Source organism: Pygocentrus nattereri, chromosome 9 (assembly GCF_015220715.1).
Source record: "Pygocentrus nattereri isolate fPygNat1 chromosome 9, fPygNat1.pri, whole genome shotgun sequence".
Lineage (NCBI taxonomy): Eukaryota > Metazoa > Chordata > Actinopteri > Characiformes > Serrasalmidae > Pygocentrus > Pygocentrus nattereri.
In genome coordinates this window covers 24,306,592-24,368,868 of record NC_051219.1, presented here as the reverse complement: position 1 = coordinate 24,368,868, position 62,277 = coordinate 24,306,592, and the positions used below count along the sequence as shown (strand labels likewise).

The 62,277-nt window shown below is 40.0% G+C and overlaps 1 protein-coding gene across 1 annotated transcript; it reads right to left on the bottom strand.

The window, feature by feature from the left end:
- Positions 1-24,376: 24,376 nt before the first annotated feature.
- Positions 24,377-47,522, bottom strand: LOC108412364 (cadherin-like protein 26). The gene is made up of 11 exons (XM_037541139.1): positions 47,418-47,522; positions 41,248-41,361; positions 38,434-38,583; positions 35,457-35,601; positions 35,189-35,364; positions 34,976-35,107; positions 31,586-31,768; positions 30,197-30,516; positions 29,934-30,076; positions 25,585-25,809; positions 24,377-25,094 (listed from the first exon to the last, which is right to left on the bottom strand). The coding sequence occupies exons 1-11, from the start codon at positions 47,451-47,453 to the stop codon at positions 24,844-24,846; spliced, it is 1,875 nt and encodes a 624-aa protein (XP_037397036.1). The 5' UTR covers positions 47,454-47,522; the 3' UTR covers positions 24,377-24,843.
- Positions 47,523-62,277: the final 14,755 nt, after the last annotated feature.

Below are 62,277 nucleotides of genomic sequence, written 5' to 3'. Positions count from 1 at the left end.
TTTTTTTAAAATGACCACTAATGCTGTGCAGGTGAGTGTGGAGTCACAGTATACAGCTGTTATTTTACTGTTACTTACTGTGACTGGCACAGTCATATTGTGTAAAATCAAAAACAGTAAATAAAAAGTTTTCTTATCAGTCTGAATCTCCAGGCGTGCCCAGTTATGATATCTCAGTTGGCTGATCCGGGGCGGCTAAGAACAGGCCGGGCAAGTTAGTGAAAATTCCTAGATTTGCATTTGGCTGAAGATGCAGCACAATGAACACACATGAATAGAATGTACAACTGCTGTGTTTTGTTTCTTAGGGCAAGAATTTTGTTGATTTACCATTTTGTTCATATGCAACAAAATGGCACATTTGAAGCACGTGAAATCTAAACATTATTTTTTACAGTGCATTAACACATAGTCCCTACCTGCATAAGTTCCCATTACAAGGCGTATAGATCAGTTCAGACCTTTTAATCACCCCTGATTTTTCATGAGAAGGAGGGGTGGTAGTTTTATTGCAGCATTGCTGTGATGTTTATCACCGATATAAATTACAGAGAAGAGAGTGGCTGCTGGATTTAATGTTTTGATAAAAACAAGTTTCTTTTTCAGCACTATCAGCTGCACTTATGAACAAATATTCTATTGCATCTTGATTGAACATTTCCTACATCTACCTCGCTGGCTGAATAAAGGCAGCAAATTATTAACTTCAGGAATTTTCAGCCAGCAACAAACATCACCAAATAATGAAAACATGTTCATAATAATTAATAAACCTTAAATATCATTATATGTCAGTTATGACTACTTTATAATTGTCAGGGATCCACACTTCTCCAGTAAGTAAAGTAACTCAAACCATCCAATCATTATAAATGGTTCCAATTGAGCTGACAGTGCTATACTTTTACATGTTCTACTTAATCTTAAATCAGTTCAAACACTCACCCCTGTATGAGGTACTGGCATCAATTAAAACAACTCCACTATTTTAAATGGATTGATTCTTAAAGCCCAGATAAGACAAGAGTCACAGATTTCTGAGAACTGTAATGGGTTAATACTTCTTTACCTTTGAGTTCAAAACAGTTTGAGGGCTGATATATGTAATGGCAAATTTTATGGCTAATAATTATAAATACATACTCCCACCTCCAGGAGAGCTTTTCTCATGTCCCGGAGGAGGTAGGGGACATGGAGTCTAAATTGGCCCTGTTCATAACCTCCATTGTGGAAGCTGCCAGGCATAACTGTGGCCAAAAGCTTGTGGGTGTCTGTCGGGAGGTAACCCAAGAACATCCTGGTGGACACTGGTGGTGAGGGAGGCTGTCAAGCTGAAGAAAGAGGCCTTTAGGGACTGGTTGGCTCGAAAGGACTCCCGATTCAGCGGATAGGTACCAACAGGCAAAAAAGATGGCAGCTGCAACAGTGGCAGGGGCAAAATCCAGGGCATGGGAGGAGTTTGGTGAGGCCATGGACTTTTGTTTGGCCTTAAGGAGGTTCTGGACAACTGTCCGGCGACTCAGGAGTGGTCTGGGTGACTGTGCCCAAGCTGTATTCAGCAAGGGTGGAGAAACTCTGACTTCCAAATAGGATATTGTCGGTTGGTGGAAGGAGCACTTTGAGGAACTCCTTAATCTGGGAGACGTGCCTCCCTCACAGGAGTCACAGCCAGAGGCACTGGGGGAAGATGAGGTTCGTCCAGAGATGCTTAAGGCTCTGGATATTGTGGGGCTGTCGTGGCTAACACGCCTCTGCAATATTGCATGGACCTCGGGAACAGTACCCTTGGACTGGCAGACCGGGGTGGTGGTCCCTATTTTTAAAAAGGAGGACCAGAGGGTGTCTGCCAACTATCGGGGTATCACACTGCTCAGCCTCCCTGGGAAAGTCTATGCAACGATAGTTGAACCTCAGATTGAGGAGGAACAATGTGGATTCCGTCCCGGCCGTGGAGCAATGGACCAGCTTTTCACCCTCTCACAGATTGTTGAGGGGGCATGGGAGTTTGCCAACCCAGTCTACATGTGTTTTATAGACTTGGAGAAAGATTATGACCATGTTCCCAGAGATATCTTGTAGGAGGTCCTCTGGGAATATGGGGTACTGGGGCTATGACTCCAGACCATTCAATCTCTGTACTCCCAGAGTGAAAGCTGTGTTCATATACTTGCCATTAAGTCAGACTCTTTCAGTGTTAGCGTTGGACTCTGCCAGGGTTGTGTCCTGTCTCCACTCCTGTTCGTGATATTCATGGACAGAGTGTCAGGGCGTAGCCGGGGTTAAGAGGGCATTATGTGTGGAGGCCGGAGGGTGGCATCTCTGCTATTTGCAGATGATGATGTTCTTTTGGCTGAATCACATGGATGCCTCCAGCGCTTGCTGGAGTGGTTTGCAGCTGAGCATAAAGAAGTTGGTATGCGGGTGTAACCACGGAAAAGGATGGCATGTCCAGGTAGGGGGAAAGGACTTGCCCCAGGTGGAGGAGTTTAAGTATCTCGAGGTCTTGTTCATGAGTGATGGGAAGAGGGATAGTGAGATCGGCCGCAGGCTGGGACAGACGGCAGCGGGAATGCGGTCACTGTGGGTAATTACCAAAAGAACAAGATTGCGAATACAAGCGGTGGAAATGAGCTTTCTTCGTAGGGTGGTGGGTTACACTCTGTTTGATAATGAGGAGCTTGCCCATCCGGGAGGCACTAGAGCCGCTACTCCTCCACATTGAGAGGAGCCAGCTGAAATGGTTTGGGAATCTGAATTGGATGCCCCCTGGACGCCTCCCAGTGGGGGTGTACCAGGCACAGCCTACCGGGACAAAACCCCGGGGTTGTTCTAGGACACGCTGGAAGGATCATATCTCCAAGTTGGCCTGGGAGCGGCTTGGGTCCCGGGGAATGAGCGGGAGGAAGTTGCAGGGGACAGGGTCGTCTGGGATCCTCTGCTCTCCCAAACTGCTACCGCGACCCTATCTGGACTAAACGGTTAATGATGACAGTTGACATCATATGAGAGAACTAATAAAAAAGGAGAATAAGAGTTAATTAACAGAAACCAACAAAATAGCAAAGAATGGTGTGAAGTGTTTTGGTCAACAGACTTTTCAGGCAGTAGGACTCGAAATGAATTAAACTGAACTAGATTTACCTCAGTAGCTAAGGTATGATTAGTTAATAAGTTATATAACACTGGATAGCTGTAGCCACTCTCTGTTTATTCAGCATTTGTAAAAGAGGGTTTCAGGCAAACTGGCACAACAGCAACATCAATTTATACGTTTTAGCAGCTTCTAGGTCTCACAGAACCTAACCTGTGGGTGTTAGCTTTGTGCTTGGAGTCAAAGCTGAGGGTGATGTTTAGAGCTGCAAGCAAATTCATTGCACATGGTATTTAATGTTTTAGCTAACAAACATGATCAACATATCTGGACATTCAGCAGACGTGCCCCTAACTAGCAAGCATGACATCATTGAGCTGTGACATCAGCATCAGTGAGTAACTCAGCTCGGAAAATCAGCTAAAATCCTAATATTTTTGCTCAGCTCTTTGGCCTTCATATTCCAACAAAGTGTTAAAATAGCAACAATATTCACACATCAGATCAGTCATCAGACTCTCCCTCACCAACCAGAGTGATTTCATCCAGCTGTGACCATCCATCAGCCAGCACTCCAGCTCCAAAATTGCACAACCCACTCGCTACTGTCATATTACATCTCTGCTTTTAGCCTTCATATTATAAACAAAAGGCTTTCATTTTACATTGATTTGAGTATACAAGTATCTGATTAAAATGCACCTCAATTTCTAATTAAAAATAAAGCCTTTATTGCTGTGTATCAGAGTTTTAGCACTAAGCATGAATACAAAACGGCTGAAAATCAATAGAAAAACATGAGCACATTTTGTTAAATGTTTTATTTGTAAGAACCAATAGAATGAATCACCATCAACATGATTGCACATAGCTCACAGACACTCCAGACTAACAATTTCTGAAAAGATAACTAAAACTTGTTTTCAAGATCTCTATTATAAAAAAAATACAAAATTTAGCAGGCACTAGGTATGTTTTTGTTCAGAAATGACCATGAAGTCCATAAAGATATCAAATTTCTGTCAGCAATTACAAGTCAAACAATGGCATATCTGAGTAGTCCAAGGTCTCCTGAAAATAACAACATGTAGCATGTGTGACTGCCCCGTGTAAGTACTTTATAATTGCGATTGTAATTTTCATTGATCCAAAATACTGTCTGGTTAACCAGACAGTTTGTGTTTATGGTCTTCTGTGCTTTATATGTGGTTCTTGTTGGTTTCCCCACCACTCAAACCTGCTCAGGTGGAGATGTAAATATTGAGTTAAAGCTAGTATATGTGGTGCAACACTTATGCCATAACTAGCTTACATTTTAATCTATGTACATCTGGTGCCACTGGAGCTTAAAAACTCAAAGAATGTGAGGGAAGATTCTTTGAGCAGAGGCTGGAGAAGAGGCCATGGCTGAGGAAGTGGACTTATAGCAAACATAACAATAGCAGAACCTTTTTTGGTGCTATAGAGAACAATTCTCAAATATGTTTTATATAGAACCATATAAAAAAACATTCTCCATCAAAGTGAAGAACCATTTCACAATGCTGTCATGCATTCCTCAGGCTCTGTCTCACCCAAGCACTCCATTTCCCAAAATCCCCCTGGGAGATCATGTGACTCTTGAACCTCCATTCACAACCACATGATGACACAGTATCATGCCTCCATGTGTAATACAAACGTTGGTCTACTTGGGGCACCATATCAGTGTCACGTTTTTGTGTGCCTGAAGCATGAAATGCCCACACTACTGCAATTTGTGGGAAATTGGAAAAATACCATTACGATAGCAACATAATCACGCTCTCCACCTATCACATTGATTCTTGGTCTGGTAGGTTCCTGGTGCGTTGTTTGTAACCTAAATACAGCTTATAAACCTAGCTAGGCTAACTAAGTACTTTGTTAATTTGATACTTAATTAAGGTAGAGGTTAGCTAGCGTGAGCTAACCAGCTAGCGCCAGCTAACCAGCTAGTGTTTGTAAATAGACAGGCATATTATTAATTAGTATCTTTATCTGTTTTGCTAGCCTACTTGATAACTTGCTTAAGTAGCGTTAGTTAGCTACCCAGCAAACAGCAGACATCCCTGGGACCTATTGCGGTCCTGCAGAAACGTTCCAAAAAATACATTCACAAGATGTTTGGTAACGTCCTAGTGTAGGCCCCCAATTAACGTTATTTTTGTTACCTTTAGAGAACGTTTAAGAACGTCCAGATTTGGGCCCATGATGGTCATTTATCACATTGCATGCGAGTCAGCTGATTTCAAACATTACGTCACTGTTTTTCACCTTAAGGTGCAAATATAAAACAACGCATTTAACAGCCTATTAGAAATTTAAATCAAGCATACCATAGCGGGATGGAGAATTAGATTGTGTTTATAGGAATTGCATGTAAACTGCAGCTTATGACCCCATACAAATCTTCAAAAGCCAAATATTCAGCGAGCAGGACATATCAGAGCAGACTACAAAAACCTTGTGCCCTGGGGTGTCAAAACAAAACCAGTGTCCATAAACTGAAACTTACCATACATGGCTATTTAATGCAATTCAATGCAAAGGTCTGGTTGGATGAAAAGTGAATAAAAAAGTGCATTCTATTGCAGTTAGCAGTGAGAGGGTCTTCTTTTCGCTCTTCTGAAATTGTGTGTGTGTGTGTGTGTGTGTGTGTGTGTGTGTGTGTGTGTGTGTGTGTGTGTGTGTGTGTGATTAAGCCCTTTTGGCAACTCAAATACACCATTTTACCCAAAAGTTACAAATAATTAGGACTTTTTAAGGATGCTTTCCCTTGCATGGTTACAAGTAACTTACCCTTTGCAGAGACAAAGAACTACTACCCAAACAACTGACAATATCATAATAATTACTGATTGCTGTAGACAGAATATCAATGTTTATCAATGAGCCACAAGAGGCACTACTTTTTTCATTCAAGAAAATGGACCTTGGCTTGAGCTCAGTGGTAACACTCATCTTGCACTAAGAAAATGGGGCAAGGCATGCCAGCAAGTGGTTTATTACTTTCCTACAAACAGTTTGTTACCAGCAGGTGTTTAATAATTTAAAGAACTAAAGAATTATATGTAGTTTGAAACTAGCACAGCCAATCAGATTTCAGACATGGATCAATCCTAATAAAAGTGTAGTTATACACAATACCATAGAACCTGTGTTATACAGGGACCAAACCACTGCTAAGCCAGTCACAGAGCAATAACCCCAGTATGGTTAAGCATAAAAAACAAACATTAATATACAAATAACTAATATTAGAAGTATAGGAAAGGCTATCTGAAAGACAGACAGATTAAATTGTGGACTAGCAATTGAAGAGAATACCATATAGGCAATGTGAACAGGTAAATAAGGTAAAGAGGCTGGTTACATAACAGGTGTTCAAAATAACATAACTACATAACAGGTGTTCAAAAAAGTGTCGATGGACTATTCATTAATATCTCTATAGCATAAAAGCGTTTCCATTACAGGAAGAGAGTGAGTGGTGCATGCAAGTCTTTCTACAACAACAGGAGGGTGTAGTGGTGCATGCAGGTGGCTCCACAGTGATTGTACTGGTCCAGAGGGCAGGTGTTCAGGAACTACCAGACAGCATGGGCAGCTGTTCAGCTAAAAATAAATCAATTAAAATTCCAAAAAAAAAAAAAATGCAAAAATACAGATTGTTAGTTCTTTTTAGACATTGGACATGATACACATAAAAAATAGAGACTCTGGTAGGCTTCGGTACAAGTACTTAGCTAAAAGGGGAGAACCAGAAGCACCAGTAGCACAGGCATTGAGGCACCTAGGAGATTTCAATGTCCCATCAGTAATTCTGAATGAAGCTCCAGATCTGCACCCATTTTCAAATGGGAAAACTAATTACCAAAAGCTTGACTAAAAGGCTTTTCAGCCGACACATACAATGTACCTTAACAGTTAGGTCATTAAATCTACTAGCTGATTTTAAATGCTTTCTGCAGTGAGATCACTGCAGTTTTAATAGACTTATGTGAAATAACTACTTGATAGGGTCATGGACATGCTTGAATTTTATCTTACTGTAACATGCTGTGTAGCTGTTCTTTTTGCTCATCTTTGAACATGTTAACCTTTCTGCAGAAAACACTCTTCACTGCCGCAGGTTGTGGAATAATGCGTATACTTTTGGAGTAAACAGAACACAATAATTTAGGTGATACCCGGCACCTTAAAATATGCTGACATCAGCTATCCTTAATATTAAGGGCCTAATAGCAAAAAACAAGACATTATCTTATAAATCATAATTATCTTATAATATGCTTATATAATAAGGCATTTTGTAATGTTTGTACATTTTGCAATATCTATTTTAAGACAATGTGACTTTATAAGGATTTGGAGAAATCTTATATAACGAAAGTGGAACTGATCAAATGATCAATGCATCCAGATACAAAGTAGGGGTAACTAATACAGTGGCCACTGACAGTGTACGTATAGATTATATGAGATATGTGAGAGTGTGTGACTTTATCTACAGAATGTACAACCCCAATTCCAATGAAGTTGGGACGTTGCATAAAACATAAAAACAGAATACGATGATTTGCAAATCCTTTTCAACCTATATTCAATTGAATACACTACAAAGACAAGAAATTTAAAGAACAGGTTAATTGGAAACAGGTTAGTGTCATGATTGGGAGCATCTCTGAAAGGCTCAGTCGTTCACAAGCAAGGATGGGGCGACGTTCACCACTTTGTGAACTAACTGCGTGAGCAAATAGTCCAACAGTTTAAGAACGACGTTTCTCAATGTGCAATTGCAAGGAATTTAGGGATTTCATCATCTACAGTCCATAATATCATCAAAAGATTCAGAGAATCTGGAGAAATCTCTGCATGTAAGCGGCAAGACCGAAAACCAACATTGAATGCCCATGACCTTCGACCCCTCAGTGCACTAAAAACCGACATCATTCTGTAACGGATATTATCACATGGGCTCAGGAACACTTCAGAAAACCACTGTCAGTAAACACAGTTCATCGCTCCATTTACAAGTGCAAGTTAAAATTCTGCCATGCAAAAGGAGGGGGCCATATATCAACAACACCCAGAAATGCTGCCCGCTTCTCTGGGCCCGAGCTCATCTGAGATGGACTGACGCAAAGTGGAAAAGTGTCCTGTGGTCTGACGAGTCCACATTTCAAATTGTTTTTGGAAATCATGGACGTCGTGTCCTCCGGGCCAAAGACGAAAAAGACTGTCTGTATTGTTATCAGTGCAAAGTTCAAAAGCCAGCATCTCTGATGGTTTTTCCTTGTACAGACTGAGGGCAGATGAAAAGAAGTCAAAACAAAATCAGCAGTTCCATGCAGTTCTTCATCTAATGCTCACTGAAACATGATAGATCTTTCCTTTTAGCTGGATTTGAAAAGATCTACAAACATACTTGCTCTCAGGCTAATCCAGTATAGACTTAATACTGCTGATGCCCTGATCATCTGATTTAAGCAGAATATCCTAATTATTATTTTAATGCTGGTAACATTTTTCTGAGGACATTTTTGACATTATGAGGCCATTCGCCACCTTTTTCTTTGACTTCCCTGGTCCACTTTAAAAGGTACAGCAGTCATTTTCTGAGCTGCTACACCATTTAAGGTGGAAAAGGAAGGTTCAAAAAAGCAGCCGGTGAAATATAAGCTAACTTCAGCTTCATGGAGGGTTGAAAGGCACGATATGAAGAGGTTTCTCTATTGTTGATTAACAACAGGTTCTGTCAATTTTGTCTAATTTGCTAATGTTTGTGACAGCTGCTGCACCATTTAAGGTGGAACAGGAACATTCAAACAAGCTGTAATGGCATATTACTCTGGATGTCCCATCATTTTTAATAAGAACCATATTTAACAACTAGACCTAACATTTTTTATTTGTCAAAATATTGAAGATTTTAACACTGCTTTCTAACCATAGTGAGATAAAGGTGCGTGTATGTAAAGTGCACAGTGACTTCTCTGAGCCTGATAAAAACTACATTATTGTAGTGCTACATTATTGTTTTATGCCCAAAAAGAATTTCTCGTATGTGAAAAAGGTTAAGTGATGTCACACTGTAGGGAAAACAATATATAACAATACACATCACATAACATTGTGTCTTTTCGCTCTTGAATTTCGCTCTTGTGTTATTATAACCCACAAAGGATTGTATTTGCCATATTTGGAAAAGATATTTTGCGTAGTAGATACAGGGACATATCTACTACCCAAGTATGTATATAGATTGATTGAATAAATGAATGAATGTATGAAGAGATAGATAGATAGATCAACAGACTAATTCATTCATTCATTCCTTTCTCTTTCAGGAAAATGCCAAACCTTGAACTACTGCTGAATGTACCGTGTCTGACAAGTTTGAACAGTTTCGCATTTGGGAAAATGACTGAATGACCCGGTCGGCTCGAGTTAGGAACACTGATATTCTGACAGAAGCCGCTATTTTTCTCAGTTTTCTCATTTTTCTCAGTTCTCATTTTTCTCTCGGTGGTTGTTTAGGCTTGGAAAACACTTTTTGGTAGCATAACATGTAAGACTTACTCTTTTTGTGGTTAAACTGATTCAGGATTTTATTACAATTGTCGCTAGTAGAGTGACATTCTTTGGCTCATTGTGACATTTTTCTTGTAAAAAGTATTGATCTAAATTCATGTATAGCATCTAATTCAAATGTCTGTAAATAAGTTTTATTCCCTTAATTTTCTGATAAATTCAAGGTGAGTCACTTCCATTTGGTTAAATATGGTTAGTTCATATGACCTTAAGGGTTGTGTCTAATGTACAAGGTGAATTTTAAACCAACCCTTCGCTAATCTCAGCATTATCTAGACAACGAACCGTTAATCATAAAACCGCCTCAGTATTTTTGAGCTAGCAAACAACTAGATAACTAGCTATCTAATGTTAGCAAAATCAAACAGGGTTATTGCTGGTCACTGATTTTGTCAATGGACATCAAGTCTTCGGTTGAGTGAGTCAGAGTTAAATTATCGCTACACCACCAAATTATATATCAATGTTATATAGATTACTACACTAGTTCACACTTTATAGTACCATTAACATATAGTCTCTGCCAAGCTTTTTTGCTCAGCTATAGATATGATAACAGCAGATATGATAATCATGCTAGCATTAACATACATTAGCAAGCTAATGCTAACTTTAGATTGTTAGATTTGAGTGGCAGCTGTTCTTCAGCCAAAACATTCACACTGATTCATGTTTGTCGAACACTTTTATCATTTAATAAACAGCACTGATTTTATATTTCACAACATTTATGATGTATTATGTCTATGCAAAATCTAGTTATTAACGTTCTTGTTTTAAAGAGGCATTATAATGAAATTTGGGCAAGAGTGTCAAGGTCTTATAACAAGACAGTCACCACATCTGTGGTCAGTGAAAGTAATGATTCAGTACTCACCTTTGTTGCCAGTGTTGCTGCAATGAAGGTGCTGGACACAGCCATCATTTTGAGAACATTACTGATATGTTTTCACATGATGCACTGACAGATTCTGCAAGTGAAGAAGACATTACACCCACACTTAAGGAAGAACTGTCAGAATGGGTTAGCATGTTTCAGGTGAAAGCTAATGCTGTGGATGCTACTGAGCATCCTTGAAAGGCAAGGGCACTGCAAGAACCCTTCTTGAAAGTATCATGAAGTTGAAGCTAGCAATGGTGTGGAGAAAATAAGATTGAATGTTGCTGATCAGCTTTCCAAACACTTGAGTAGATACCCTTCAGCTGTGACAGAACTACAATTAGTCAACATTTCTCTCAACATTGATGGTCTCGTCATTGGTCATTGATGGTTCCTTTGTGGACAAGAGGAAAGACATTCTACCGAATGTTACCTGGAGACATGGCCTGTGTCACATCACAGCAGATGCCCAGGAGTTTGGATGCCTTGAAAATTGCAGTGCATTCCACTTTGAGAGTTATTTGTATCATGTTAAAAAAATGGTCAGGTCTGGAAAAAATGTTCTGAGTCAAATAGCTAATCGACTTGACGAAATATCAAAGGTGAAATTAAACATCAAAGAGAAAAATGTCACAATTACAGTATGGAACAACATCTTCATAATGTCTCCTGCAGAATGCTGTGAAGTGGTGTCACAAGAAACTCGGGACACTGTGCTATGCAGGGTCTACACAAATTTACAGCCTTACTTGATGATACCATGTGACTCCCGCCTTTATGGAGCCTATGTAACAAACACTTGAAGGCATTCAATAATGCTATATCTTGACAAACATGGACTTCAGAAGAGAGCATTCATGGTGGAGGAAAGCCAAGGCTCCAGAATTGTCTTGTCAATTCTTCATAGTCTATGACCTAAAGATTGTCTGCCTGGCAACAAAAAAGGGGTCTTTTATCCATTATCTGATGGAAGTTGGTGCAGCAAGTACTTGTGATAATAATAATTATAATAATAATAATAAATTACAATTATATAGCACCTTTCACAAACCCAAGGTCACTTCACATAGCATGGGCAGGAAAAAAAACTATGCAGAGGAGGAGGAAGAAAAATGTGCATTAAAGAGAAAAGTCTTTAAGTCAGATTTAAAAGAGGAAAGAGAAGAGCAGTCCCTGAGGGATTGAGAAAGAGAGTTCCAGAGTTTGGGGGCCATGGCACTGAAGGACCTCCCTCCCAAAGTGGAAAGTCTGGTGCGTGGAACAGCAAGTAAGTTAATGCAAGAAGACCTGAGAGATCGAGATGGAGTGTAAGAGGTCAGCAGTTCTCTGAGGAAGGGGGGAGCAAGGTTATGCAAAGCTTTGAAAGTGAGTAGTAAAATTTTTAACTTTATATGGGACAAGACTGGTAGCCAGTGTAGCTGAGAGAGAACAGGGGTGATATGACCTGAATGCTTAGTATGGGTGGGCACTCTAGCTGCAGAGTTCTGAATGTACTGTAACTTTTGGATAGACTTTACAGGGAGACTAACAAAGAGGGAGTCACAGTAGTCAATACGGGACATAATGAAGGCATGAATTGGCATCTTTATTGGTCAGGAACGGTCAGAGATGAGCAATGTAACATAAGTGAAAGAATACAGTCTTAGTGAGGAACTTGATACGCAGATCAAAATTAAGTGATGAGTCCAGCAAAACACACAGATTTCTAACAACAGGTGCAGGCTTAACGAGCAGGCCATCAATATTAACTGAAAAATTGGACTATTTTGATAGTAAATGTTTAGGGCCAACCAGTAAGACTTCAGTTTTATCAGTGTTTAGCATGAGAAAATTATTATGCATCCAAAGCTTTAAATCAGAAATACAATCAATTATTGTACTGGGAGGGGAATCTGAGGGTGTGTGTGTGTACTGAGATATAACTGAATATCATCAGCATAACAATGGAAGTTTAGGCCATGGCTACAAATAATCTGCCCAAGGGGTGAAATGTAAATTAAGAAAAGTAGGGGTCCAAGAACTAAGCCCTGCAGGACACCACATCTAACAGAAGAGGAGGAGGACTTCTGTGGGCCTAGTGCAATAAACTGCTGTCTCTCTGTAAGATATGAGAAAAGATGAGAAATGAGAACATCATGATTAACAGTATCAAATGCTGCACTTAAATCGAGGAGAAGGAGAATATTGAGAGAACCACTATCAGCAGACTGGAGAAGATCATTAATGACTCACAGAAGAGCTGCCTCAGTGCTGTGATGAGTACGGAAACCAGACTGAAATGGTTCATAGAGGGCATTATCACTCAGAAATGTCTGGAGTTGGGAAGCAACCACTCTTTCCATTACTTTAGCTAAAAATGGAAGGTGTGAGATGGATCTGTAATTAGAAAGAAAAGTCGGGTCTGTTGTTTATTCTCTGTTGTGTAGGTGGGGAGACGAAAGCTCTGTAGATACTATCTGGATTTAAACATGAACCACTTTATTTCAAATTAATAAGATAATGTTAAAGCCCTGTTGAGAGTCCCGAAGGCTGAATTGGGATCTCCTCCAAAGTCCGAGATGACTCTGGTTTATATTTGGTGAATGTGTGCACATACATTAGAGACAAACACACATAAGATGATTAGGGACACACACATACACATCCATACATCCGTATAAGGAAACATCTGGAAAAGCTTATTTGTTTGGAAAAGCTTTATTCTGTACATTAGATTCCTCTCTTAAAGGAAGCACCCGAAGCGGCCTTCAACAGAACACACACACACATTAACAGAGGAATAAAAAGCTTAACAGTCCATAAATATAACAGATAGAGAAAAACATGATATATAAATGATAATATAAAAAATGCAAGATGAGTGTAAATACACCTCAGGTCCAATTCAGATTTCTTAAGTATCAGAGTAACTGCAGCAGTTTTAAGGGCAGTAGGGACAGAACCAGAAGAGAGACATGAATTTATCACTATAGCAATTGGGGTGTTGATTACAGATGGACAGGCCTTGAGCAGAGGGGTGGGGGCAGGGTCAAGCTGACAGGAGGAAGCATTAGACTTAGTGATGAGCTCAGAGACAGAAAAGGAGTCAACAGCTTTGAAACAAGTTAGCTTTGTGTTCAAAGAAGGAGAACCTGTAAAGGAGAATGACTGAGATATAGAGGAAAAGAGGCTATAGATCTGATTAATTTTCTTGTCAAAGAATGTAGAAAAGCCTGACATTGGTCAGCTGAATGGGGGCAGGCTGATACAGGAGGATGGAGGAGTTTGTTAACAGTTCGAAAGAGAGTTTTTGGCCTAGACTTAGCATTATTTATGATGGAGGAGTAGTAGTTGGAGTGGGCAGTATTAAGGGCATCCCTATATTTGTGGGTGTGTTGACACTGTAAAGTAGAGAGTGGACAGTAAGGCTAGTTTCTTTATAAAGGCGCTGAAGATGCCGACCAATGGCCTTCAGTACCCTTAGTTCAGGGGTGAACCAAGGACAGGAGCAGGTGGCAGGGAGGAGTCTATTCTTAAAAGGGACAAAATCATAAAGCAGTCCAGAGATAGTGTCATTATAAAGAGAAACCATGCTCTCAAGGTATGCTAGGTTATGTAGGTCAGACAGGGCTGAAGACTGAAGAGAAGCAGCAAACAGATTGAGATTGACAGACCTAATATCACGATAGACAACAGAGATTTTTTCACAGGGGGGAGGAGTAGAAAAATGAAAACTACATTCAGTGAGCTTTTGGTCAGAGATACCAGAAACTGAACCAGAGACAGAGATATCATTCAAACCAGTAGAGCAGAGTAAACCAAGAGTATGACCATGAGTGTGAGTTGGAAAATCAACATGCTGCATCAAGTTAAAACACTCTAAAACTGAAATGAATTCAGATGTGAAAGAGCATTCAGTTTCAACATGGATATTGAAGTCACCAAGCACAATTATGGCACAGCAAAGAGATGAGATGATTGTGAGGAGTTCATTAAGTTCAGACAAGAAGTTTGCAGCAGGTTTGGGACGGCGATAAACTAACAGGAACAGTAAAAGGTGAGAAGGAAACAACCTTCAAAGCAATATATTCAAAGGTTGTAGTACTGAATAAGGAAAGTTCTTTGTTAAACCGGAATGATCAACCACAGCCAGACCACCTACTCTCAGTCAGTCGGGGTTTTGAGAGATAACTGTAGCCTGGGGGCGTCAGCATGTTTAAATGTATGTTGTCACCAGGCTGTTTCCAGGTTTCCGAAAGAAAAAACATATCCACTCTTTTCTGGGTGATGAGGTCATTTATTAATTGAGGCTTTATTGGTTATGGATCGTGTGTTAAGATGGGCGAGGTTAAAGCAGCAACGGCTGGGAAGAGAAGCTTCAACCAGTTTTGAAAGTGGACGGAGATGGCCACGATTTACTCCAAAGATGGCTTTAGTGTCACGCTGGCGAGCACGATTATATGTCCATATAGTCAGGATCCGCGCATCAGAGCCATCACAGCCATAACTAAACGAGGGTCCTCTTTTTGAACGGTGGATGTAACATGGACGTCGAGCAATTCCAAGTGTCCGGCAGAGATTATATGATGCGGAATGCAAGCGCACATGGCAGTCGAGGTGTGTAAGTTCAGTTTGTGAGTATTTAAACATTGCCAGAGCGTAAAAAAACAAAAAAGCACAGCACGACTCGAGGCCAAAAACAAAAACTCTGGACACCGGCCGTGGACATGACAGAGAAGAGTGAACATGCCAGAGCTCAGACCACGCATGTAAGCCAACCAAGCAGAAATGCTGCAGCAACAAAGCAAGAGGGTACAAACACATTCACCACAGGTGTGGTCACGGTGCAGGAGAAGAGGAAGAGGGCTCACACAGGTGAGAAGCAGGTGTGTCATAGGCATAATCACAAATCAAGATTCAGCTTGCGACTAGAAAACAGAGAGGGCCATTGATACTGGAGAGTATCTGTGCCAAAAGTCCCGCAAAAAGGAAAGAAAAACAGCCACAAGAAAAACAAAACACTGGCGAGTAGCGGCAGCCAAACGTGAACAGCGTACACTCAACCTGAACCGGAAGAGCAGTTAGAACATGATACCATCAGTATAGTGAACCAGGAGTTCCTGCAGGTTGCGCATCTTTGTCAGTTAGCTGCACAAATCATTTTTAGCAGGCAGGAGCAGATATGACTTTTCTGGCCACATGCTGACCTGCACAAGCACAAGACAAATCTCAGACATGTGAAATACTTTAATCCTAAGAATAGGGAAAAACCCTCTCCCTTATGACAGCTCACTACCAAGCTTCCCTTAAGAGGTGATCGCCCATAAACGGTTTTCACAAAGTCTTATGGTGATGGTCCCAACAGATATTTAAAATAGATGGTACACTGCATACTGGAACTCTAGAAACTCCACTCTTCATTATCAAATTCACTGGGTGGCACCATCTATGAGCACAGAACTACACATCTCCCACCCTCTGAGTCAAGAGAAGGCATTAAGTTACACTGAATTGCTCTTCTTGGTCATTCATTTTGCTGGTATAGCGTTCTACCACAGACATGAGCAACTTAATTAGAAACACTTACCTTATTGGTACAATTGGTAGAAAACATAAGAATGAGAATGGTCCACTACCCAAATATTTGGTCAAACATGGTTCCCTTCCATTAATGGATTGCAGAGGGTGGTTGACAAATTAGATAAAGAACAGTTTTGGCTACAATCAGAAAATGTGAACCTACTTACTCATATGGTAGGTGTCTAGGATAAAATGGCCAATGAGTCTTAGTAAAAATGGCAACTGGCAACTTCTAGCATATGCTTGAAATGTTCAGAGATCATAATCAGAAGTTCAAATATTTATTTTCTATTATTATAGAAGAAGGTAAATATAGGGTAGTTTTCTGGAATGTATACATGTTTTTTATATGATTACTTTTGCATACATTATATAAATATAAACTTATATAAATATATATATATATATATAGTTATATAAATATAACTGACATGTAAATTATAACTAACTAACTAACTAAATTATAACATATATATACACTGCTCAAAAAAACAAAGACATACCAGTTTGTGAGGTTTTACAAAACCTAATAAAAATGGCTGCCAAAATTGCCATGGTCTTGAAATTCAAGCTGATGACTGATTGTGATATATATATCAAAATCAGTCCCTTTATTTTTTTGAGCAGTATATATATATATATATATATATATACTGCTCAAAAAAATAAAGGGAACACTTAAACAACACAATATAACTCCAAGTAAATCAAACTTCTGTGAAATCAAACTGTCCACTTAGGAAGCAACACTGATTGACACTCAATTTCACAGCTGTTGTGCAAATGGAATAGACTACAGGTGGAAATTATTGCCAACAAGACACACTCAATAAAGGAGTGGTTCTGCAGGTGGGGACCACAGACCACTTCTCAGTACCTTTCTGCTTTCTGGCTGATGTTTTTGTCACTTTTGAATGTTGGTGGTGCTTTCACACTCGTGGTAGCATGAGACGAACTCTACAACCGACACAAGTGGCTCAGGTAGTGCAGCTCATCCATGGCACATCAATGCGAGCTGTGGCAAGAAGGTTTGCTGTGTCTGTCAGCATAGTGTCCAGAGGCTGGAGGCACTACCAGAAGACGTAGAGGAGGCCGTAGGAGGGCAACAACCCAGCAGCAGGACCACTACCTCTGCCTTTGTGCAAGGAGGAACAGGAGGAGCACTGCCAGAACCCTGCAAAATGACCTCCAGCAGGCCACAAATGTGCATGTGTCTGCACAAACGGTTAGAAACCGACTCCATGAGGATGGTATGAGGGCCCGACGTCCACAGATGGGGGTTGTGCTCACAGCCCAACACCGTGCAGGACACTTGGCATTTGCCAGAGAACACCAGGATTGGCAAATTAGCCACTTGTGCCCTGTGCTCTTCACAGATGAAAGCAGGTTCACTGAGCACATGTGACAGACGTGACAGAGTCTGGAGACGCCGTGGAGAGCGATCTGCTGCCTGCAACATCCTTCAGCATGACCGGTTTGGCAGTGGGTCAGTAACGGTGTGGGGTGGCATTTCTTTGGAGTGCCGCACAGCCCTCCATGTGCTCGCCAGAGGTAGCCTGACTGCCATTAGGTACCGAGATGAGATCCTCAGACCCCTTGTGAGACCATATGCTGGTGCGGTCGGCCCTGGGTTCCTCCTAATGCAGGACAATGCTAGACCTCATGTGGCTGGAGTGTGTCAGCAGATCCTGCAAGTGTGTCAGCAGTTCCTGCAAGATGAAGGCACTGAAGCTATGGACTGGCCTGCCCGTTCCCCAGACCTGAATCCGATTGAGCACATCTGGGACATCATGTCTCGCTCCATCAACCAACGCCACGTTGCACCACAGACTGTCCAGGAGTTGGCGGATGCTTTAGTCCAGGTCTGGGAGGAGATCCCTCAGGAGACCATCTGCCACCTCATCAGGAGCATGCCCAGGTGTTGTAGGGAGGGCATACAGGCACGTGGAGGCCACACACAATACTGAGCCTCATTTTGACTTGTTTTAAGGACATTATGTCAACATTGGATCAGCCTGTAGTGTGTTTTTCCACTTTAATTTTGTGTGTGACTCCAAATCCAGGCCTCCATTGGTTAATAAATTTGATTTCCATTGATGATTTTTGTGTGATTTTGTTGTCAGCACATTCAACTTTGTACAGAACAAAGTATTCAATGAGAATATTTCATTCATTCAGATCTAGGATGTGTTATTTGAGTGTTCCATTTATTTTTTTGAGCAGTGTGTATACACACACACACACACACACACACACACACAGTAATTAAGAGAAGATTTCATGGATTCCAACTAATAATGTTAAAATGTTCCCAGCTGTCAACAAGAGAAAAAATGTTTGAAAGGTAGACAAGAAAAACATCCTTACGTTTACAAGTGTAAAAACATTATTTTTTTCCCTCTCCTCAGCTGACGAAACTGATGAAGGTAAAGAAACTGCATTTTCATTTCTAGGAGTGCAAAGAAACATCTGATTTTGCATGTCTTGGACATATGATTTCTGTCTTTTTTGGTAATGTAGATGAACTTGTTCTTCAGAGGAAGATGAAAGAAAAAAGATCAACATCGCCCAAGGCACCTGAGTGTAAGTAGAGCTTCACCTTCATGTGTACATGTAGAGTTAACCAAACCTTAAAACCAAGTAGCATTGATTTAAAAACTGAAAAATAGTCGGAGAGATGAGTGAAAATGCAGGTTATTCCTAAAAATCTTTATACTTTGGGAGAGAACTGTTGTCAGAGGAGCTTTCCCTGCAAGCCAATGCATCTTGTGTGTGACATCTGACAATTTCATGTATGTCTTAAAGTTCAACATAAGTTTGCATACTCTCACTGAATTACAAAATGTGTACCATTCTTTCAATAAAATGTGAGTAATCTGGCAAAACACCTTTCTTTCATTTTAATGGGTTGTAGATTAAATTATAAAGCATCACAAAACAGCTCAAAAAAACAAAGCAATGATGTAAATACTTGTCCCTGTTCAAAAGCTTGCATACTATTAGTTCTTAATACTGTATATTGCCACCTGTAGCATCAATAATGGCTAACAACCTTTTGTAATAGTTGTGGATGAGGCTCTTTATTTTATCAGGTGGCAAATTCTTCTTGAGGGCAAAAAGCCTTCAGGACACGTAAATTCTTGGTTTGTCTTGCATGAACTGCATGTTTAGATCTCCTCAAAGTGGCTCAGGAGACTCTGATGGCCACACCAAAAGGTTTTCTACTGTAGGGTTGGCCTTGTGCCGGGAAGTCCAAGTGTGTACCATGCATTAACATCCAGGCTGATGAATACAAATTGTACCCCAATACTTTCTGATAATATACTGTGTGCATTTTACTCTCAATGTTGACTAAAGTCCCTGTACTGCTGTAACTGACCCCCCGCCACCCCCAAAAACATCAGAGATTCACCTCCGTGCCTCACAGTAGGGATGAGGTACTTTTGCCCTAGGTCTTCTTGACTTCTCTCCAAACACAGAGTTTATGGTTGTGACCATACAGTTCAGTTTTGGTCTCATCGCTCCAAATGACTTTGTTCCGGACGTTTTGAGGCTTGGCTGTTGGGCATATTGTTAGTTGGCTGTTTGTGGTATTAGCACATTAATTGACTTTTTTCTGGCAACTCAGATGTGTAGCCCATATTTGTTTAAGTACTTATTGTGCATCTTGAAACAGACATACCCCGTTTTCTGCAGAGAAGCCTGTTTTTCAGTGACTTATGTGTTGTTCATTGCATCCTAAACAATTTTCATGGCAGTTGTGCCTAAAATCTTTGCTTTGTAAGCTGACTGTGTCAGAACCCCTAATTTCCCACTTTTTTAATCAGCGTTTGAGCAGTACTGATATTACTGGTACTTTGAAATCTTTGTATATCTTTTTCTAACCTTTTTCTGATTTATGAAGTTCAACTACTTTATTTCACAGGTCCTATTACATTGCTTTTGGGTTCCCCATGACTCAGTATCCAACAAAATCAGTGCAGTCCTAGATAAAATGTAGATGGATTAATGTTCAGTTATCATTATGATTTAAAAAGGGCACACACAAATATGTGATAATAAATGGCTTCATCTGACCACTATTCCTAAATAGTGTTCCTTCACATGACACATGAAGGGGTATGGGGGTTTGCACCCAGAAGTTGCAAACAGAGGTTAAAGTTGCCACACCTGTCCACCGCCTACCTCATCACTCCTGACGCAGGGGCATCCTCGCTTGTTTGAAGCTCCATATACTGAGGAGCACATTGCACATTGTTTTGTTCAGATTGCTTCGTCCTTGAGAGAGTTATTACAGAGTATTGGGGGCCTCTTTCGAGTAAATCTCCCTGCATAATTGATTTAACTTATTTACTTGTTACTTTGCAGAAATTCTGAAGTTATTTGAGGCTTTTGAAAGAAGAGTCCTGCTGAAATTTACACAAATGCGTGAGGAATTTAGGGATGCCATCGTGAGATTATTGGAGAAGAGCACAGGTCAGCCAAGTTCCTCTAGTGACACATCAGCGATGTTAAATGAGTCATGTCAATCAACAGAGGACTCGGAAGCCCTATGCATTAGACTGCAGGAACCCGCATACCTCAAAAAGATGGTGTGAACCTAGACTTGTGCATTTTATTACATACAACAAAAATGTTCTCTTTAAACCTGCGAAAGATGTGTAATGCACTAGAGCCCACCATTTATGATACTCGAGCCATGATATGCTGATGATGCAATACAACCCAATTTCCAAAAAAGATGGGATACTGTGCAAAATGTAAAGAAAAACAGAATGAAATGATTTGAAAAGCAGTTAAACCTCATGTTTCATTCAAAATAGTAGACAACATCTAAAATTTTGAAACAGAGAAATTGATTAATTTTATGCCAGCAATACATTTCAAAAAAAGTTGGGAAGGTGTGCAACAAAAGACTGGTAAAGTTGGATAATGCTTCAAAAAACACCTGGTGGTTAATGGGCAACAGGTCAGTAAGATGACTGGGTATATAATCAGCATCCCAGAGAGGCTGAGTCTTTCAGACATAAGGGTGGGAAGGTGTTTAATAGTCTGTGAAAAACTGCACAGGCAAATAGGGCAACAATATCACAGATTCAGAGAATCCAGAGAAATGCCTGCACTGGGCCTCAGCCCATTTAAAATTGCCTGAGGGAATGCAGATGTCCTGTGGTCCAACAAATTTTGAAACAAACTTTCAATTCTTTCTGGAAATCATGGACACTGTGTCCTCTCAGCTAAAGACCACCCAGCTTGTTATGAGTGGAGAGTTTAAAAGTCTGCATTTATGATGGTATAGGTGTTCATTAGTGTATATGGTGTGGGTAATGAGCACATATGTGAAGGCACCATTAATGCGAAATGATATATACAGGTTTTGGCAACATATGCTGCCATTTAGACAATGTCATTTTAGGGAAGGCCTCACTTATTTCAGCTGAAAAATACCAAATCACATTCTGCACAGCAGTGTGGCTCTAAAGTAAAAGAGTGTGGGTGCTAAACTGACCTGCCTGCAGTCCAGACTTGCCACCTTTGAAAACATTTGCTGCATAGTGGAACAAAAATTATGATCATGGAAATGATGAATAGAGGAAATCATATATTAAATAAGAATGGAAAAACATTTCACTTTCAAAACTACAACAGTTGGTCTGCTAAGTTCCCAAATGCTTACAGAGTGATGTAACAGACTGGTAAACACACCCTGTCCCAAGGTTTTTGGAACATGTTGCTGGCATGAAATTCAAAATGGGCATATGTTTTTAAAATAAAAAATCTCAGCATATTTTATATGTTGCCTTTGTACTATTTTCAAAGTGTAGGCTTTATTTGATTTGTGTATTGTTGCATTCTAGTTGTAACACAGGGAAGCGATGATGAGGCGGACACATATGCGAAGAGAAGCGACATTTATTATGGGCAAATCCATCAACAGGGTCAAGACAGTCCAAGGTTATTGAGCCAACATGGAGAGAACGATGGGAAATAACGTAACTAAACACAGACGGGAAACACAGAGAATGGAACAAATAAAACACAACAGGAAAATTTGCTACACAAGAATACACTACAAACTATAAACTACAAAGACTAGCAAACAACTAGGGAAAAACACAGGGATTAAATACAACAGGGTTAACAAGACACAGGTGGGAAACACAGGTGAGAACAATCAAGGGTGGGGTCTGAAAACAAGGGGGCAGGACCGGGAAGAACTCAATTAAAACACAATAGCACATGGACAGGAATAAAAGGTAAACAAAAGCAGATGGACAGGACTGGGAGGAGCCAATTGTGACAAGTTTTATTTACATTTTGCACAATGTCCCAACTTTTCTTTGGAAATGGGCTTGTATTTTACAAAAAAAGGAGATAATGTTAGGGATTTTGCTCAGAGGATGGAACACGTTCTTGGCAGTGCAGGGTTAGCATACTTTCCACTACAGCACTTGTCTTCCTCGACCTCAAGAGCTACCTCTGTCAAGTCTAGTGCAATCCACAATTTGCCACCTCAGCTCCAGCTAATCAACCTCTTTCTGAAACCTTGATTGGCTGGATCAGATGTATTAGTGTTAAATAAAGGACAGGTTGTAACTAAACTCTCCAGGAAAGGAGCTCTCTAGGACCACGGCTGAGGACTAGTGCTCTATACTGTCTAACCTTTATCAATATTGAGTTAATTGATGGTCTCATGAGAAAGAAACAGCACCATCTTGTGGATTAATAAAATGATCTATTTTTGTCATTTATTAGTTTTATAATGAGCTAAACACATATTAGAATGTAAAATTGTAATAATTGCATATAATATGGATACATGAGCTTATACTTTGAACATATATCAAAACTATTTAAATCCAAAATGTTGCAGTATTGTGCTGTATTGTTTTTTCTCCCTACTTATTATTAGAACTGTTTGCAGATCCAATATCTGAGTCTCCAGGGGGCGGCAGCTTGGGAGATGCTGTACAGAGGATGCTTCACAAAACTGGAAGCAACTCCCTGTGGTCTGAATACAGTTTCAAAGGAAGAAAAGGAAAAGAATATTTTGAGTGACTCCCCATCATGTTATCATATGTAAGTTTGATCGTTCAGAAAAATTACAGGTTAAATTCAATTTCATTATAATATTATCTTTACTATTAAAATTATGTTGGTAATAAGGTTTATTTAAGATATGGTCCAGTTTTATCTGAGAGAATATGGAAAAAATATATTCCTGATATTTTCAAATATTTCAAAAAGGTGCATGCAGCAAGTGGAAGCAAAATGTCAGGTGATTGAAGATTTGATTGCTGTCATGCTGAAACTTGTGCCATATCGTGGAAGGACAAATAATCAGGTGAAACTACTACTGCTTTTCCTATATAATGATAATAATAATAATATTAATAATAACAATATCAATAACAACAACAAAAAAAATAATAATACTAATAATAATAATAACAGTTATTGTTATTATTATTATTGCTATTGTTGTTATTATTATTGTGTATCATCTTGAATAGTAACAATTATTGTTGTATATTGTTATTGTTATTATTATTATTATTTATCCATCAATTGTTATTATCAACAATAATACTTTGATGATGATGATAATAATAATAGTTATTATTATTATTATTATTATTATTACTTCATCTCTTGATCAGTATATAAGGTTCTCTTATAGGAATCTGTAGTGTGGAATGTAACTTGACAATTTCCTGGTTATCACTGTGAAAATAAATGTTAATTAGTATATAGTCATGCCAGTGAATATTTTGGACTATTGATTTATGAGGGGAAAAAAAACCTCAAAAGTGTTCTTTTTTGTTTTTCCTACTGTTTTTTGGAAACCTGATTTGAGTTAAAACCTAAATTCTGAATTGAACTGCTGTCTTTATAAAAAATAGTCTTATATTATGGAATGACCTCTCGTGCAGAACTCACAAATCTTTGGAATCATCCTAATCCCTCTTTTATGGTGCCCCTGGTTAAATGTTATTATTTATACTACTTCCAAAGTAACCAGACCTATTAGCTGACAATAGATGTTTAATTGCCAGAGCTCACAAAATGTAATGTTAACAAATGTGTTCTTGTTTATTCTTTTAGTCCTGTTCAGACCAAGAAAGAGGAGGAGAGGAGGCTTGAAGCACCATAGCAGCGCGCAAACACATCTAAGCAATAGAATAATTATTTCTTATATAATTAAAAATAAAACAAGTTTACAGCCTATCACCTCTTATGTGTTCATTTTATTCCCCATTTTATGGCACAGTTTACAAACTTAATAACATTTATATTGCTTTAGCAGTAAAATAGACAATTTAAAACACAAGAAGCGATTAAAGGACATGCCATAAATATCCCCTTATAATACTCTGGATATTCCCTGATGGTCCTACAAATGTCCTATAAGAACATCCAATGAGACATTTAAAGGACTTTCCATAAACCTCTCATCATAGTCCTCTGTATGTTTCTGAGTGGTCCTACAAACATCCTCCAAGAATGTCCCTTGTACCATTTTGGTGACCCTACAAAAAAAACGTCCGGGGGACGTCCTCGGGACCTATTTTTGTTAGCTGGGAATACAGTCAGAAATACAGCAGGTACACCAATCTATAGGCATATTGCGTCTTGAAACTGAAGAGAAAATGGTACGTTAACCAGCCATTAAACTTTAACCTGCTCATTGTAGTCACTAAAACTCTGTAAATAGCTCAACCGTACCTAGAAGAAGAAGAAACGTGAAAATCATGATGCTGACAGCAGCGCTGCCCACCTGGGCACCTGAAGATCTGCGTAGATGGCAGTTTGGTGTGCTGGTGCAGTCACACACAGTGACTGAGAGGTTCTGTGTCAGGGAAAGGCCCTGGTTGTCTGATACTTTGATCCGAAGCTCGTGAACACCTGAATAGACAGTGTTCTCTTTCACCAGGTGCACAGTTGTCCCTACAGAGAGAAAGGCATGTCCTTTGAAAAACATACACTAATATTTATATACACAATTACATGTTTTCATGACAATATAATGAGAAAAATGTTGTTTCAGCAAAACTCTATAGCAGTCTCTAATTTTGTCTTTTTATCTCTAATGAAGAGATATAGATTCAGATATTGCATGTAGAAATGAATAATTAAGAGAAATACAAAAATCTTATAAGATTTAAAACCTGCTGGGGCAAATTTTCAGAAAATATAAAACTTGTTCAAAAAGCACAATTTTGAATGTTTGCTTGGCTGCATGAATTATTCTTTCATGGAAATCCACCTGGTCTGATCAAGATGTAGTGTTAATTTTATGGTTAAGTCTGTAAAATCATATTAATATGTATCTTTAAAAGCACAACAGGGAATATATCTTAAGGGCCATCTCCTGTAAGGCAGCTGTAAACCAAATGGTAAATAAAACACTGAGTCATATTTAGAGATCTTTGTTTACCCCTGGTGGGGTCAATACTCCATTTCCCTTTAACATCCCCCAGGAGCTCGTAGGTGAAGGGGCTGCTGTATGGAGGCAGGTCCAGATCCACAGCAGTGATGTTTGTCATAGTGGCCTTGTCCAATAAACACATACCCAGTGTGTTCACCTCAAGTATGGGCAGATTATCATTCAGATCTCCCACTTGAATGATCAAGGTTCCTGTCCCTGTCATAGGAGGCTCACCTGGACGTTGGAGAAAAATGAGTAATATTAGAGTACCATAAAACAGTGAAAACACGATGTGGCTGGTAAATGTGCTGCAGAAGGCCCATAAGAAGAGGCTAATGAGAGGTGCACAACCTCAGTAAAAAAGACACTGTTATTTGTATTGTCAGTTTGAAATGCGGTGGTGGGATTAGTTAGCTTAGTTAATTGACTATTATAGAGTGGAATTTTATGACTGTAGGTGATCTCAACTTTTTTGTGTGTTTGGCAAATGACTTTTCTGCTGTATTCAAATTAAAAGAACATTTCTGAGCAGAAATTATGGCCTCTGCTGACTCTTCTGCATGATCCTGCAGTATTATGGAAGCATTTGAGTAGCAAAATAAAATTGTAAATGTGATGTGTAAAATGGCAATGTATTTATACTGGATTAAAATCACTTCACAGTTACTACTGTCAGACTGTAAAACTACGCACACTGCAGATTCATACTGGATTAAAATATCTCCACAATTATTACTACCAGACTGTAAAACTACACACACTGCAGATTCATACTGGATTAAAATATCTCCACAATTATTACCATCAGACTGTAAAACTACACACACTGCAGATTCATACTGGATTAAAATCGCTCCACAATTATTACCATCAGACTGTAAAACTACACACAATGCAGATTCATACTGGATTAAAATCGCTCCACAATTATTACCATCAGACTGTAAAACTACACACACTGCAGATTCATACTGGATTAAAATCGCTCCACAATTATTACCATCAGACTGTAAAACTACACACACTGCAGATTCACACTGGACTCAAATCACTCCACCATTATTACCGTCAGACTGTAAAACTACACACTCTGCAGATTCATCTTCTTCTTCTTTCGGCTGCTCCCTTTAGGGGTCACCACAGCGGATCATCTGCCTCCATCTTGCCCTATCCATTGCCTCCTCTACTTTTACACCAACCATCTCTATGTCCACCCTCACTACATCCATAAACCTCCTCTGATGTCTACCTCTTCTCCTTCTACCCGGCAGCTCCATCTCCAACATTCTTTGACCAATATATCCACTATTCCTCCTCAACACATCTCAACCTGGCCTCTCTTGCTTTATCTCCAAACTGCTCTACCTTCACTGTCCCTCTGATCTGCTCATTTCTAATCTTGTCCATCCTTGTCACTCCCAATGAAAATCTCAGCATCTTCATCTCCACCATCTCCAGCTCAGCCTCCTGTCTTTTAGACAGAGCCACAGTCTCCAAACCATACATCATAGCAGGACGCACTACTGTCTTGTAAACCTTCCCTTTCACTCTTGCTGCTATCCTTCTGTCACACATCAGCCCTGACACCCGTCTCCACCCACTCCATCCTGCCTGCACCCTCTTCTTCACCTCTTTTCTACACTCTCTCTGGATGGTTGACCCAAGATATTTGAAGTCATCCACCTTTATGACCTCTACTCCTTGCATCTTCACCTTTCCACCTGCCTCCCTCTCATTCACACACATGTATTCCGTCTTGTCTCTACTAACCTTCATCCCTCTCCTCTCCAGTGCAAACCTCCACCTCTCCAGATTCTCTTCCACCTGCTCTCTACTCTCACCACAGATTACAATGTCATCTGCAAACATCATGGTCCATGGAGCCTCCTGCCTGACCTCATCTGTCAACCTTTCCATCACCATTGCAAACAAGAAGGGGCTCAAAGCTGACGGCTGATGTAACCCTACCTTCACCTTGAAACCATTTGTCACTCCAACTGCACAACTCACCACTGTTTCACTATCCTCATACATGTCCTGCACCACCCTAACATACTTTTCAGCTGCACCTGACTTCCTCATACAGTACCACTCCTCTCTTGGCACCCTATCATATGCCTTCTCTAGATCCACAAAGACACAATGCAGCTCCTTCTGACCTTCTCTGTACTTCTCTACCAACACTCTCAATGCCAAAAATTGCATCTGTGGTACTCTTTCTGGGCATGAAACCAAACTGCTGCTCACTGATCTGAACCTCTCGCCTTAGCCTTGCTTCAACAACTCTTTCCCATACCTTCATGGTGTGGCTCATCAACTTTATACCTCTGTAGTTACTGCAGCTCTGCACATCACCCTTGTTCTTAAAAATGGGGACCAGTACACTGCTTCTCCATTCATCAGGCATCTTCTCACTCTCCAGGATTTTGTTAAACAACCTGGTTAAAAATTCCACTGCCTTCTCTCCTAAACATCTCCATACCTCCACAGTTATGTCATCTGGACCAACTGTCTTTCCATTCTTCATCCTTTTTAAAGCTGCCCTCACTTCCACCTCACTAATTCCCTGCACTTCCTGATCCACTATCTCTCCCCCCGTTGTCCCCCTCTCTCTCTCGTTTTCCTCATTCATTAGTTCTTCAAAGTACTCCTTCCATCTACTCATCACTCTTTGTTCACTCACTAGTACATTTCCATCTCTATCCTTTATCAGCCTAACCTGCTGTACATCCTTTCCATCTCTCTGTTTAGCCAAATGATACAAGTCCTTTACTCCTTCTTTACTGTCCAGCCTCTCATACAGCTCATCATAGGCCTGAGCCTTTGCCTTTGCCACCATTCTTTTTGTTATGCGACTAGCCTCACAGTACTCCTGCCTACGTCCTTCATCTCTCTGGTTATCCCACTTTTTCTTGGCTACCTTCTTCTTCTGAATACTCTCCTACACTTCCTCATTCCACCACCAACTTTCCTTGTCTTCTTACCTCTGACCAGACGAAACACCAAACACCCAACACAACACAACGCCAGTTTCTCTCACCACCTTAGCTGTAGTTTCCCAGTCCTCAGGTAGCTCCTCACTGCCCCCAAGGGCCTGTTGCAATTTTTCCCTGAACTGCCTGCAACCAACCTCCTCCGTCAGCTTCAGCATCTAATCTTTGGCTCTGTCTTCACTCTCTTCCTCTTCTTTGTTTCTAATCTCATTCTACAGACAACCACCCTATGCTGCCTTGCTACACTTTCCCCTGGTACCACTTTACAATCTCCAATCTCCTTTAGATGGCATCTCCTGCTAAGGATATAATCCACCTGTGTGCACCTCCCTCCACTCTTGTATGTCACCCTGTGTTCTTCCCTCTTCTGAAAATGTTCACCACAGCCATTTCCATACTCTTTGCAAAATCTACAACCATCTGACCTTCCGCATTTCTGTCTTTCACACCATACATACCCAGCACCTCTTCATCCCCTCTGTTCCCTTCACCAACATGTCCATTGAAGTCTGCACCAATCACTAATCTCTCCTCTCTAGAGACACCATGTACCACTTCATCCATCTTACTCCAAAATTCCTCTTTCTCCTCTAACTGACAACCAACCTGTGGTGCATATGAACTGACCACATTCAAAATTACACCATCAACCTCCAACTTCAGGCTCATGATCCTGTCTGACACTCTCTTTACATCGAGAACACTTTTCACAAGCTGTTCCTTTAGGATTATCCCTACTCCATTTCTCTTCCTCTCTAGACCATGATAGAACAGTTTGAATCCACATCCAATGTTCCTGGCCTTGCTTCCTTTCCATCTGGTCTCCTGGACACACACAATATCTACCTTCCTTCTCTCCATCATGTCTGCAAGCTCTCTGCCTTTACCAATCATTGTCCCTATGTTCAGAGTCCCTACTCTAATCTCCACACTCCTGCCTTTCCTTCTCTCTCACTGCCTTCTAACCAGCCTTCCTCCTCTCCTCTTTGATGGTCTTCGACCTACAGTAGTCAAATTTCCACTGGCACCCTGCTGGTCAACAGCACCGCAGGCGGTCGTTGTTAACCCGGGCCTTGACCGATCCGGTATGGCAATCATATTTGTGATCCGCATGATAGTTTAGCACAAGTTTTACGCCGGATGCCCTTCCTGACGCAACCCTCACCATTTATCCGGGCTTGGGACCAGCACCAGAAGTACACAAAGTACACCCCTAATGGCTGGTTTACACTCTGCAGATTCATACTGGAGTAAAATCACTTCACAATTATTACCGTCAGACTGTAAACCTACACACACTGCAGATCCATACTGGAGTAAAATTACTCCACGATGAATACAAATATAATTAGTGCTGTTTCTTACCATTATCCACAACATAGAGGATCACACTGTAGGAACTGTTCTTCAACAAGGGTGATTCTCTGTCCAGAACCTTTGCTGTGAACACTTCCCCAGTTTCTGGATCTACAGTTATCCAGTTATCTACATCTACTCCTTTGGTAAAACTGGGGGCATGAAAGAGAGAGAAACATAGAGAGATTTCAGGCTAAAGTTCTTTCCAGCACAATTAAAAGCTTTTGAACAGATGAAGGCTAAAGGCTAAAGACAGCTACTGTTTCACTCACTGAAACTTGCTGGAAAAGGTTTTATCAGGGTCTTTGGCTTCAAGAGTGCACAAGTGGGTTCCTAGTTTGGTGTTCTCCATGATCCCCACTTTTCTAACAGGTGGTACAAACTCTGGAGGGTCGTTCACGTCCTCCACAGCAATGCTGACAGGATACAACTTAGGGAAGCCTGGCAAACTTTTGCCAGGCCCCTCATTGAAGGTCTTTACATCCCATAATCTCTTAGCAGGACGTCCGGTGATCTCACAGGAGAAATATGGCACCTCATTTGCAACACTGATTGACACATTTCTTGAAGTTTGCTCCTCGTAATCCATTGCCTGTGCAATTAAAGAAGAATAAAAGTACCAGGTTCATTAAATCAGTGTGAACTGCATTTTGTCACTTTCGGAACAAAATCTCAAATCTCTAAAATGGTTTACAAGAGAAGAAAAACATTCTTATCTTGTAATGGAGGCCAATGTAATAAGGATTAAAAAAAAGTTATTTTGAAACATTTCTTTAAGACGGTGTAAATTATGCAACAAAGTAAGAAAGACAACTAAAATGTAGATTTTAAAAATGTAACTACTATGATTAAAATGACCTCATAGCATTTCATTTGTTTTTCCTATATTCTGTATTGGCTCAGCTACATTGTAAATGAGGATCTCCCTCAATGTGCTTTGAGGTCAAAAAAAGGTTGATTGATTGAATTTAGTTGCTAATCTGACATCTAATTTAGTACAGCACACTGTAAAAAGTGCACTCTTTAAAAAAGATGGTTCTTCACAAGTTCTTCAGTATATACAATGATTGTATACAACACCATGAACATTCAAAGAACCATTTGCATGTTTAAATTCTGAAACGGTTCACCAGAACCGTTGTGTGCCGTTGTGTGTTTATTGTGTCAGTTGTGCAGGAATATTTAATATAAAGAAAGCTGCAGTTCTCCATTTTATGGAAATGCACAGCTCAGCACAGCCTTCTATGTGGAGAGGAGTGAATTATTTTTCACAGGGGGTCTCATCGCTTCCCTTTCAGTCTTCATTGCTCACTAGCAGCTCAACATTTCCCACACAGAGAGGGGGCAGAGTTCTAGTTTCTCTGATTACAGAATTATGGGGACAAATATTTTATTTGCTTATGTTAACTGAAAATATTTGAGTCGATTACCATTCCAGGGTGGAGAAAGAGGCTATGTAAGCTCCTAAGTCTACTGCTAATTATCTTCATTTCAGAGGTGACACACAATCCTCTACTGAAATCACTTGTGAAACACTTCCACAGCTGTATGACTCAAGTGCATGAGCTAAGTGTCAACACAATGCCATCTACAAATTGGACAAGATAAGACATGATATTAAGGTGCAAATTTGTTTAGCAAACAACAGAAGACTCAAATACCTTTAGAACTGTTATCACTCCTTCATTAGTTTTGGGGTCCGTCTCTATTTTGAAATATTTTTCCTTATCTCCATGAATTGTGTATTTAGCTTTCCAGGCTTGTGAACCTGGACTGTCTTTATCAGCTACTTGCACGCGCAGGACTTCCACTCCGCTGTCTCGTTCCTTTACCCTACCAGGGCCCTAAAAAGAGATATGTAAAATATATGTTAGTAAGACCTAAAATAGCAGTCATATGCTGTCAGTGAAACATGAATTAAACAAGAGAACTTCATAAAAAATCTCAGAACCTCTCTCAGAGTATATATAGTGCTGTGAAAAATCATTTGCCACTTCCCATTTTTTTCTACTTTTGCATATTTGTCACAATTGAATGTTTCAGATAATCAGACTCCTTTTAATATTAGACAAAGATAACCCAAGTAAACACAAAATGCTGTTTAAATGATGATTTCATTTATTGAAGGAAAACCACCATAAGAACATCATACCAACAGTGAAACATGGGGGTAGTAGTGTGATGGTCTGGGTCTGCTTTGCTTCTGCAGCACCTGGATGATGTATCATAATTGATGGAACCATGAATTCTGCTTTCTATTAGAAAATCATCAAGGACAGCCTGTAAATTAGTTGGATGATCTGAAACATTTAAGTGAGTGGCAAATACATGTTCACAGCACTGTATATTTGCATGCATGGATATTTAATGAGAAAGAATGATTAATGATAACGATAGAAGAGAAGACTACAAATAAAACCAACTAAAATGGAATTTCCTTGTCCAGCAAAGCACCAAATATCTACAAATAGATTAATATGCACTGAAATGACTGCCAAAAAACAAATTATTATAAATTAATTCATTTGGATGACACTGTCTTATACAAACATCAGAAAGAGTGTGATCTGGTGTAGCTTTAGCAACTGAATTGTATGGCTACAACAATCTAAGATCAAAAATATCTCCCTATGTCCCTGATGAAGCACTATTGATGTGTAAAGGGTTTGAAAGCCATTTCAAATGGTACCCAATAATTCACTGTCCAAAACAGTATACAGATATTAGGAATGTTTTACACCACCAACCATCTATCCACGCCAGGCTATCCCACCAAATTCAGGCCAAGATCGAGTTCAAAGATACGGAAGATGGTTTTCCAAAACTCCAGGATAGAGGCAAGTCACATTTTGTATTTATTATATTTTTTAAAATGCATAAAAGCGAAGCTCTTGTTATTGATAAAAGAATGTAGATGCACAACTGAGATTTGCCCGACAACACTGAGGTGAAGATCGAGAAACTAAAAGTGAATAAATAAAGGTAAAGACTGAACACTAAATAAATGAAAAATCTGATATTGTATTTAGTTGTTGAGGCTTCTGTGTAGTTTTCTGATAAAAATATTATAGCACGTTCAAAATGTTCTGCATGTTAATTTTAGCGTATTAGTTCTGCAGCATGTTGACTGGGTTATTCGATGAGTACTCTTATTATGAAGGCGGGCAGGTTTGTGTTCTATTTGATTAAGAAGTACTGAATTAATCTAATGCTGATGGCAGAGGAACCAAGTTACAGTTAGGCATAGAATAAACAGACAAAGCTCTCTTTATGTACGGCGTGGCCGACTATAGCCCTGGGTCAACAAATATGCCTGATTTGTTTCTATATCTGTGTCTGTATCCTTGTGATAATCCAGGACAGAAATACAGTTCAAACATTTCCTGAATCTGTAAAGTCGCCCATTCCATTCCGTCTTATCATGACATCGTATGTGACTCACATCCGGAGTTATGGTGCTATGAAAAGGGACTGAGATGCATGTCATCTGCCTCTCACCATGTGGAACTGGTGGGCTTGTGCATCTATATTCTGTGTGAAACTGACCATTCGACATTAAGGAAATCACTAAGGACTGAAACATCATGCCGGAAACCCTTCATTCTTCATTCAGTCCACATCAGAGAGACGTGTGAAATAAGGTACAGAGAGTTTACAGCTGCTGAAGTTGCTGCAGTGGTTTTGGGAAGTAGTGAAGAAGAAAATGGAGCATTTTAATTTGAAACAAATGAGTATCATGTTATATGAGGAGACTTTAAAGAAGAATTTAAGAAGATGTGCACAAATTGGGATCACAGAGGGTTATTAAAGCACAACGAGTTGTGCATTAGCTGTTCTTTAAAAGCAGTAAACACTACAGTTTTTTTCTTTCTTTGATGCTGAAAAATGAATAAGTTGTACTAAACAATCATTTTGACTGGAGGTAGGTGGGACTTTTGCCCAGAAATGGTAAATGTTTTATGGTTTATATCATTCTGTACTTCAGGGCCTGACCAGCTCACCATCATGGAGCCAATTGTGAATTATGCATTGTACCAGTATTTGAGATCTGTCAAGAAGATGAAGGTGAAGCATGAGTGGACCTTGCATTGACCTAAAACACTTAGACAAACAGTAATAATAAAAAACAAGTAGATCATTAGTGGAATTTGATGTATTCAGTAAAAAGCCTCACATCACAGCTACAGGAGATTGACATACAATCACAAGAAATGCCTTCTGGCTGAGGAGTCAATGCCAGCTATTGCTGGGGTGTAGCGTTTGTTAAGAGTTATTACATAATAATAGGCCTCATTCATCAATATCCTCCTAAGTTTGTTCTTAAATGTGTTCTTGAGAAAGATCCTAAGGAAAAGTCTATGTCAGATTCATGACGTGTTCCTGAACTTCAGAACTGTTCACAACTGTTTCTTTGTGCTCTTGAGTGTGTGCAGATTCTGTTCTTACCTAAGAACAAATCCTAAATTAGAAAACTCTGTTGAGTCTGAATTTCTCATTAGGTTGATTGAATAACTGGCTTTAAATGTAAATATTGTGATATAAACTGAGTCTGTTCTACAGTTTCTCATTAGGTTGAATGAATATCTCTCTCTCTTCATGTTACAGTTCAAATATTTCCTGAATCTGTAAAGTTGCCCTTACACATCATCTGCCTCTCACCATGTGGAACTGATGGATTTGTGATGAAACATGCATTTTGATTTGAAACATATTAAGATCATGCTTTATGATGAGCCTTTAAAGGAGAGTTTATGAAGAAATGCACACATGGAGCAAATGCAGTCAGACCCCAGAGGGCTAAATCATCATTAATAAAAAATTTCAATGCTGTTTGTTGTACTAGTATCATATAAAAGGAAGAGGAAATACCCATACATGCAAGTATGATACATGAGGTGTGCTTACTTTCACTGTAAACCATTAATATTTCTACCTGGAGTTTCTACCTGGTAACTACAGCTATTATGTACTATAATGCACATAATAATCATACTTTAGTAGGTTGCTTATTATTGCTTATTTACATGCATTTCAAAATTTTTAGCACTTACTGTTTGACCTGTGATCTCTGGGAAGTGATTATTCTTGTCAATAATGTTCATTGTCACAGTACTTGTGCTGGAGAGCTGCACTTTATCTCCATGATCCTTGGCTTCCACCACAATGGTATATGTGTTTGCCTTCTGGAAAATAAATATAAACGGATTTCGCGCATGAAGCAAGTTAACAAATAAGACTCATTTGCAGTCAGTGCATTTATTTACCTCATAGTCCAAACATCCTCGAAAAAAAATTCCTGTAATCGATGCTCCAGTCGGCTCAAGGAAAAACTCCACGTTGTCCGTTTTGGGAGTAACAGAGATGATATTGAAGGAGAAGGTTCCATTTGGAGTTTGTGAGTCATCCTTATCTGTGACATTCATTGTTGCTACTACCTGACCTGTTGAGATTTAGATGACCATCAAGACTGGCAATATGACCGTAACATATTCTGTAAGATTAACCAGTAAACACAGTGCAAAGCTGGATCACCTTGAGCTGTAGACTCATCCACAGTAGCCTGATAGTGAGGTGGACTAAAGACTGGGGCGTGGTCATTAATGTCCAGGATCCTGACCTCAACCCCGAGCCTTGTGTCCACTTGGTTATTGGAGACATTTGTTGCTTCAAATGTTAACTACAACAGGGAGAAAACAATGCAATAAATAATCATAGATTAAAAAGGGATTTTACCATATCTCATCATTTTTAATGGCACTCGTTTAAAATGCTGCACAAAATACAATGACATGCAAATCATTAAAACCCTATAGTTTACTGAAAACTAGTACAGCTCATTTTCAGCAATTGAACTTATTATTTCAAAATGATATCTAATTTTCTCAGAATAATAACTTGGAATATTTTTTAAACCTAGGATCCTCCATTTCAACCAGCATCAGCTCAGTTTTTTTTGTTTATCTGACCTGGTAGAAACAAGCTTTTATACAAAAAGCCTGTTTAGGTTGTGTGGGTCATAAATGTACAATGTGCCTGAGTTAATTTAAAAGGAAGGTCTCTGTAGATAATTCACTTCTTTGGCGACCCTCAGCTGCACAAAGAGTCTGTTGGTATCTGTGCCTTGCCTTGCCCCCGTTTTCAAAATTACATAGTTAGGAAAGAAAGTTGTTTTCAAGATCAAAGATAATTCTAATCAGGTTCCCCAAGTTTGAAATCGTGTTTATAGATATATGTTTATATACTTGAAAACAGAAACAGTCACTTGTGCAGTTACAAAAGAACTGCAGTCAACGTGTATTTTTCCATTTAAAATTAAGCTCCTCGCACAAAAAATTAGTCACCTTGCATGTTGAAGGTGGTGACTATTTTTTTTGTCTGGTCACCTTGTGAATAAAAATCGCTTCATTTCCAGGCAAGAATTGCTTCTAGAAGTCACTGCAGGTCCCTCACAAATCATTTCTGAAAGAAAACTCCACAGGGAGTTCACAGGGGTTATTCACGAGGTGTGAAACACATCGGTGGTCCCTGTCTGTTAGTTTCATGTTTCAGCCACAGTTCTGATGAGAATTTCATGTAAACTGGGATTTTTGCCACTGCTGGTAGATCTTTATGAACGTACATTTCAATACACCTGCAAATTCAGCTATTTCTATCACTCTATGGCCTTTGTCATGCCCAAATGCAATCATTCCTTTTTTTCCAATCATTCACATATGCTTTGTGATCCATTTTCCACACATCAAATGGGACATTCACTGCACTGTACTGCCTTTTCTCAATCTATGATTTATAGACTGATCATCCATTGCAGCACCATCTGCAGGAGCCTGAAGTTACTACCACCTTAAACACGCAAGGTGACTAATTTTTTGTCTGAAGAACTTATGTTCTATTTAGAACAATTTTGGGGATTTGATTATAAAATTGAAAAAGACATTTCAAAATTTTTCAGTATTACAAAAAGTGTAGCTTCTCATTTTGTGACATTTTTTTTTCATTGTCACACAATGTTGCTTTAAGGCAACATGCCCTGAAAAATTCACACCTCATAATTCTTTTATAAAAATTGATTGATTGTATGTAAAAAGTGAGTCAAACATGTTCTAAATATTGCTCTCATGGTGCATGCAGTAGAGGGTTAATTTGAATTTGAAAGTGTACAAAAGTTTTTAAACGACCATTTATATAGTTATTGTGGGTTTATATAGTGTGTGGGTGTATATTTATAAGTGCTGTACATGGTGTTTAGCTGAATAAATAATGAGCTGTACAAGTTTATGTATACAAATTATTGCAGCAAATTATAATATTAATAGTGACATACATTATATTTCCAAAAGTATTTGCTTATGCATATGAAGTTGAGTGACATCCCATGCTTAATCCATAGGGTTTAACATGATGTCGGCCCACCCTTTGCAGCTATAACAGCTTTAACTCTTTTGCGAAGGCTTTGCAAAGGTTTAGGAGTGTGTTTATGGGAATTTTTGACCATTCTTCCAGAAGAGCATTTGTGAGGTCAGACACTGATGTGGGATGAGAAGGCCTGACCTGCAGTCTCTGATCTAATTCATCCCAAAGGTGTTCTGTCGGGTTGAGGTCAGGACTCTGTGTAGGCCAGTAAAGTTCTTCCGCACCAAACTCGCTCCTCCATGTCTTTATAGATCTTGTTTTGTCCACTGGTGTGCAATCATGTTGGAACAGGAACAGGCCATCCCCCAACTGTTCCCACAACGTTGGGCACAGGAAATTGTTCAAAATCTCTTAGTCTGCTGAAGTATTAAGAGCTCCTTTCACTGGAAATAAGGGACCAAGACCAACACCTGAAAAACAACCCCACACCATAATCCCCATCCACCAAACTTGGCACACATGCAGTCAGACAACTGCCATTATCCTGGCAACCATCAAACCCAGACTTGGATTCAGCTGCTCAGCCATGGAAAACCATTCCATGAAGCTCTCTATGCTGTTCTTGAGCTGATCTGAAGGCCACGTGAAGTTTGGAGTTCTGTAGCGATTGACTCTGCAGATTGACTCTGTGGCGACCTATATGCACTATGTGCCTCAGCATCTGCAAACCCCACACTGTCATTTTAAGTGGCCTACCACTTTGTGACTGAGTTGCTGTCATTCTCAATCACTTCCACTTTGTTATAATACCACTGACAGTTGATTGCGGAATATTTAGTAGCGAGGAAATTTCAGGACTGGACTTGTTGCACAGGTAGCATCCTATCACGGTACCATGCTAGAATTCACAGAGCTCCTGAGAGCGACCCATTCTTTCACTAATGTTTTTTAGAAGCAGGTGCTTGATTTTATACACCTGTGGCCATGGAAGTGATTGGAACACCTGAATTCAATGATTTGGATGGGTGACTGAATACTTTTGGCAATATAGTGTAAGCTTTACATTTTCTCCAGTATGTATACATGATGAAAACATTTTACAGCTAAACATCTGTGTACTAAAAACTTGCTCCAATTAAGCAGAAGAAAATCATACCTGGAGCAATTGAAGAGTCTCGTAGTCCACCTTCTTATGCACCCAAATCTGGCCATTTCTTTGATTGATTTTCAGAACCTCTTTGGGCTCTTTATCAACACCACTACCATGCAGCCTAAAGTTGACCAAATATTTTCTGTCCAGTTCAATCTGCAACAAAAGTATGTGGTGGCTAATTTAGAAAATTGTGCAGTAGAAGAAAATTTAGTTTGCATATTGAATTAAGATTTGTAGATTATTACAGTATCAAGCATTTAGCCTCATTTAAAAAAATCATTGATTTCATAATCATAGATATATACATATATATACATTGCCATCTAAGTGCGATAAAGCGTGGCCACATTTACCCCAAAAGAATAAAAACGGTACGCCTTATGGGTAGTGTAGGGCAAGCAGCTAGAGACTGAAAAAAAAAGAGCAGGAGTAGAGAAGTTCTTTTTAACCCGTCACCTTTTATTTTCCCACAACGGTGTATTTACAAGCACGCTTTTTAAAACAAAAAAAAACAAACACGACCTCAATCAACAGAGGAAATTAGACTGTGACTGCAAATTCACATAAGTCTATTCACACAAATAACCCTTACAAACAGGTGTAGCCTAGCACTGCTACCATAAGGGAAGAAGAACCCCAAACTGTGGTTACAGAGCCGTAAATATACAGGTAGCTCCTTCCCTAAGCTATTCCATTCCCCCCACGGGTAGGAAAATAAACCATACATTTCCTATTTACACATTGAAATGATTATGGCACAATATTATACGTGGCCGTCAAAATACAAGGCCATAGAAACAGTAATCAATCACCGTTATTTACAATGTTCACACGATTCACATTTCTCTTTGTATTTACAGGTTCTCACTCCCCTCCTCTACTACAGAGGGTGGACTTGCCCAGGTAAGTAAAAGTCCAGGAGTCACAATCAGTAATCTTTTAGGACCTGAAGGTTAGTATGAGCAGTGCATGTTAAAACAGGTAAGTATGTATACAGTCATTCATAGTGTTAATGTGCTAAGGGGTACCTTGCATCATTACACTAAGTAACTGTGCTGTAAAGATAAGCATGTATTTTTCTTCCAATATTCATTTTTAATCACTCTCAAATTCACTTTAGCCCTGATATGTAGCAAAAAGCCCTCCTAATGACTACTGTAGGTGTTAGTGTAGTGTAAGATTTTTACTATAGATATATAGGTAAAAGTTACAAATAAATATATTAGGTTCTACATATTGATGCTGCTATCATTATGAATGACTTTAGATTTGGTTGGGAAGATTTCACATAACACATAGAAATAATGATGGTGTGAAGGTGTAAATGAAGGTGAAGGAGCTTCCTTAAGTTCTCAGGACGTAAAAAGTTACAGAGCCCAAACAGAGAACTTAAACTACTGTCACCACAGCTGTTTTAATAATGTTCGAGTGGAAAGTTCATGGAGGTTCATAGAGAGGCATGAGGCATGCAAGATTTCTCTTCTCGGACTGATGATGAAGAAGTTACATGAGAAGTGAAAGCAGCAGAGCATCACCGAAAACAATACACAGTGAACCACACCGTAACTATTTCCCTTTCCCCAACCCTCGCTCAACTGCTCTAAGAAGACAGGTACTCATTAAGTTTGCACACAAGCATTTAGACCAATCAGAACCATTGTAGAACAATGTTCTCTGGTCAGATGAAACAACACTAGAACTCTTTGGAAAGAATTCAGCTGTTTGGAAAATAAGGGTTCTGTGTTTGATCCCAAGAATACCAGTGAAGCATGAAGGTGGGAGTATCAGGATATGGAGCTGCTTTTCAGTAAACAGTGCTGGAGCACCACACACCATTGAAGGAAACATGAATGGCGTGACATACCAAGAAAGATTAGAGGAGATTTAATCTCATCAGCCAAGAAAATGAACATTTCAACAAAGATGACAAAAGCACTGATATTATGCAAATGAATCTTTTTACATACCACATTATTTTTACTTCATCACCATTATTTACCCTTATTTTAGTCACTCTAATCAACACTCAAAACCCTTTTCAAACAGGTTCTATATATATAATCACATACAACATGTTCTCCATTAGTCTGAAGAACCATTGCACCATGCAATGATCCATTTAGGGATGCAAATGGTTCATTTTTTTATTGTTCATGGTTCTATACAGTACCAATATCTTTGCTAAAGAGTCCTTCAAGAACCAGTTACTAGAGTCCATTTGAGGTCATTAACCACATCTGAATGGTTTATTGTGCTTTATGAGCTGAACTCGTACATAATGAGAAAATTATATGTTATGGGGGTGTGAAAATCACTTGCATTATTATTAATGAAATATGGCACAAAACACCTCTTGAAGAGCTAGCTATACAAATTATTATACTATTTTTACTAGAACCATGAGCAGGACACTCAAAGAACCATTTGTGTGCATAAATGGTTCTTTACATGGTGACATTATTCTTCAGATTGATGTGTTGAGCAGGGTTTTTCAGACTGATGAATGTGTTGTATATGGTTCTATATAGAACATTTTGAAAAGCCTTGAAACTTGTGTAGCGCTTATTAGTCTCGTATTAGTGATGACTGAAACTACTTTGGAATATGGAATAGATCTTGACGTGCTAGTAACTTTGACACTCTTATTAGTTCTAAAGCCATCTCCAGGAGATGCTACCTAAAATCTATAGGAATAAAAATATAAAAGTTCAGGCACCTCAGCAGTTTCAGTTTTGTACAGGTAAAGGTTCTTCATTCCACATTTACAACTTTAACAATCTGTTCTGTGTTGAAGGTGATATGAAACTTGATACTCACCGTCCCCAACAAATAAGGGAAAGGGCCGGGGTTTTCTTCTTCAATGTTGAAGCTGTCAATGATCCAGGTTCTCTTCTGCCTGATCCTGCTGTGAACTGCTACAGAGCAGATATACTGAAGAACAGAGAGAAGTTGCTATGAGTTAATCAAGCAAAATTGTAAACGAGAGAACATCTAACTGAACACCAGTGATCTAAAAGCAAAAGGCAGTTTCCTCCCTTTCATTAAATGTAGTTGATTTGACCTCACTCTTACACTATTAAATGATAACTCTTCATATGACAGGAAAAGTCTGTAAGATTTGGTTATAATAATAATAAGGTAATATAGCTGCAGCCAAAAAATGATTGGTTCAGTGCTCACCTGATACATTTTCAATTAGACATTAGATCTAGAACTATTTACAGCTAGATAGCAAAACCTGAGACATGGAGACACACAATACTTGAAGTTTAATATAAATTAAACAAAATAAAACCTACTTTTACTTTGTCATATGTATGACTAGTAGTAGTAGTAGTAATATTTTTGTTTTTATTCAACCTATATTAATGTTTCATTTCATATAAGCTTTGTATTGTTTACTATGATCCCGTATATCCAGAATTAAATAAATATATCCTTTGCTCAAATTGCATTGTATTAAAATGCTGTTCATGATAAAATTAACAAAGTAAATTACAAAAGATGTAGATCTTGATTAGCCAACACATTTGGTGTCTTTAGGATTGGAGTTACAGGGCTAATGTAGCTTCAAGTAATATAAGCTTATACTGCACCAATTAGCATGGCGCTGCCTGCAAAACATTTCCCTCTGAGCATCTGGAGTTTATTCCCTCTAATGGACTTGATTATGTGCTTTTTGACATTGTATGTCTCACTGTTTTCTATAAACATGACCTATAGTGCATTAGCATAAAGCTAAAAACAGTAGCAGTAGCCCTCCTAAAGCCTGACGTTTGTACCATTTGGAGAGAAGAACAGAAGAATGAAGTTGGGGACTGATTGGTGTTTGAGAATGACTGATTGATTGTTTTTTTGAAATTTTGCTTCAGTAACCAGTGCTCCACTTGCCCCTGAGGCTAACTCTCCTTTTCTGAAACACACAGTATTCACCTTTATGCTGAGTTTTTGAGGCTTTCTCTTTCATTTTTCTATCTTTTGTTATCTCAGACCACACCTTCAAAAATATGGCTGTGGTGTGAGAGGAGCCTGCATGTCTACAGGACAGAATTCTGAGAACTCGGGCTGGAGCTCTGGGCAGTTCTTCTTTAATCTAGAAGACTGAACCTCCCTTTTATGAATAAAGAGACGACTATGGAACTAGGAGGAGATGGTCAGAAGCTATTTAAAACAATAACAAATCTCAATCTGTATGAAATGTAAAAGAGAAACAGAATGAACAAGCTGGATCACGTAGAATGATGTTATTACAAGAAATTTGGCACATCAGTTTTATTTGCCTGTTTGATTTCTCAATGTTCTACATCCATCCATCACTGCTGACTATGTGCTGTTTCCTGTCCAGCATATGCTTATGTTTGAATGGGTGATGCCAAATCTGATAAGCCAAAAAATGATAGTAGAGTGATGTTACTGTACAGGTAGTCATTATTATGATAAAATAACCTGTGAACAACATTAACCCCTTAAAATATGAGGATTGTTACACATTAAACCTTATTATTCAGTAACTACAAGGACTTCAGCATAAATTAGTTGAGCTATTCTTAGGTTATAGAAGTGTGTAATAAATATTTGGGTCTGCCGATAGGCCCTGACCTTACCCTTAAAAGGTCAGGGCCTATCGACAGACCCAAATATTTATTCAAACAGTTTCATCACTTTGAAGGAAATTCCATAAATTTCCAGGGGACACCATGTATACAAAACAAACATATATTCTTGAAAAAGGTGGTTTTTCAAAGGTTCTGTATAGTGCCAAAAGGGTTCTGCTGTGTTCTGTAGTGTACCACTATCTTTGCCAAAGAACCCTAAGCCATTTTATTTTCTATCCAAAACCACCTGTGAACCTGAAAGCATCTAGCTGAAAGTAGCTTTTAATCATTTAAGAAATGTTGCTAAAGTTCGGCCTTTTCTGTCTCAGAGTGACGCAGAAAAACATGTTCACGCATTTGTTACAGGCAGACTTGAATACTGTAGTGCTCTTCTTACTGGACTTCCTAATAAAAGTATACATCACTTACAGCCTGTACAAAGTGCAGCAGTGCACATCCTAACAAAAACTAAAAAGAGAGATCACATCACTTCCATTTTGAAAGAACTGCACTGGCTGCCTGTATCATTCAGGATAGATTTCAGGATTCTGCTACTAGTCTTTAAAGCTCAAAATAAACTAGCACCTGCTTACATCACAGAGTGTCTGTCTGTTTATCTTCCAGCACGTAATCTAAGATCTGCATATAGTGGCCTTCTACAGATACTCGCTGGAAAACACAGAAAACATGGAGAGGCCCCTTTCGGTTATTATGCTTCTAAACCGTGGAACTCAATTCCACCTTTTATCAGACAGTTAAGCTCAGTGCTCACTTCTAAGAAGCACCGAATATCATATCTCTGTAAACTAGCATTTAACTAAAACTGAATGTCTTGTGGAGTTTATCTTTATCTTGTAATTTAATCTTCTTCATTTTCTTCTGATTATAATTAAATACTAATGATCTATAACTGTTTTATAACATGTCTCTAAAGCGGTTTGAGCTGCCACCAGCATAAGTCCTATATAAATTAAAATTATTATTATTATTATTATTATTATGTATTCCTGGGTTTTGAAAAATACGTAAAAGTCCAAAATCATGTCTCAAAACTTCAGCGAAGACATCAGTCAGCGCATTCATAACCCATCCATCCATCCATCCATCCATTTCCTAAGCCGCTTCTCCGTCAGGGTCGCGGGGGGATGCTGGAGCCTATCCCAGCAGTCTTTGGGCGGAAGGCAGGATACACCCTGGACAGGTCGCCAGTCCATCGCAGGGCCGCATTTATAACCATTTCAAGTAATAACTTCCTGAGAGGGAGCTTTTAGGCTGCATTTACATTATAGGCCTCAATGTTCAATTCAAGTTTTTGCTCAGATCTGATATCTCCAGCATGATGGTTCACACTTGTTTAGGTAAGTGACTCAAATCTGTCATTAATGGGGTTGAACTGGCATCCTGAAACAGCCACGTCCTAATCAGTAACATCAAGTGAAAATGAACGAATCATGCATGGTATGAACCGTAAACAAACTAACATGCAAAACGAGCCTTTGCTGCAAGGATAATTAACTCAGATCAGCTGACTGAACACTGAATGACAGCACATTTCAATCTGAGTGTTCTCATTAAGGTCACATGGCCAATAACTAGTACATACCTGATCTAGGACCACAAATGAAAGTGTCTCAGGATTGTTTAGAAAAGATCAGATTTGTGTGTCCACACAGGTCTGAACACATCAGAGTCGTGTTAGGGCAAAAAATTGGATCTGTGCCACTGAACTTGGTAATGTGATCGTATCTTTAGAGGGGGCTGTTTGTTTCCTATCACCACCTCTGTGAACAATTCTGGCTCAGTAAGTTACTCTAGAACAGAGCATTTCACACCAAACCACTCTGAATCCACTTTGAATAACACAGCTTAACCATTTAATTATAGAGACATTTTGAAATAAAGGTAATGTAGTTCCCATTTAAGTTCATTTTGCTGTACCTTTGATGTGATATTAAGTAAAAACTATTTGTTTGAAATGAAAAGCTCCAGTTCTTCCTGCCAGTTCAAGGATCAATAATTCTAGTTTTTCGAGAGCAACATTTTTAGCAAAGGGAGTGTTGTCAGTTTTAGCTTTGTCTGCTAAATCAAACAACACTGACAGCAGAACATTATATTATACATTATTCTCAGGAATGGATCATTACTGTATATTCTTCAGTCTTAATAAAAGGTTCCTTAGTGGTTCTTGGCTAAGAATACCTAGAAGTGGTAGAGCAACTCTAATTAATGTGGAGATTCCTTAAAATGTTCCACTAAAAGTTCTTTAGGGAAATAAAAGTGGTTCTTTTCTCTATTGGCATCTTTGCTTTTAAGAGTTTGTTGCAAGGTTCTTAGCTTGGATATATGAATCTAAGAACTCCAGAACTTTAATTTCACTCTTTAAAAAAAGTTCTTCACACTCACACTTCTGATGTATAAAATTATTCTTTGAAGAATCATCAAGCAAAAGTGTCTCATCAATGGCATCACTATAGTGAACAATTTGTCACCTTTGTTTTTCAGAGTGTAAATTTGTAGCCTCTTAAATCTGTGGTTCTAAAATTCACTTTGTCAAAATTTTTCGTAACTTTCATATTTCATAAGCTACATTCAAAAGGTGGGTGTCATATGAGAGCTGTAACTGTTTTCTCTCCAGTCAAATGGATGGGTAATGTAACTTTAGACTATTGAAAGTCGACCCATTGTCCCGCAAATCTGGGCTATAAACTATAAACAGATGGCGTCTCTTCAGTGACATACTCTGTAAAAATTATTTTTATAAAATAATACAAAAAGTGTCTAAGATTTTTGGCTTTCAGCAGTAAATTGTAAGCATATAGCAATATATATAGATCATAAAACACATTTTCTGTTAATTTGAGGGGAACTTTTACAGTAAATAAATAAATAAATGCATTTGTTTCATGCAAAACCAAATACACCCTAGAGAATAAGACATTAAATAAATGAAATGGTTCTTGTCTTGAACACGTTGTCCTAATATGAACTTTTAATTGATATAGAACCTTTACTATTTTGTGGAGATTCTTTAAACTTATTTCAGGTTCTTCACACTCACACATCCCATTTACAAAATGGATCTTTAAATAATTTTACACTGGTAGTTTCTTTGGGGAACCAATGTGGCTCTTTTACAGCATCATTCCAAAGAACCCTTTCTGGCACCTTTCAATTGAAAAGTTTAATGAAGGCACCTCAGTGGTCTAGAAACTCCCAATTATATGTCAAAAAGATTCTTCACACCTGCATATCTTGTTTAAAAAAATAGTTCTTCAAAGATGTTTTCACTGAAGGCTTAATAAGGGAGTGGAAAGTGGTTCCTCTCTGCAATCTTCACTTTTATTTTAGGAGTTTAAACAGTGCAATATATATTGGAATACTGGAATTCTGTGAAGCTGCTTTGTAACAACATCAGTTGTAAAAGCGCTATATAAATAAACCTGATTTGATTTGATTTGAATAAACATGCTAAATTGCCCCTGGGTGTGAGTGTGTGAGTTACTGTCTGTGCCTCTCTGCCCTGCGATGGACTGGCGACCTGTCCGGGGTGTATCCTGGCTTCTGCCTGATGACCACTCCTGCAAAGCGGCTTAGAAAATAGACGGATGGCTGATTTGAATAAAACCCAGAAATTATTTTGACCAAAATAATTGCCCTGCTGACCTGAAAATTCTTTATAGCATCAAAAAGATTTTTGATATTGTTACGTTGCCATTTTCTAATGATACAAGAACTGTTTTTGTGCTACACAGAACAATTTTTAAAAAGGTTCTATATAAAGAAATGTATCAGAAACATTCTCCATCAATCTGAAGAACAATTTCTCCATGTGAAGGTTCTAGACAGAACTCATGGGTCTAAAAGGAACAATAAAACTAACTACATACTGAGCAAGTTCTATAACTGAAGTGGAACTTTTTTCTTGATCAAAAAATGACTTTAAAGCTCATATCAGTCCAGGACCTGAACCACCGCAACAGAATGAAATGAAACCTAAAAATAAGGAAATAAATATTATTTATTAAATATTACTAATTTACTCACTCAAACACTTCAGTAGAAGTAAAAATATTTTCCTTTGAAAGCACTCAGGTCAAAAGTCCACATAAATTTTTATCAACTGGAACTGAGAAAATATAAATAACTGTTTGTTTGGCTTTTAAAAAAGTAACAGGCTAGTTCTTCATTGATGACTGTAAAACTCTGACTGCTAGTAACACATTTGAATGTTCTACCATCTCATGATTCCAGCTGTGTTCAAAAGTTAGTGTCTCCTACTGTATGTACATTCACCCACCGGTCAGCCCTGACTGCACTGCAGAATATGATAATATGATTAGTTGTAATAATAGAAACCAGAGCCCAAATACGACATCAAAAACAGGTACTCACCACAGCAAAGAAGAGAGCAAGAGTTAGTTTCCTCATATTGTATTGGACAGTCGTGTGTGATCATGTGGCAGAGAAAGAACTGCTCTTTCCTCTCTGCAGGTTCCACTGCTATCCACTGCTCTTACAGTAAAGGGTGAGGGGTGGGTATTCTAATGAAGGAGGCCTGCCAACATGACATCATCAACCACAGCCAACACATACACACACACACACACACACTCCTATATATATATATATATATGAATATATATATTGTACATTCTTGTATGACAGAGAAACAGGCAGCTACTCAGCACTGTCAGGTCTTCCTGAAGGACTGTGCTTCATTTAAATTAACTAAGTTTGTTAAAGTGTTACTGAAGAGACAATAATATAAAACGTGTTTCTCTCTGATCCCAAAAGATGCATCTTTCTCAGTGTTTGTGGAGTAGTGGGCTGGCCAGGGTACTTCTATAAGATCTTAAATTATAACCACTAAAACTCCTGTAAACTTTCTGGCTGATAACACAAGCTGTGCTTCTGCTTTTAACAGCTTACAGCACTAAAAATGTACTTGGCGTTACTGTGTGACTTAACAGCAGCAAAGATAAAATAACACACCAGAAATGTTTTTACGACTCAAATAAAAAGAAAAAAAAAAGATCAGTATCAGTGAATTACATTTTCCCTTGTGTAAAGCACTTTGAATGACCACAGTGTATGAAAGGTGATAGATAGATAGATAGATAGATAGATAGATAGATAGATAGATAGATAGATAGATAGATAGATAGATAGATAGATAGTTTTATTTACTTTATTGATCCCAACAGAAAATTGTAGTATTACATAACAAGACATTTAATTGCACATAAATGTACTTACATTAAGCAGCAAATAAAAACACGAAATTAAAAATTCCTATGAATAAACTTGTCTTGCTTTTAGAACATATTACTGTAATTAGACTAATTACTATATTTCTATTCATATTTCTTGTTTCTGTCTGTTTTACTCCGTCTTGGTCTTCTATATGTACTTTTATATAAATCTACTCTATATTGCACAGACATTAAGACCCAAGGCTGTGGCCTCATTGCACACAATTTCCTTCTTTCGCAATTGCTCAGGTAAGTCAAGGGTAAGTGTAATTATAGCTTAAAGCAGTGTTCTGCAGGCAGGGCCATCAGCAGTGAAGAGCAGCAGCTGTCTGATATATCAGTATTAATAACATCAGTTTAAGTGTGAAGAGCAGTTTAATCAACCACAATAACCAGATTTTATGACAGAAATCAAAATGGTAAAGTTTACATCTGAGACTGCCTTGTAGCTTTGAGCTGAAGAGCAGAAAAGTTCATGGGAAATGAATGTGTGCTTGGTTCTCAGTGTTATCTTCTGTTGTCCACCCCCTCAAAGTCTTTCTCAATCATTAGATCATAGCAGCTCCTTTCATTTACATTTACCGCATTTAGCAGACTCTCTTATCCAGAGCGACTTAGAAGAAGTGCTTTGTCTATCTTGAGAAAGTATGTTTGCTAGTTACCAATAGGTTAGAGAGAAAGCCAGTCCTGAGCTTCATGTCGGAGAGGAATTCAGTTGTGAGTCAAACATACTGCAGAATAAGTGCTGAACAGGAACTCACACCTCTTTGTTTTTTCAATAAACAGTTACTTGTTTGAAAACCGTCAGAAAGTTTCTACATATAATAAGAAAAAAAGCCAAATGTTTAGTTGAAGAAAAAGCTCCAAAATGCATCCTACACTGTTAGAAATAAAGGTTCTGTGCAGGTACATTTTCCATACATTTATGTACAAACAATATTAATGTAGGGGACAAACAAAGGCACATGAGTGGTTTTAAGGTCCAATTGTAGACCTCAAATAAGATTTTCCAGGTGAAAAGTGCTTATTTGTATCTTTTTCATAAACGAATGTTTTAAAACAACAACAATAAAATAAAAGCCCTGAGATGAGACGGGGTGTGTGGAGTTAATACCGCTTAGAAAATATAATTTCAATGAATTATAATACAGTTATGTTCCCTGACTAAAGGTACTGAGATGTACACATGAGGGTTCCACCCAAGTGACAAGAGGGGCACTGCCACAGTGACAGTTGACTACCTTTATGTCTGAGAGTGAACGGAAATATTTAAAGGGCAATTCCAGTAATTTAAAAAAAAAAATCTTAATAATTTAGAGACTGTAGATCTGTAATTTAGATACTGTAGAAGTCATTCAGAGTGCTATGAAATGAAGTGGATTAGAACATTTACAGACAGAAATAACAGTTATAAAAGCAGTATCATATTTCATTTAAAAATGCTTACTTGAAATATTTAGTGTAGTGCTGAATGAATCCTTTGCTTTTGGTTTTCCTTTAACTTATTTTTCACTTGCATCACATTTACAGTTGAAATAGAGGAGATTAGTCTTTTTAAATGACCACTAATGCTGTGCAGGTGAGTGTGGAGTCACAGTATACAGCTGTTATTTTACTGTTACTTACTGTGACTGGCACAGTCATATTGTATAAATTCAAAAGCAGTAATGAAGAAGTTTTCTTATCAGTCTGAATCTCCAGGCGTGCCCAGTTATGATATTTCAGTTGGCTGATTCGGGGCTGCTCAGAACAGGCAAGGCAAGTTAATGGATTTGCCTTTTGCTGAACATGCAGCACACTGAATAGAATGTACAACTGCTGTCTTTTGTTTCTTTTGGCAAGAATTTAGTTGATTTACCATTTTATTCATATGCAACCAAATGGCACATTTGAAGCATGTGAAATCTAAACATTATTTTTACAGTGCATTAACACCTAGTCCCCACCTGCATAAGTTCCCATTACTAGGCGTATAGATCAGTTCAGACCTTTTAATCACCCCTGATTTTTCTTGAGAAGGAGGGGTGGTAGTTTTATCGCAGGATTGCTGTGATGTTTATCACCGATTCACAAGAAATCTCTGTATAAATTACAGAGAAGAGAGTGGCTGCTGGATTTAATGTTTTGATAAAAACAAGTTTCTTTTTCAGCACAATCAGCTGCACTTATGAACAAATATTCTATTGCATTTTGATTGAACATTTCCTACATCTACCTCGCTGGCTGAATAAAGGCAGCAAATGATTAACTTCAGGAATTTTCAGCCAGCAACCAACATCACCAAATAATGAAAACATGTTCATAATAATGAATAAACCTTACATATCATTATATGTCAGTTATGACTACTTTATAATTGTCAGGGATCCACACTTCTGCAGTAAGTAAAGTAACTCAAACCATCCAATCATTATAAATGGTTCCAATTGAGCTGACAGTGCTATACTTTTACATGTTCTACTTAATCTTAAATCAGTTCAAACACTCACCCCTGTGTGAGGTACTGGCATCAATTAAAACAATTCCACTATCTTAAATGGATTGATTCTTAAAGCCCAGATAAGACAAGAGTCACAGATTTCTGAGAACTGTAATGGGATCATACTTCTTTACCATTGAGTTCAAAACAGTTTGAGGGCTGATATTTAATAATATTTAATGATATTTTTATGGCTAATAATTATAAATATAATCAACTCCCACCTCTGGGAGAGCTTTTCTTATGTCCCGGAGGAGGTAGGGGACATGGAGTCTGAATGGACCCTGTTCATAACCTCCATTGTGGAAGCTGCCAGGCGTAGCTGTGGCCAAAAGCTTGTGGGTGCCTGTCGGGGCGGTAACCCAAGAACATCCTGGTGGACACTGGTGGTGAGGGAGGCTGTCAAGCTGAAGAAAGAGGCCTTTAGGGACTTGATGGCCCGACTCAGCAGATAGGTACCGACAGGCAAAAAAAGCGGCAGCTGCAACGGAGGCAGAAGCAAAATCCAGGGCATGGGAAGAGTTTGGTGAGACTATGGAAAAAGACTTTCATTCGGCCTTAACAAGGTTCTGGACAACTGTCCGGCGACTCAGGAGAGGTTGGGTTGGCTGCAGCCAAGCTGTATTATGCAAGGGAGGAGAAACTCTGACTTCAAAATAAGATATTGTCGGTGGGTGGAAGGAGCACTTTGAGGAACTCCTTAATCCAGGAGACGTGCCTTCCTCATGGGACTCAGGGCCAGAGGCACCAGGGGTGGATGAGATTCATCCAGAGATGCTTAAGGCTCTGAATATTGTGGGGCTGTTGTAGCTAACACGCCTCTGCAATATTGCATGGACCTTCGGGAACAGTACCCTTGGACTGGCAGACTGGGGTGGTGGTCCCTGTTTTTAAAAAGGGTCATCACTGTGTGTTTGCCAACTATCGGGCTATCACTCTGCTCAGCCTCAATGGGAAAGTCTATGCCAAGGTGCTGGAAAGGAGACTCCAAACGATAGTTGAACCTCAGATTGAGGAGGAATAATGCGGATTCCGTCCCGGCCATGGAGCAATGGACCAGCTTTTCACCCTCTCATAGATTGTTGAGGGGGCATGGGAGTTTGCCAACCCAGTCTACATGTGTTTTATGGAGTTGGAGAAGGATTATGTCCGTTTTCCCTGAGATATCTTGTGGGAGGTCCTCCGGGAGTATGGGGTGCCGGGGTCACGACTCTGGACCATTCAATCTCTACTCCCAGAGTAAGAGCTGTGTCCGTTTATTTGGCATTAAGCCAGACTCCTTCAGCTTTGGACTCTGCCAGGGTTGTGCCCTGTCTCCACTCCTGTTTGTGATATTCATGGACAGAGTGTCAGGGCATAGCCGGGGTCAGGAGAGCATTATGTGTGGATGCCAGAGGGTGTCATCTCTGCTATTTGCAGATGATGTTGTTCTTTTTTGCTGAATCACATGGATGGCTCCAGCAATTGCTGGAGTGGTTTGCAGCTGAGTGTGAAGCAGTTTATATGCGGATCAGCACCTCGAAGTCCATGGTCTTAGCCTGGAAAAGGATGGCATGCCCACTCCAGGTAAGGGGAAAGGACTTGCCACAGGTGGAGGAGTTTAAGTATCTCAAGGTCTTGTTCATGAGTGATGGGAAGAGAGATTGTGAGATCGGCCCCAGGCTGGGACAGGCAGCAGTGGTAATGCAGTCACTGTACTGGACTGTAGTGGTGAAGAGGGAGCTGAGCCAAAAGGCGAAGCTCTCTGTTTACTGTTCAGTTTACATCCCAACCCTCACCTATGGTCATGAGCTGTGGGTAATGACCGAAAGAACGAGATCACAAATACAAGCGGTGGAAATGAGCTTTCTTCGTAGGGTGGTGGGCTACACTATTTTATAGTGAGGAGCTTGGCCATCTGGGAGGAACTCGGAGTAGAGCCGCTACTCCTCCGCATTGAGAGGAACCAGCTGAGGTGTTTATGGCATCTGATCTGGATGCCCCCTGGACGCCTCCCGGTGGGGGTGAACCAGGCACAGCCTACAAAACCCCAGGGTTGTCCTAGGACACGCTGGAGGGATCATATCTCCAAGTTGGCCTGGGAGTGGCTTGGGTCCCGGGGAATGAGTAGGAGGAAGTTGCAGGGGACAGGGTCGTCTGGGATTCTCTGCTCTCCCAACTGCTACTGCGAACCTATCTGGACAAGCGGTTAATGATGACAATGATGATGATGACTATACAAAACACCATCTTGGTGAAATAAACAAATAACATTTAAAATGCATCCAAACGCAACATTTCAGCATGATTAATTTGTTATGACTCACAGATGACACAGAACTAATAAAAAAGGAGAATAAGAGTTAATTAACAGAAACCAACAAAACAGCAAAGAATGGTGTGCAGTGTTTTGGTCAACAGACTTTTAAGGCAGTAGGACTCCAAATGGATTAAACTGAACTAGATTTACCTCAGTAGCTAAGGTATGATTAGTTAATAAGTTATATAACACTGGATAGCTGTAGCCACTCTCTGTTTATTCAGCATTTGTAAAAGAGGGTTTCAGGCAAACAGGCACAACAGCAACATCAATTTATCTGTTTTAGCAGCTGCTAGGTCTCACAGAAACCCACCTGTGGGTGTTAGCTTCGTGCTTGGAGTCAAAGCTGATGATTAGAGCTGCAAGCAAATTCACTGCACATGTATTTAATGTTTTAGCTAACAAACATGCTCAACATATCTGGACATTCAGCAGATGTGCCCCTAATTAGCAAGCATGACATCATTGAGCTGTGACATCAGCATCAGTGAGTAATTTGGCTTGGAAAATCAGCTAAAATCCTAATATTTTTGCTCAGCTCTTTGGCCTTCATATTCCAACAAAGTGTTAAAACAGCAAGAATATTCACACATCAGACTCTCCCTCACCAACCAGATTGATTTTAACCATCTATGACCATCCATCAGCCAGCACTCCAGCTCCAAAATCGCCCACAAACCACTCGCTACTTCATATTACATCATATTATGTCTCTGCTTTTAGCCTCCATATTATAAACAAAGGGCTTTCATTTTACATTGATTTTGAGTATAAAAGTATCTGATTAAAAATGCACCTCAATTTCTAATTAAAAATAAAGCCTTTATTGCTGTGTATCAGAGTTTTAGCACTAAGCATGAATCCAAGACGAAAATCAATAGAAAACATAAGCACATTTTGTTAAATGTTTTATTTGTAAGAACCAATAGAATGAATCTCCATCAACATTATCGCACAGACTCTCCAGACTAACAATTTCTGAAAAGATAACTAAAATTTGTTTTACTGTCATGTGTAAATACTTTATAATTGTGATTGTAATTTTCAATGATCCAAAATACCAAAAGAATAAAAAATAAATAAATCCCAGAAACTTTAGGTTTCTAAGGGTTAACCAGACAGTTTGTGTTTATGGTCTTCTGTGCTTTGTATGTGGTTCTTGTTGGTTTCCCCACCACTCAAACCTGATCAGGTGGAGATGTAAATATTGAGTTAAAGCTAGTACTGTATATGTGGTGCAACACTTATGCCATTGTGGTTTCTTTAGTTGCGATGCTGTAAAGGTGTAGGAACAAACTCTTCGGTGACACTCGTCTCTTGCATATAAAGATGTTTATTAGCATTGAGAGGTCGAAGTCACACACGTCTATGCTTAGCTGTTTAGCAAGCGTTTGTGTGACCTTTGAAGTGAAAGGTGTACCTTTATCAGAGTCAATACCTAGAGGGACCCCATATCGTGGTATGTTTTCCTGACATAGTTTTGTCACTACCGTGTTTGCGTTCTCCTTATTACACGGGAAGGCCTCAGTCCATCTGGAGAATTTATCAATCATTACCAGTAGATACTTGTGGGGCCCTACAGTTGTCATGTGTGTGAAATCTATTTGCCATTCCTGGAACGGCGTCTCAGGTTTGGGAAGAACCTGGTGAGGGCCTTTAGGCTTTGGATTGTTCTGTGCACAAACTAGGCATCGGTTTAGAATGCGGTCTATAGCCGAATTCAAATTATGAATGCAAAACAATTCTGACATGTCATGCTTCACCCCCCTTCGCTCCCGATGAGAAATACCATGAAAATCGGGAACGAGAAAAGGAACACAATGGGTGGGGAGACACAGACGGCCCTTACCGTCACGGAACGGCACAACAGCAGAGTCATAACCACACGAGAGCCAATGCTGCACATCCGAAGGCGAGGCAGAAGACTGGATATCAACCAGATCCAGGCCAGGGAGGCAATCAACAGTAAGAGCAGCACAGGAGAAAGAGGAGGAGTCAAGAAACGGGCAAGGGGGCCCATGGAGCACGCCACGCCTGGCGGCAGAGTCAGCAGCGTTATTCCCGATCGAGTCCGGATCGGAGCCACGCTGATGAGCACGGACCTTGACCACAGCAAGACGAGAAGTAACAAAACCACGTTGAGACCATATACCTCCAAAATCATGCACGACACCGAAAGCGTAACGACTATCAGTGTAAATAGTAACGTCCTGATCCTGAGAGAGAATACAGGCGCGCGTGATAGCATACAACTCGGCCGCCTGAGCAGAGGAGAAAGGCAGAGAGAAGGACTCCACAACAGTAGAGGGAGGGGAGCAGGCAGCGTAACCACAAAGGAGAATGCCGTCAGAAGGCTTAGAGCAAGAGCCATCCACATAGAAGGAAAGACCACTAGAAAGGGGGGTGGACAGGACGTCCGGGCGAATAGAAGTTTCAGCGGCCAGGCGAGAAGTGCAGTCATGCAAGTCAAAAGAGGAAGAAGTGTGTGAGTCAGACAAGGAAAGCAGGCGCATGAGAGCAGAGGACACAGAATCAAGGGCAGAGTGAGGACGGATAGAAAGATTTTCTGTGGCGAGAAGAATGTTCTCATAGCCTGCACGGCGTTGGGCCGATAAATGCTGTGTGGAACAATTGTTAAGAAGTATGCAAGGTGAGGGCATGACCTAAGACGATTTTCTCCGCATCTTGTATCATGACGCCACAAGCTGCGACCGCTCTGAGACAAGATGGGAGGCCTCTAGCCGCAACGTCAAGTGTTTTCGAGTAGTACGCGCAAGGGCGCATCCCCCCCCCCGTGGGACTGGGCAAGCACAGCAGCCGCGGCACCCCCAGACTCCGACACCCAGAGATGGAATGGCAGGTTGTAGTTAGGAAGGCCCAAGGCAGGTGCTGAACGAAGGGCAGTAAGCAGTGCCACATAGGCAGTGTTCATGGCATCAGTCCAAGTCAGGGAGAAAGACATGGGCTGTTCATGGGAGAAGGAGGCCCTCAGGGTCTTATCGTGGGTGGAGCAGTCGGGAATCCACTGTCTGCAGTAATTGATGAGACCCAGGAAGGACATCATGGCCTGTTTGGTGGCAGGTTTAGGAAGGCCTGTGATGCAAGAGACCCGGTCAGCAGAGAGCAGGCGTTGACCTTGAGAGAGTTCATGACCTAGGTATTGCACACACGGGAGGCAGAACTGCAACTTTTTCAGTGAAACCTTGAAGCCTAAGTCAGCCAGCCGTGTGAGAACCAGCTTGGAGGCATCAACACAGGTGCATTTGTCTGGGGCCGAAATCAGGAGGTCATCCGCGTACTGCAGGAGCACAGCGCCCCCGGGGAGGGAGAGGTCTGAAAGGAGGTCACTAAGCGATGCAGCGAAAGCGGCAGGCAAGTCGCAAAAACCTTGCGGCAAACGAGTCCACGTATATTGGCGTTGACGGTGCGTGAACGCAAAAATGGGCTGTGTGTCAGGCTCAACCGGGATACTGAAAAAAGCGGAACTGACGTCAATCACGGTGAAAAATGCATGATGGCAAGGAACCGATGACAAAATAGATGTCACGTCAGAAACAATAGGGGCTATCGGCACCACTGCATCATTTAAGCGTTGCAAATCCTGTGTGAAACGCCAAGACCCGTCCGGCTTAGGAACCGGATTAATTGAGGTATTGTAGGCGCTTTGACACGGGACTACCACGCCCAGAGACAGCAATGTAGTGAGAATGGAGTCGATACCATGCAGTTTATGTTCAGGCAGTGGGTATTGTTTCACATACACCGGTGTAGAATGTTTAAGAGTGGCCTCATAGGGTTTACAATCTACACACCCCACGTCATCCTTATGGGTGGCCCAGACCATGCGAGGAATGGAGCTGAGAGGTTCCGGGATGGTTGAGCTGTCAGAGGGAGAGAGAGAAAAGAAAGCAGGTGAAAAAGACTTATATGATTTGTTAGCAATCTGCAAATCTCTAGAGGGAGAGCCAGTGGAAACAGTCATGCGAGAGCCGCTGAAAGTCAGAGTAATGCCAAGGCGGCTCATGAGGTCACGGCCCATGAGATTAAACGGGCAGTCCGGCATAAAAACAAATGCATGGGAAAAACGGAGGTCGTCGCAAAGAACTGATAGCGGGGGAGTGTAATGGGATACAAAGGGCTGACCAGTTATACCCACAGAACTAGTGGTTCTAGATGACAAAGGGCCCTCATACTTAGGTCCGAGCGAAGAAAGAGTGGCACCAGTATCGATGAGAAAACTGAAGTCCACGCCCGACACGTTAAGCGAAATAACAGGAAGATCGTGGTTCTGGAAAGAGGAAAAAGTAGTGCTAAGATAAGCTTCACTCGGGACCAGACTCTGTGGGCAGCCCTATACTGGGGGAGGTGGAGGAAAAGGGCCATGAGGACGAGGAGGGCCCTTCGCCTTTGCCTTCAAGTCCCTTGCACGTTTTCTACACTCTGGCTGCCAATGACCCTCCCTGCAACAGTAATGACAGTTCCCTGGTTTTCTATCAGGGGCTGGCCTGTCCGGCCTGCGGTTAGATCTGACCTGACCTGAACCTGGATTTCCCTGATATTGCAACAGAACTGTGTTAGGGGCCATATCAAACAACCCATCTGATTCCATCATACAAAGCTTCTTCCCTACATCCTGTATTCTCAAGTTACTCCGATCAGTTAGCTGCATTTTCAGCATCTGCTGACAATCAGCACGACAGTTGCTCATGAACGTATTAATGAGCAAAACATTCGGGTCTTTCTCATTCACATCCATACCACCCTGGAAAATCCAAACATTCTTAAACCTTTCCCAAAACTTAACAATTGGCTCACCCTTCTCTTGCTTACATGAGGTTACTTGAGACAAATCCTGCCTACGCTGTTTGCGAGTGGACAGATATCTAGTCAACAAAGCCTGGAGCCTGTCCATAGCGTCAGGTTCCGACCATATATAGCGAGTGGTGAGTGAATACGTCGTTCGCTTTTGGGATTTATCATCAGCGCCGGTGGCACTGGCCTCCTTGTCCTTTTTAGAGCGCAAATGATATTCAGTAACCTTCTCACGTCTATTTTCTGGATGATCATTCTTAGGCGAGAGCATAGGAACGTTCTCCAATAAGTCGGACTCATCATACTGCTACGGCCCGCCCAATTGTTGACATCTAACTAGTTTGATGAGAGTAGACACCCAACGGACAGGTTCAACGTTAATGTCCGGCAGCAATTTCACAATATTGGTTAAGGTTGTAACATCAGGCGGTTTCACCTCGACCCCTTCCGGTCCGGACTGCCAAGCCATGGCAACAGCCAGGGAACTCCGTTCCGATCCCGGGGTCCACGGACCCGGTGGGGGATCGGGGCGTGTTCCAGGGTCGTAGTCCGGGTCTCTTTCCCCGTCCAAGTCCGAATCATCATCATCGGGCTTGGGGACTTTAACTACAGCCAGAGACAGGGACGGGTCTGAGGTGTTCGGTCTGGCCTTGGGCTTTGCAGCAGAATCAGAAGCTTTAAGATCAGCTTTAAGAGTAGTAAGATCTGGGTATAACCCCGGTGCGGCAGGCGGCGGAGGCTGATAAGGGGGTGGCAAGACGGGATTTTTTGTTACCAGAGGAGCCATTGGGCTAGTAGGGGATACGGTGTTCATACTACAACATGATGCTTGGTTTGAGGGCAGGGACAATCTAGGGCCTTGCCTTTTGGCCTTAATAGGCTTCGGAATTGTTTTCAGCACGCTTTTTGGAGTAAAAATCTTTTTAAAATCATCCCACACCTGTTTCATGTCATACCACGACGTATAACCCTCTTTCATGTAGGGGAGGTCCCATTGCGGATCCCCAATACCTTCATAAATCATTCTATGAGCAGAACTCAAATACCCTGCGTCAAAAGTCCCATTCCTAGGGTATGGCGGAATCTGAGGATTACTCTCAGTCCATCCTGCTAGGTTAGAGAGAAACGGGTCAACATAGTAGGCCAGATTACATCGCCTCATCCAATCAGCAGGTTTCTCATCCGGCTCTGGTTTGGGAAACGACGTACCCATATCAACAAACACAATACAAATACAAACAACACAAATCTTGGGAGTCAGAGGGATTGTGAGCATAAAACCACTAGGTGCCTAGGTTTGTACCCTCGTTACAGGGGCAAAAATCCTGCTTCATCTCATACTCCCGCCCATCAGACAGGGCTGGGTAGGTTAGCTGAGCCAAAAAGGAACGCGATATCGTCAACCAGGCAGAGGTCCAAAGGAAGGAAATGGACTTACCAGGTGAGGATATCACGTCGGGGTCACCAAGACTGTTAGGAAGGGTCTCCTTGAACAGTGTTCTCCCTCAGAAACCAGAGAATGAAGCGATAAACCAGCTCGGCAATCCTACCAAGTCCCAAGACAGAGAGAGCTCTCGATGGAATAATGAACAACACTCTCGTAGAGAGATGAGAGTTTTATTCACAAAGCACACAGAAGAAGGGGCAGTCCCCTCTTTATAGACACAGAGAGCCCGTCCCACGTGCACGCAGGCAGCCAGGAAGGGCCCGACCACATTCTAACATATGTCGTAACCTGCTGGTCCATATATGGAGTTGTTTTTCTCCATCTCTGGATGTGCTCAGTTCAACATCAAAATCCAGTAAGTCAAAAGTGCAAGTGGTTTGCAGAATAAAAGAGGAACAATAGTTATTAACAGCCTGTAAGTATGCACAAAGGGCAGACACCCTTGCATCCTCAGCAGAGTCTGATTTTATTAATACATGTTAGTCACTGGGGAAGAGACAGGCCAAAGGAAAGTTAACCCTTTCACAAGCCTTCGCGAAAGAGCTTGGAGAGAAAAGCCAATTGTTTCTCTGACACGTCCGTTTACAACTCCAGGTTTTATACCGGTGTGGCCATCTGGTTTCTGTCCTCAATTTCGATGTATGGATCTTCTTTAGCCAAATTTGGTATAAACATACGTTATTGTCCAGAGTAGCCCCAGTCTAATATATAGCATTGTTTACATTCAGGGGGGGCCCATCCTGTGCAGCTGCCTCCTGAATCAGCTCCACCATATTTCAGTCAGAGGCCCACAGGATAAACTCAACCAGAATCTACACAGTCTAATAATCAATATGATAGAAAATAATGTTACGACTATAGAATTAATAAGGTCAAATTCACCACAGCATAACTATGTAGGTCCACTTGGGGCACCATATCAGTGTCACGTTTTTGTGTGCCTGAAGCATGAAATGCCCACACTACTGCAATTTGCGGGAAATTGGAAAAATACCTTTACGATAGCAACATAATCACGCTCTCCACCTATCACATTGATTCTTGGTCTGGTAGGTTCCTGGTGCGTTGTTTGTAACCTAAATACAGTTTATAAATCTTGTTTATTTTAGTTCATAAAAAGTTCATTAAAAAAACATACAGTTTCTACAGCAGTGTGTAATTATGGGTAGTTTGGTGGTAAGCTAGGCTAACTAAGTACTTTGCTAATTTGATACTTAATTAACGTAGAGGTTAGCTAGTGTGAGCTAACCAGCTAGCGCCAGCTAACCAGCTATTGTTTGTTAATAGACAGGCATATTATTAATTCGTTTCTTTATCTGTTTTGCTAGCCTACTTGATAACTTGCTTAAGTAGCGTTAGTTAATTAGATGTTCGCGGATGTTCTCCGCGAATTTTTGTAATGTTTGCTGTAGAATGTTCCTAGGATGTTTGCAACAGGTCATATTGCGGTCCTGCAGAAACGTTCCCAAAAATACATTCACAGGATGTTTGGTAACGTCCTAGTATAGGCCCTCAATTAACGTTATTTTTGTTACCTTTAGAGAACGTTTAAGAATGTCCGGATGTGGGCCCATGATGGTCATTCATCACATTGCGTGCGAGTCAGCTGATTTCAAACATTACGTCACTAGTTTTCACCTTAAGGTGCAAATATAAAACAACGCATTTAACAGCCTATTAGAAATTTAAATCAAGCATACCATAGTGGGATGGAGAAATATGTGATAGGAATGGCATGTAAACTGCAGCTTATGACCCCATACAAATCTTCAAAAGCCAAATATTCAGCGAGCAGGACATATCAGAGCAGACTACAAAAACCTTGTGCCCTGGGGTGTCAAAACAAAACCAGTGTCCATACACTGAAACTTACCATACATGGCTTTTTAACACAATTCAATGCGAAGGTCTGGTTGGATGAAAAGTGTCTACTGTTCTTTGCAGTGAACAAAAATTGTATTCTATTGTAGTTACCAGTGAGAGGGTCTTCTTTTCACTCTTCTGAAAATGTGTGTGTGTGTGTGTGTGTGTGTGTGTGTGTGTGTGTGTGTGTGTGTGTGTGTGTGTGTGTGTGATTAAGCCCTTTTGGCAACTCAAATACACTCTCCATCCATCCATCCATTAAGTTACAAATAATTAGGACTTTTTAAGGATGCTTTCCCTTGCATGGTTACAAGTAACTTACCCTTTGCAGAGACAAAGAACTACTACTCAACTGACAATATCATAATAATTACTGATTGCTGTAGACAGAATATCAATGTTTATCAATGAGCCACAAGAGGCACTACTTTTTTCATTCAAGAAAATGGACCTTGGCTTGAGCTCAGTGGTAACACTCATCTTGCACTAAGAAAATGGGGCAAGGCATGCCAGCAAGTGTGTTATTACTTTCCTACAAACAGTTTGTTACCAGCAGGTGTTTAATAATTTAAAGAACTAAAGAATTATATGTAGTTTGAAACTAGCACAGCCAATCAGATTTCAGACATGGATCAATCCATTTTATTAATGTTAACAATATAAAGGCAATACTACATTATAATTGAATTTAATAATAGAAGTGTAGTTATACACAATACCATAGAACCTGTGTTATACAGGGACCAAACCACTGCTAAGCCAGTCACAGAGAAATAACTCCAGTATGGTTAAGCATAAAAAACAAACATTAATATACAAATAACTAATATTAGAAGTATAGGAAAGGCTATCTGAAAGACAGACAGATTAAATTGTGGACTAGCAATTGAAGAGAATACCATATAGGCAATGTGAACAGGTAAATAAGGTAAAGAGGCTGGTTACATAACAGGTGTTCAAAATAACAAATACATAATAGGTGTTCAAAAAAGTGTCGATGGACTATTCATTAATATCTCTATAACATAAAAGCGTTTCCATTACAGGAAGAGAGTGAGTGGTGAATGCAAGTCTTTCTGCAACAACAGGAGGGTGTAGTG

Coding starts and splice junctions, on each gene's coding strand:
- LOC108412364 (XM_037541139.1), bottom strand. CDS start 47,453: ATGAGGAAACTAACTCTTGCTCTCTTCTTTGCTGTG. Junction 35,108..35,188: donor GAGGATGTTTGGACTATGAG/GTAAATAAATGC, acceptor TTTATTTTCCAG/AAGGCAAACACATATACCAT. Junction 30,077..30,196: donor ACCTTTTCCAGCAAGTTTCA/GTGAGTGAAACA, acceptor TCATGCCCCCAG/TTTTACCAAAGGAGTAGATG.